Here is a 72,089-nt window from a genome sequence, read left to right on the forward strand (position 1 = left end):
CAGAAAAACAAACATTTCTATTCCTGTTTGGGGGAGGGAAATGCAAGTGTGACAACCGTGCTTTAAATTGCAGCTGTCACACTTAAAGAAAACATTAGGACAGGGTCAGAAATGAGCCTGTCATGATTTGTGCCGCCCCTTGCTCCAGTTGTCAACTGGCGCAGCGGCATGAATTACATTTTCGAACATTTAAAAGTGCATCATACTTGTGAATTTAGGATGCACTTTTAAATGTGCACTAATGATGATAATGTGTTATTTATATAGCGCCTTAATCCAAAGCGAGTAATGCAGCCGGATGTGCACAAATGCAAAAAGCAGTGAAGAAAGGCCACCGGAATCAACGTATCCAAGATGTGCCCATTCAGATGTCCTTTGAGAATTGGCCTCCTCCCTTTTTCTGGCCTTTTGTGGCAGTTTAGTGCCGTATCTCAGATATGCCTACTTTTATTTTTGAGAATCTGGCCGTTGGTTTTTTTCTGAAACACATTTCACAGTTTTCTCAAACAAGCTCATGATTTCCTCCTTCCTTTCAAAGTAGCTTAAACGCATAGAAGACGAACACGTCAGACATACATTTCTAAAGGAATGTAATCTACAAATAAAGCAACATTTCACATTATGTTCTCTTCTAAAATTGCCATTTCTTTTACATATAGCATCTAAGTCTTGCAGTTAAAATGCATTTTTAAACTTACATTTAGGAATTCATGAAGCTGAAAATAGACTTGACATTTCACTTTGCTTCCCCTTTCCACAATCCTAATGTTTCCTTGCAGCATACTTTATTTCGTGTAGCGATGCTCTTCCAGGAGGTACACTAATCATACTAAAAGTTGTGAAACAGATGTTACCTTCTGCGTGCTGACACATTGTCATATCTCTTTTGTGATATTTCCCATAAAACAGGATGCCATTTGTATGCCAGCAAAATAAATTAATAAGGAAGCAGAAGATTTGCATGTTTGTAGGTTTTTTTTTCAAAAAAGTTGCTGATGTGCCTAGCTTCTTGAGAAGACAATTAATGTCATGTTCATATTTACATTTGTGAAAGAAGAAATGTGGTAATAGGATTTTGTTATATTTCTCATGTGTTGAATATCATATTTAGTAAATAGGTATTGTTTACGACGTATACGAAAAAGGTCGTAAATGCAAAATGAACAACTAACAATATTTCATAAATCAATAAGTATTACATTAAAGTGACAACATAGCTCAGGCGAAGGGTAACAGTGCAATGTCTGATATTAAATAATCTACCTCAATTGTACATTTTAAGGATGTTAAATGTCAAAGGGGCGCTCGCTGCCATAGACAGGCCTACTGCTTTATGCAGGCACAGAAATAAGAGTTAGGTTTTAATATCCTAATAATGCATTTGATGGGTGCTTGCCTTTTATGTAAGACAAAAGTGTGCACATTGGTATAGTTTCTAAACATAGCTCCACAGGGGTGTGGACCAAATCCAAGGATTCCTACAATTGGCCAAAATACACTATAACACGAATATTTGGAACCATACAAAAATCAAGGTATTATATGTGAACACAGATGAAGCTTACAGTGAAATGTAATAGAGTTAGTAGTGATTGATAACATAGGATCCAGACAAATGCAGTATGGTCTAGATAGTAAATGATCAAATGATGTGCAAGTAATGGCAAGTAAGCTTATACTTTCAGACACCAGACCACAAGTAGTGTGTGAGTGCCTTCTGGAAAGCTGCAAATGGAATAGGTGTCTGAAATTAGTAGACATGTGAACCAAGATACATATTGTCTCCCAATTAAGCAAGCAATCTTATTTGAAAGTATTTTTTTATATTCACAGGTGGTGATTTTCTTTGAAATAACTCCTTAAATTCATCTACATCACATGTAGTTACCGAAATTGCCAACTTCATAACCTGTTATGTAGTTTCAGAGGAGATATATAAGATAGATATCACTTCTGACATGAAACCCTCGAACTGCAAGGGGGACAGTTGCCCCGCACAGATTATCAAGGATGCTGCCAGGGATCTCTCCCCCTTCATCACCAAATTAGTAAACTTGTCTTTTTCTAACAACATGGTCCCAAGTAATCTGAAACAATCCTGGGTCCTACCCTTGCTAAAAAAACAGTCCCTCGACCCAGACATACCCACAAATTATAGACCCATTACCACTGTCCCATTTTTACTAAAGATTCTTGACAGAGTGGCCTATTTACAAATTCAGGATTACCTTGAAACTAACCTATTACTAGGTACTTGCCAATCTGGCTTTCGTCCCCAACATGGGACGGAAACGGCCCTTGTTGATCTCAAGAGCCAGATAGACGAAATCAAAGATAAAGGGAGGGCTGCCATCCTGCTTCTCCTCGACCTCTCCGCTGCCTTTGACCTGGTTGACCACAAAATCTTGTGCAACCATTTATCATCGGCAGCACACTTCTCCCACTCGGCGGTCACATGGATCCAATCCTTCCTGGACAACAGGACCATGCGAGTCTTCTCACCCATAGCAGCAGCCGACCCTATTCCCATTACCTGCGGTGTCCCACAAGGATCTTGTGTTTCACCCACTTTGTACAATATATTCACAAAGCCCCTATTCAATAAACTGGACCATCTGGGTGTCACCTACACTAACTACGCAGATGACACCCAGATACTCCTCACTTTATCAGGCAACTACAACGCGGACGTCAACAGGATCGGTGAAGTCTTTTCCATCATTCAGGCATGAATGGCCACACATGGCCTCTGCCTGAACGATGACAAGACTGAACTGCTCCTTGTCGGCTCACCCAACACTATCCGGAATCTCAGCCCTAGCTACTCCTGCTTCATCATTGACGGCAACACCATTCCCACTGCCAAAAGTGTAAAAACTCTGGGTTTCTATCTCGACACTAACACCAACTTCGCCAAACAAATTAATATGACTGCCTCAGCCACTGCTTACACTGGGAAACTAATCAGAGCCTGCAGACCTCTGATATCACCCAACAATTGCCTTACTCTAGCCAGAGCACTTATACAATCCAAACTGGATTATTGCAACAGCCTGTATGTAGGTGCCAATAAAACGGTTGTCAATAAATTGCAAGTTCTACAAAACAATGCACTCCGTGCCGCCCTTAATATTCCCAGAAGAGAACATATCTCAGCCACAAGAATCTCATGCAAATGGCTCTCCATCCAACAAAAAATAGACCTAAAAACTATCTGCCTCACCTACAAAGCTCTTAACCACCTGGCCCCATCTTATTTAACCGATAAATTCACCTTAAGACAGAATATTAGAGCCACCAGATCCTCTAATACACTACAACTGACAGTGCCCAAATACTCCCTAAAAAGAGCCGGTGGTTCCAGCTTCCCAGTTCTAGCCTCACAATTATGGAACACTATTCCTCTGGACATCAAATCTACCCCTACATTTCAACCTTTCAGAACTAAGATCATCACCTGGTTACTCAACAAATAACTAACACTGCATGTATGTATGCATCCGCTACGATGTTACTAATTCCTCTATAACTGCTTTCATAACTGCTTTTGTAACTATACTTATACTGCACAAATGTACAGATGTTCTTACCTTTGCCTGTAACCTGATGCTTAAGCGCCCATATACCTCTGGGTCAGGAGCGCTATACAAATAAATAAACAAACAAACAAACAAACAAACAAACATAGGGCCTCATCACGAGTTGGACTTCATGCAGTGCTATTCCTGCCGAGCAGAAATAGCGTTACTGTTGGGAGCCGTGGCGCATGTAGCGCAACATCACAAGTATGCAGGAATGCAGACACGGCCCAGGCGGTAAGACTAATTGTGTCCAATGGATACAGCACCAGAAAGGGGGCTACCGCCCGAAAACCCATCTCTAATAGCGCTACTGCCGAGCGCCGGCACATTTAGCACACGCTATAAGAGCCGGCGGGAAATGCATCACCACCGGAACGGGAAACACTGCAGCTTCCATTTTGGATTTCACAATCCATCCAAAATCAAAGTGCCTGGCAGCCATCTACACTTCCAGACCATCCAACATGTCTCAGTAGAGGGCAAGGGACAAGGCAAGAGAACACCTAGGTTCACACAATCAGAAATAATTGTCCTGGTGGAAGAGGTTGTAGCCCACCATGCCGAGCTATATGGAGCCAGGCAGAAGAAGACATCCTCCCAACACCGCACCCAGACCTGGCAGGCAGTAAGCCAGAGGTTGTCAGCAGTCATCTGCGTCCCCCGGGACACCATGTGTGTGCCTAGGTGTGCCAAACATATGCACGCACTCTTAAATGCCCCCCCATCGATGGTGCAGAGGGGCATGGGATAGCCACCTCTTGACATGCAATGCTTCCTGTGGCTATCCCCACAACTTTTTATTCTTGTGCTTCAACGTGCATCTGTGGCAGGGTTTGTATTCACCCATCATCGATGTCCGTTGTCCTCTGTGCCTATCCCAGCAGTGTGCTGCTGCGTAGGACCATGGAGTCATGGGTGGATCCTGGGAAGCGGGCACAGCAGTGTGTTATGATGAGGTCGGGCCATATGTCATCTGCACGTTCATGGAGTGGTAGTGCTTGTGGTTCCTGTATACTACCCCATGGGCCTGGGGCACCATCAATGCAACATGGGTGTAACCGATGGCTACTATCACATTGAGCAGTTGTGCAGTGGCATAAAAGCTTGCCTTCATGTCATTCAACTGGGCCTGTGGTGGTGGGCTCTGTGATGTGTTGGTTTACATGGCACAGAAGGGCATCCAGCACCTGGCCCAGGACTGTGCTGAATATTGACTGTGCCATGCATCATGACAACGAGTGCTGGAAAGTGCCGTCCCAAGGAACTGCAGGACTGCCACCAGCTTCACCAGTGGGGGCACGGCTGTACGGATGTTAATCTGGCTCCGAAATTCTTCATGTATTGTGGCCAGCAGCTCAGTGATGGTCTGCCTGTCCAGGCAGCACTCATTTACCTGCTGAGTGTCAATGAGCGCCCAGGGTAATGGCCTGACCCTGGAGATGGGTGCTTGCCTTGCTGGGGCTCCTCCTCCTCCTCCTCTTCCTCATCCTCCTCGTCCTCCTTGTCCTCCTCGTCCTCCTCGTTCTCCTTATTCTCCTCCTCCTAATTCTCCTCCTACTCATTCTCCTCCTCCTCCTGCTCTTCCTCCTCATTCACCTTCTCCTCCTCCTCCTCCACCTTCTCACCCCGCCCCCCCCTGTACTCCCTGTACCCTGGCCTGGTTGTCCTGCATCTGAAGGTCCAGGCGTAGCCTGAGCAGCTGCCTGGCCCAGCTAGCAGCAAATAATGGTGGCACGGTGTTGGAAACAGTAATTGGGGCCTGGTTGGATCTTATATAGCCCTCTGGTCTGCATTGTGTTCACCTGTGGCTTGATTCCTGGCACCTGGGTTCGTTTACCTCCAGTTGGAGGCTGGGGGTAATTCTCAGCTGTATTAGCGCTGGTTTTCGGTGCTAATACCGCTGTGCATGCGCCTGTGCTATGGCTGTATTTGCGCTTTGTGCTGTCGGCGCTATTATCACCGGCTGTAATAGGACTGGCTGTAATAGCGCCAGATGTAATTGTGCTGGTACATTCTGATTCCAGCGGTATTTGCAGTGGCTCGTGATCCGGCTTAGTGGTATTGGCGGCGCTAATACCGTTACTGCCGGATTTAAGGTCTTCTGCTAACTCATGATGAGGCCCATAGTCCTATTGTCCTACATACGGCACTGTTGTCATGTAAATACCTAAAATATTGAGCCTTCTAACATGGGAAAAAACAATCTTACTAATGTTGTAAAACAATCAAGATGTGGTTAACTCTTAACAGGTAAACATATTGTGACATTCTGTTTGCAATTTTAGATGGCTTTGTGAGCTTGGATTTGAGCAGGTGTGTGTATTTCCTTGTTGCTGCATCATACAGTTGATAGGTAGGTCAATTTGATCGAAATGTCTTTTTGTTCCTACAACATAAAATAACTCCTCACTCCTGATTTTATGAGAGAGCTCAGATGGGCCCCTCTCTCACCACATTATTGGGGTCTGCTCATTGTACTTACAAGTAGATTGACTGCAAAGTTGTACTTCCACTGTGCACTGGAACATGGAGAGTGTCTGAAGCTTGCTTTCTGAGTACAGTGCTTGCACTCGACGTTTGCACCCACGAATGGGGCAAAACCTGCATCCTCTTCTTCTGTCTCAAATTCTCCCTCACTTTCTGTGGTATAGTGAAGTAAAGGTGCCTGGGTATCAAAATTGAAGCAGTCGATTGAGAATAATCTTTGTTATGGAGTTTATTGTCATCTGTTACCAAGAAAATCAGAGGTGGGGGATTTACAGGAATCACCCTTTCCTCCACATTCATGGATTCATTTTGTGTTGCTGATGTGAAGTCATATATTCTCCATCTTACGCTTATCATCGAATGATTGAACGTCCTAATCTTCATCCTTCTGAACTCCATTACCTGGTACCCAATGCATTTCCAAAACTGCTATATGCACAATTATATTTCTTCTGAATGAATCTGATTCTTTTGAGACAGATACCAGTGTTCTTTGCAGAGAAAGAGTTATGTGGCTACTGATTGAACAGAGCAGAGACCCACATACTATCTGAGTTTCCTCAACACCAACAACTGCTGCTGTCACAGTTGATAATACTTTCCTCCCTGACCCTTAACTTCTCCCCCACTACAGTTGGTTTCTGCAGTAGACTCAGACTTTTTAATATCATTCACACTCTCCTTCAATGAAGGGACATGGGTTTCTCCGTGCTTTGGCCTCCTCTCCCACCTACTAAATGAACATGTGGGTTTCAGTGATGTGGCCTTCTATGCCTATTAAATACATATACACATTTAAGTGTTGTAAGGGTGCAAAATGAGGAGAATGACACACAGGTGCCATGGTTGTAGACAAACTTTTATTAGTAATGAAAATAAAGAGAAAACCTAACTTCCCTAACTCTTCGAGGGGTTTCCCTGCCTCAGCTAAAATACTAAGGGTTCAGTGAAGATGTCAGTGTAAATCAATATTCCACTGTCCTCTGTCAAAAAACCTACTTATGTCCCTCACAATTATAACTCAACTAACGAGGTAGTGTATCTTCTTAGTCCAGAAGAATGGTTCCCTTCTTTTGGACAGTGGATTACAGTTCCAATTGTTAGGTTGGATCTTTACCTGTAGGAATGACTCCTTTTCCCATGTTGCAATCCCTTTTCAAGGCACAAAACAAAGTTCTAGGTTTCAATGACAAAAGGTAGTAAAGTTCTCAATTCAAACTCAAAAGGTAAAATTCCATTTCAAAGCATCAACATTCCTTATTGCTCATAGTTGCTTGTTCACTATTGGGAACCTGGAGAATGCTTCCCTTCGGCAGGTATCCTGTCACAAAGCCAGGAGGAATGCCTCCTTTCCCCTGGACTTTGTTTTCACTTGGTTCCATGATGTCACAATGCCAAGGGAACAAATCACTTCCCCTGGCCATCCTTGGCTTTGTTCTCACACTCTCTTTTCTTTTATTTTCACAGTTCACAACACCAGGGGGAATTTCTCCCTTACCCTGGACTTTCTCATTCTCAGTTTCATAGTTCACAACAACAGGAGTAATGACTCCCTGCCCCATGCATTTCTTTTTCTCAGTTTCGCAGATCACAACACCAGAGGGAACAACTGCCTTCCACTGGCCTTTGTAATTCTAAATTTCACAGTCCACAGCACCAGGGGAAATTACTTTCTTCCCCTGGCCTTACATCTCTTTCCTGCTCTTGCAGGCCTGGTTCACTACACTGCCAGGTACTGCCACAAAGAAGATGGTTTAAGGCTTTCTTTGTTCTTGTGTGTGGGTCCCAAACTTGGCTGTCCTCTTCTCCTCACTTTGGCAGACCTGGTTCACTACCCTGCCAGGTAATGCCATGAAGAAGATGGTCCAGGAGTCTATTTGTTATTGGGTGCGGGTCACATACCCATCTTTCATCACTCTTCAACCCTTCTGATGTCCCACCAACTGTCTTGACAACCCAGATACCTACAGGACACATGCCAGTGCTTTCCAGTTGGTTGTGGGATTCCCTATGTTCACTCTCCAGCATCAGACAGCTTCTCCAGCGGCTGTGGCGACTCCGCAACTTCTTCTCCTTCTCAAGCTGTGCGTCTCCAGCTGACTGTGCGTTCCAGCTCCCTGGGTCAGCTGGATGCCTGTTCTTCTTCCCGTTTCATTGGAATGTACGTGGCAGGCCTGCCAGGACCACCTCTGCGGGCAGACAAGTGTCTTGGGTCGTGTTCTCCCTGCTTGTGCTTGCTCGCTGGCTTTGAGTCTCGTGGCTCATCCACGGAGGTCTTCTCTCTCTGTTCTGTAGTCTTTCCTCTATTTCTGTATGGGCTTCCCCAATGGGAGTTGAAGAACTGCTAGAAGGCTTGCAAAAGGTTCTAGGAATGGTTGGTAGGGTCTCCACACATCCTTCTTGTCGCAGTAGATTGCATTCATGATGGGTAATCATTGCTCTTCCTTGTCCCATTATGACCGAAGGATGTTTCTCTTGGATAGATACTCTTCCTCCTCCTGGTGAAAATTAAGTACTGGGTTTTGCAGAGACACATGGATGTCTGTGGTATGAAAGTGAGGGATGAGAAGGTGGGCTACATGGATTGAGGATAGGTAAGGGAAGTGGGTGGAGGATGAGGGATGTTGTGCTGCATTCTTCCTAGATGATAGATCTTGTCCCTAGAGGGGGGACTCTCCCCCCATGTGATCATCCCGCTGAGTACCACACCACCCACAGGGGGACTGTCAGGTATTGGTCTCGCCTCCCTGGCCTCAAGGGAAGGGGCTCCCTTTCGGGAGAAGTGACAACATCTCGAGATTCATCACAGTCCTTTGGCCTTCTCCTTTGTCTAGCAAATGCACAGGGAGGTCTCAGTATTTTGGCCTTCGCCTACACCTAGTAACCACAAATGGAATTCAGAGTTCTTTGGTCTTCAGCTATGCCCGATACATGCACATGGGGTTACCAGAGCTTTGACCTTCTACTATATGCAGTACATGCATATGAGTTATCAATGCTCTGGCCATCGCCTATGCCTAGTAAATGTATGTAGGGTTATCAGATTTGGGTTTCTCGTACAACTATTAAATGCACATGGGTTCTCAGGGCTTTGGCCTTCTTCTTCAAATACAAAATAGATATGAGCTTCTACGTGCTTTGGCCTTCCACTACACCTTCAAAATGCACATGGAGCTATCATTATGCTGTCCTTCTCCTTCATCTAGCAGATACAGGTGGGGTTCTAAGTGATTTGGTTTTTTCCTCTGTTGCAAAATGCACATGGGTATCTCAGTTTTTGGCCTTTCCCTAATCCGATTAAATAAACATGGGGTTTCAATTGCTTTGGCCTTGTTGTTTTAAGTTGTGTTATTTTATTTGGCATTTATATAGTGTTCTATATATCATTGGTATGACCTCAAAGCGCTGTTGGTTGAACGCCCTCGGGGACCGTAGTCTAGGTCAGTTGAGAGAGTAGGGTGTTGTAGAGTGCTTGGGTGCATCAGTTATGTGTGCAGATGATGTAATTGCCTGATGGTAGCTGCATCCACACTCCCTCTCGCTCCCTTCGCTCCGCTGATCTCTTCTTACTTTCTGTTCCCCCTCCCCCTTGTGCCTCTTCTCTTTTCTGCTCCTTTCAGCTCCTTGCCCCTTTACACTGAAACTCCCTGCCTCTTTCCATCCGCTCCATTCCCACCTATTCTTCATTCCGTTCCTCCTTGAAATCACTCCTGCTTCATTCCCCCAACACCCTATTCTCTTTCTCCCTTTCTTTCTTTCTATCTATCTCTCTCTACCTCTATTACCCCCATCTCAGCTCTATCCACTCTCCCCCTTCCTCCCTATGATCTCTCTTCCTACTATGTAATTTACTCCCTAATCTCTCTCCCTCGCCCTTCCTTCCCCATCCCTCTCCCCTTCTCCTCCGTCTCACATGCAAATTGTTCTACATACTGTTTTTTGGTCTAATTCATGTATATTGTTTGCTTCTACTGTTCTATGTTTTGTGTATTCTTGTTGTTAAACTGTAAAGCGCCTTGGAGTAAGGCGCTATATAAATAAAAATAAATACAAATAAAAAAAGGTGTAGTGGTATCGATGTTGGTTGGATGTGTACAGTCTGGCGGGTGGACACCAAGACTGGGTTCTGGCTGCTTTAGGCCTGTAGGACACATGTGTGCAGCTAGGCGGGTTTGTCGTGGGATATAGCTGCATTTTACTAGAGTGATGAGGTGTTCAAGGGGTAATGTTCATATGTGAGCAGTTAAGCCGATATTGATCGAGGGGTGTAGCTGCACTCTAGTTGTGTGATGGTGTAGAGTAGAGAGTAAGCATAGTTATATGGGATAGTGTTTGCGTGGAGTTATGCTATAATTAGATCGATATTCTGCATTTTAGGCATGCGGTTGCTTAATAGCGAATGAATACACGTATTCGGTGATGAGATTGTTGGGATCTCATTGGGCATTAGTTATCAGGTTGCTGGGGTTCAATCGCTTCAGATGGTCATGGTTGGTATTACGGAAAGAGACACATTTTTAGAGCTTTGCGGAATGTCATATAGACTTGGGTGTGTCGAATATGAGGGGGAAGCGAGTTCCACAGAGTTGGGGCCAAGATTGAGAAGGCGGATCCTCGTATCCGTACGGAATTAGAGTTTGGAATCACTAGCAGTAGGGCAGTGCTTGATCATAGTGTGCAGGATAGGAGGAATGGTTTACCTTTTCTTGTTTGTATATTGGGCCGATCTTGTGCACTGCTCGGTGAGTGATGTATAGGGTCTTGAAGGTGGTCCTTCGTCCGACTGGGAGCCAGTGGAGGGTTCGGAGAGCTGGTGAGATGTGGTCTCTTTGACCCAGGGAAAGGAGCAATTTTTCAGCCACGTTCTGGGCTCTTTGGATTTTGTTGAGTTAGTATGCCGGGGCTCCTAGGTATAGGGAGTTGGCATAGCCCAGTCTCGATATCACAGTAGACATAACTGCGGCAAGTCTGTTTGGGTAGGAGAGGTAGGGAAAAATGTATCTGAGGAGTTTGAGGTGGTAGTAACAGCACCACGCTGTGATCTGACAGGAGAGAGTCAGGCCTGAGTCCAGTGCAGCCTAGGTTTTTCACTGTACTGGCAGGGGAGGTGGGCCGAGGGATGGTGGCCATGGGAGTGGATGTGGAAGAAGGGCAGTATTGCTGCACACCATGATTTCAGTTTTAGCAGGGTTCAGAAGGAGGTGGTTTATTGTCCTCAATCAATCAATATCGTGCAGACAGGCTTCAAGGTCGGGAAGGGGGTTGGTACCTGAATTGGGAATTCTTAGGATGATTTGGGTATCGTCAGCGTAGTTGTAATAGGAGATGTTGTGCATGCGGATGATTCCTGGTAGAGTGATCATATAGAGGTTGAACAGGAGAGCAGACAGGCATTGCGCCTTGGGGATACCTCAGTGTTCACTGAGCGAGCAGTTGAGACATAAGGGGAAAGGAGGGTTATTTGTTTCCTGTCGCTGAGGAAGGAGGTGATACATTTGAGAACAGTGCCCCGGATTCATAGGGAATGAAGGCGGTCAAGGAGGATTGAGTGGTTAACCGTGTCAAAGGCTGTGGAGTGATCAAGGAGAATCAATGCTGCACAGCCTTCAGCGTTTGCAGTGACCTTGAGATCATCCCAGACCAATATCACAGTGGTTTCAGTCCCATGTTGCGCTCTGAAGCTCGAATGTGCGGGGTCGAGGAGGCAGTTGGATTCTATAAAGGAGTTGCACTGGGAGTATGCAGTCCGGTCAATGAGTTTCGCAAGAAATCTGGTGTTGGAGATCGGTCTGTAATTCTTGGGGTCAAGCGGGTAAAGGGATGCCTTTTTTAGAAGTGGCTTGACATGCACTATTTTGACGGTATCAGGGAAGATGCCAGAAGTGAGGGATTCATTTAGAATAGCTCTAGCATGTTCTCCTGCACAGGTAGACGAGAATATTTCTTTCAGGACAGAGACAGGGCAGAGGTCGAGGAGCGATCCAGAAGATTTGCTGGCTGATAGTTGGTCAAGTAACTCATCTATGGAGATGGGTTTGAAGGAGTCGAAGGTAGGGAAATCGGGCGTCGGGCAGATGGATCAGGAGGGGTCAGTGATGGGGGGGAGCAGTTTGGTGTTAAGGGATGCCGTCCTGTAGAGAGCAGTGTTGTAGAAGTGTAGGGAGAGGGAGACGCAGAGTAATTGTGTGGGGATGGATTGCATAGAGGAGCAAGTGGGGTTGACAAATTCTGATATGATCATGTGGAGTTCTTTGCTGCGGTTGCTACAGTTGAGAATTTCAGATTTGTAGTTGCGGTGGTGCAGGGCGAACATGGATCTGCTGAGATCGGTTTTAGATGTTCACCATTTGAGAGTTGTTTTGTTTTTTGGCATGCCTCAGGCAGGGCGTGAACCATTTGGGGGATGGTCCATTGCAAGTGGAAGCGGGACACGAGTGGGTGAGAGGAACTAGTGAGTCATTAAGCCAGGAGTCGATGGTTAAGGCGATGGGAGAATTGCAGGGGGGCAAAGAAGCAGGGCTTTGGCTAGGTCAGGAAGGATGTTGACTTTGTTCCAGCATTAAGGGGCGCTGTCGGTGGGTGTGGATAGAGAAAGGGATGGCATAGCGGTCGGTCCAGATGAGTTGTTTGGGACGGGATAAGTAAACCAGTTCATGGGAGATGAAAATTGCATCAAGGGTGTGCCCACCTGAGTGGGTTGGACCAGTCATATGATGAGAGAGGTTGATTGCATCAACACTGTCAACCAGCGGATGAGTCATGGGGTTAGTGGGGTTATCGACCTAGATATTAAACTTATTTACTTGAATGGCAGCTATTGAATCACAGAGGATAGGATATTGGCGAAATGTCTGTCATATCCAGGGGGTCTGTGGTCGGTAGATTAGGAGGAAGCTGTGGGTGAAGGTTGATGGTAGAGATAGTTTTACTAGCAGGGATTCACAGGAGGCAGTGCATGTCTGGGATTCGACGAATGAGACGGAGAAATGACAAGTGAAGAGAACTGCCACTCCGCTGCCTCTGGAGGGTCTATTATGGGCAATGAGAGAGTAGCCAGGAGGGCAAGGCTTTGTGTGCTACAGTGGTAAAGTTGTCGGAGAACCAGGTTTCGGTGATAAAAATGAGGTCCGGCTTATCAGAAGATAGGGGGTTGAAGATGCTGTGTCTGTTTTTTGCTATTGAGCGGGCGTTAAAGAGGATGCAAGTGACTTTGTGAGGGGATGTGGGTTTAGTGGTTCTCTTCGGAGTGGGAGTTTGAGGGACATGGCTGCCCAGTGGGGTGGTGGGTGTGGTGGGAACATTCAGGGGTGATGAGACAGGTTGAGCTGCGGTTTGGGAGGGGTTGGGTGCATGTGGTGCCTGAGTGTCTGTCTGCTGAGAGGGGTATGTCGATGGGGGGTGGGAAGCGTTGGCGGGCGGAGGTAGTTGTGTGAGAGACGAGCTGTGGGTCAAGGGGGATGGGAGGGTGGTGAATGGGTCAGAAGGGGTGAGGGGGTTTAGGTGGGCAGATTTTGGAATTAGTCTGGTGGCCGAAATGGGTTTAGGTGTACAGGGAGAGAAGACAAGAGAAAGGGGGTGGAAACTGGGGGATGGGAGAGGGCAGTGCAGCGGGGTAGGGGAGAGAGAGGCTGAGTGGGTGGGCTGAGGCAGAAGTGGTGAAGAGTAGAGGGTCGAGGAAGAGGACCAGTCATGTTTTCTGCATTTTGTGGGATTTGGAATCATAGGGGTGTGAGAGAGGGTAAGGGGGGTCAGAGGGGGAGGGAGATGAGGCTACCATTCTAGCAGGCATGAGACGTGCTACATTCAGAGAGGGGAAGGGATATGAAGGGGGTGGATTGTTGGCAGGGGTCGAGTAGGACTAAGAGGGAGGGAGTGGGCGGTATGGGCGGATGGTAGAGAGGGAGAGGAGGCATGGGTTGGTCGGGGGGTGTTGTGTTCCCCAGTGGGCTAAGGGGGAGGGAGTGGGCAGCATAGGAGGTTGGTAGAGAGGGAGGAGAGTTCTTCTGAGGGCACAAGGATGGAGTGGAGGCAGGGGTGGGTTTGCGCTGTTTGGAGCACCAGAGGGCTCCAAACAGCCAGGGGGCTCCCCTGGCTTGTGCCTATTAAATGTATGTGGAACTCTCAGTGTATTCATATTCTCTTCTTCCAGGTAAATGTACATGGGTGTTCAGTGCTTTGTCCATCTCCCATGTCCTGTGCCTAGTAAATGTAGTAAATGCATGTATGCTCCTCAGTGCTTTAGTAGTCTTCTACGACTAGTAAATACATGCAGATTCTTAGTGTTTGCCCTTCTCCTCCATCTACCTACAAAATGCACCTTGATTTATCAGTTCTTTGGCCTTGCCCTATTACTAATAAATGCACATAGGTTTCTCAGTGCATTGACCTTCTCTTACTCTTGCTTTGGCCAATTACAATGCCTAGTAAAAACATGTGGGGGTCTCAGTGATTTGGCCTTCAACTACACCTAACAAATGCACATGGGGATCCCAGGAATTCGACCTTCTCTTCTGCCTAGTACATGCACATGGCATTCTAAATGCTTCTGGTTCTTTGTGTTGTTGCTACTCCTCTGCCTACAAAATACATGCGTCTTTCTCAGTGACTTGACTTTCCACTACCCCTATTATGTATTTATTTATTTTATTTGAATGTTATTGTTTGCTTGTTAGGTGCTTATACAATAACAAAATACTGTTTCAATGCGCTCAAATGAATGCAGTGTTTTCAGTTTTTAGCCCTTCTCCTTCACCTTCAGAATGCATGTAGGCTTGCCAGTGCTTTGCCCTTCTCCTATGCATAGTTAATGTGCATGTGGTTTGGCTTTCTCTTACATCTAGTAAATGCATGTTTGATTGTCATTGTCCTAAGTCTAGTAAATGCATTAAGAGTTCTCAGTTTTTGGCCTTCTCCTCTGCCTATAAAATGCACACAACGTTCTCTGTGCTTTGACCTTCTCCTACACCTGGTAAATGCACATGGGGTTCTCAGAGCTTTTTCTTTCTCCCCTGCCTAGAAAAAGTACATGTGTTTATCTGTGTGTGGACCATCTCCTGTTCCTAGTAAATGCACATGGTGTTTTGGAGTCTAATGCCTTCTCCTAAGCTGACAATATGCATGTGGGTGGTACTGCCTACATGACAATTCCCCTCATACACCCCCCACAAATCATGTGCCCGTATTCCTCACCAAAGATTTAACCCTAACTCTTCCAATGCCCTACTATTTGTTAATTCTCCTCTAAAGGAACTATCCTGCAAATCCCTTCCCTAACAAGCCTAAGACAATCCTGCTCTTCATATGGCAGACACCAACTTTATATAGATTTGAAATAGAACCCAATTAAACCTTATATTTCAAACCCAGTCAATACTCACATTTCAAATCTATGGAAAAAAAAACAATGTTCCACCTGGGTGATCCCGTGGACATTCTGTGGGTTTGAGTATTTCCCGAAATGTCCTGCTCAGACAGAGGTCATAGGTTGAAACATGTTTAGTGGTTACTCCTCCTTTCATCCTTCTCAGGTAGACTGTAGGTGTCAACTGTGAGATTTCACGACAGACTTGCATTTCTGTAAATTTTTGGCAGAATCAATCACATATCAGGAATCATTGGTTATCCATTTAATCTTTTGGAACTCACTAAATGCGAATCATCAATGTGAATAGTGTTAACATTTTGAGAGTTAATGATATGATATGACATGATATGGCATTTATAACGTGCTTATACACAGGTGTTTCAAGGCGTGACGAGGCAAGGGAGGGGAACAAAGGGAAGACAGAAAACGATCCTACTAGGCCAGGTATCATTCAGATCGCGCAATGGTGCAAGAATACCACTGAACTATCTTTAGGGATGAATCAAAGTTAATACTGTATTATTTGTCTATGATGCAGTTTGTGAAATTACTCATCTAAGACATATCGAACAATAGGTGGCACATCTGGTTTCTGTTATGTTATAACTATTTGTAAAGCGCAAAAGTGGCCCGAGGGAATCCTGGTGCTAAGCAGGGACCACTAGAAAGAAGAAAGGGCCCAACAACCGGTGGAAAAAGAGAGGAGAACCCATCAACAGAATCACTGGTTAAACAGGAAAGATTTCACTGCTTACGGATTTACAGGAGTTCCACAATATTACGAAGAGACAGGGGGAGAGAATTACACAGCGTAGGAACAGCCACCGAAAACGCTCTGCCCCCGACAGAAAATGTATGAAAACAAGGCACCTTGAGCAGAAATTGATTGGCAGACAGAAGGTTCTAAGACGGGCAGTATCACTTGATTTTCTGACAAAGAAAATCGGCTGCAAAACCATTGAAGGACCGGTGGACCAGGTAAAGGATTTTAAATTTAATTTGACTAGCAATGGGGAGCCAGTGCAGCTTCTGAAGCACCAAAGAGGTCTGAGCACATTTAGGCAGTCCAATAGCCACATGTTGCACAACCTGCAAATAAATGATAGAGGGGAGTTTTAGGTTGGGTAAAAAGGGTGGTGTTACAACAGTCCAGTTTCCCTACAACAGGAGCAGAGACCACCAAGCCACGTAGTGCAGAGGACAAAAAGGGAATAACCCTCCTGAGATGCTTAGGTTTAAAATAAGCAGCGCTACTTCGCGCTTTGATCTGAGATGCAAAGAGAAGGAGCGGTTTTTAAGGCCAGGTATGTTACAATAGTCACTGGTGTGGGAAGCGGGCGCAGAACAGGAGGCCAAAAGGCTGTTGACCAAGATGAAACCACCAAAGAGTCTGCACCCAACACCATTACTTCATTGCATTGATCTCTCTGCATGCAAATTTCAATGTCAGATGGGCGGTTATTCAGTTGGACAGCTGCTGACACCTGATCCTGATCAACAAGCAAGAAGATTTGCGTGTCATTGGCATAGGTGAGAAACCTGCAACCATGGGAATTAATACGTTTAGCCAGAGGGAGCAGATAGATGTTGAACAACAATAGTGAAATCGCTGAACCACAGTTAAGAGGGACAGGAGCAGAGGAAAAAGGAGGCAACGACAGGGACTGGGTTCTATCAGACAAAAAATAACAGAACCATTCCAGGACAGAGCCGCAAATTCCAATCTCCCCGAGGCATTGTAATGAGATGGCATGGTCAATAGTGTCAAACGCTGCAGAGAGATTTAATAATATAAGCATGCTAAGTCCTCCTTGATTAAGGTTAAGGGAGAGGTCACCGATGACAGGTACCAACACAGCTTCAGAACCCATAATGGGGCGAAAACCTGATTGGAACGGGTCCAAAATGAGCTAGGACTCAAGATAGTCCCTCAAATGAGGCGTTACAATAGACGAAAAGACCTTCATCAAAAAATGCAACAATGAAACTGGATACAAATTTGCTGTGATGGCTTGGTCCAAGGAGGGCTTTTTTGAGAAAAGGGGTAACCAACACATGCTTCAGAATTGCAGGAATAGTGCCAGTCTGAAGCATATGGTTAACTGCATTGATTCTAATCCCAGTCAGCTCAGAACCAATGGATGTCAGAACCCGGACGGGTCCAGGGTTATGAGGAGAAGCAGATTTGCGTAAGCTAACAGCCTGGAGGACTTGTTACTCCTCGACAAGGGAGAAAGAAACAAAAGAATAATCAGTGAGAGAAGGACGGGGCAGCACAACAGAAAGAGATGCCAACTGAACAGCATTAGAGGCCAGCATACCCAAATGAATCCTAACAAACTCTTGGACAAAGAAGTCAGAGAAAATCACAATAGACCTGTGATCCCAACACCTGGGGCTGAGACAGCTAATGCACCACAGAAAAAAGCTCTTTAGAATGATTTTGCGATTCACAAATAGGGTTGGAAAAGTAAGCTATTTTTGCTGCATTGATAGCTTGATGATATGCAGGCCGTTGATCTTTCAAGAATGATTTGTCAGATTCAGAATAGCCCTGGCACCACTTGTGCTCTGCACGTTCATAAAGACGTTTGATGAAGCGCATATGTTCAGTAAACCAGGGGGCCAACACCTTCTGAGGCTTCTTAAACTGCCATACTAAGGCAAGTTAATTGGCTGCTGAAGTAAGATCTTAGTAAAGTGTCGATAGAGGGTCCATAAAAGACTTAGGGCCTCATTACACGGAAGGCGGTGATCCAGGGTGCTATTAGCACCCTGGACCATGCCGGTAAATTACCGGCACCGCCTTGGCGGAAAGGGGATTTACCGCCCCATTCCAAGGTTGGTGGGGCAGTAAATCCCCCTTCCGCCATTGCCCTTCCCCATTCCCATTTCTGCCCCATAGGGCTCTATGGGAATGGGGAAGGCGCTAATTACGGCACTGCAATCTTGCGGTGCCGTAATTAGCTCCGAGGTCCCTTAGCGGGTTGGTTTTTAACGCCTGCAAAAAGCAGGTGTTAAAGCACCAACCCGCTAAGGGACCTCGTAGTAAGGCGGTAATGGTTAACGGTCACCGTTACCATTAACGGTGGCCGTTAACCATTACCGCCTTCCGTGTAATGAGGCCCCTAGTGTGTGCTACGACAAAATGGGCCGTGATGGGACTAGCCAAAGAAACCAAATTCGCCTGACTCCATGACCAAAAAGAAGAGTGCACGGGCCTAGAGGCCATCATGGAGCCAGAAGTCAAAACAGTAAAGGGAATAATAAAAGGATCTGACCAAACAACAGGAAGGGCAGCATGAATGACAACACTATTGGCAACACTATTGACCTCTGCAAAAATGTGATCAAGGGTATTATTATGCAGATGGTTTGGGCATAATACCAATTGAAACAGCTGAACATTAGACAGAAGGGTAAGTAAATTGGCAGTGTAACAGTACAAGGGGTTGTAAATAAAAATTCCCAAGAATAGTCAAATGGGAATATTTCTACTGCAAAGCTGAAACTAAATTGGCACAACACTGGAAAAGGAAGAATCAAAACTCAGAGGACGGTAAATAATGAGGAAATAATACATAGCATTAGGGGAGAAAGACACATGAACAATGAGACGTCCCATTTTCACCTCATCCTGAAGCATAGGCACATAGCCCTGAAGCTTGTTCTTAAAGATTAGGGCCACCCCACCTCCGCGATGTGAGCTGCATGCACAACGGTGTAAGAGTCAGGAAGAATATGGTAAAGGTCTGGGGCTGAAACATCTAACAGCTACCTTTCCCTTACACAGTTTATGGCAGACTTAGGAGCAGGCGTTACAGAGTAAGCTGTACAACATGGAACATTCATACACCGAGACCGACGTGTTAGGTTCCACAGAAAAAAAACAGTTTGAAGGCCTGCAAGTCAAGGGGGCGTGATAAATTTACAAAAAGTCTCCTGAGAGTAACTTTGCACGGCCGTCCAAACTGTGCAAGGGGGAGCAGAGGCCAGACGGAGTCCAGATGGGCACAGACAGGCTTGTCTTAAGCGTGCCTTTGGTGCGCTGCAGGCGTGCCCACTCCTCACCTCTGCACATAAGGGCTGTGGGTCAGTGCGACATCACAGAGAAGAAAGTAGAAACTGAAGAAATAATTCTGAAAAAGTAAAAACACAATGTATAATCCTAAAATCAAAGGAACGACAATTGAATAAAATCCTCAGACACGAGTCAACAAAAATCATTCTAATAGCTGTCAGTAACTAGCTATAAGACTTCATATACAACACAGTAATTTCTTTGTTCACAGTGTGTTTCCTTTTTGATAACAATTGATGATTCTACACCAAAATACTTCAGTATCCAGTCATTTTACCGAAAATAAAACAGAGTGGTAAATTTCACTGAAGTACATAATACTGAAAAACACTGAAAATATTAATTAAATATATATGGGGTAGTGGGGTAAGGTGTTAAAATGAGCCAGGATGTGGTGGGGGTGGCGTTATAATGGTAGGAAAACAGGTGGTTTGAGGGACCCCCTGATACTGGAAGGAAATCAGTGTTTTTTGGTATTCTGGTCGCGATGAAATTCACTCTGAAATTTGGGTCGTAAAATCACATATAACCAAATCCTTCATTAACATGACTTTGGAACTATGGAAGAACTTTTCACATCAGGGGTGTTGCTAGGTATGGAAAAGATCTGGGGTTATGCTAATGTCGGGACTGTCTGGACTTGGGGCTAGCTAGTCTTTTGGTTGTAGCCCCTGAGCTTTTATACGGGGCTACAACCAAAAGACCCGGGGCTATAGCCCTCTCAGCACAACCCCTAGCCACACCTCTGCTTCACATTGTCTTTACAAGAAAACAATACCCTGAATACAAACATGTATACAATCCCCTCTCCTGTATCTATGAACTTATTTAACAACAGCCATCTTGTATATTGGATTCCATGTGATTAATGGTTATCTTTCGACACAGGAATATCTTGATTTTTTTTTAAATTTCCTTGGCCACCCTCTGTCATCCCGGCCCAGGATCCTGCTCACCCTACCACCCTTGCGCACTGCCTCCAGGCCACCCCTTGCACTGGGGTCTGTATTTGTACCCATACAGTCCCCCCTTTTTTTCTTCCTGCACCTATCTGACCTACCCTGTCTGCTGCCTTAAAATGAACACTTGCCACTTGCTGGCTGCACTACCACTTGTGTTGCTTTTATTATGTATTTATTATTATTTATTCTGTTAACTTTTGTTGCTTTTATTATTTATGTATTAATATTTATTTTCTTCTCATTTTGCTCTGCACTTTCCACTTCTCACCCCTTCCTTGCCCTTTTACCCTGCCCCTCCCCCATGCACTTGCACATTCTCAATGTCACAGGGCGTAGTAAGATTGTTGTTTTGTTCACCCCCTCCCTTGCCTTGTCGCGCTCTGAAGCACTTGTGCATAAGCGCAATAGAAATAAAATATCAATTCAATTAATTTCAATTCTGGGTGCTGTGAGGTGTCCGAAATGCGAGACAGACAAGTTGATTTGATAGAGTTTTATCACAAGTAGTCATTTTATTAAATAATAGCAGTGAAACAAATGCCTATCTTTCCCTAGCCTAACAAGGATTTCCCTTCCTGTCAAACTAAGGCTAAAAGAAAATGACCTAATGTTCTCAAATATCTGTCCCTATTATTTGGCTGTTTAAACTTCATAAAATACCTGTGTCTAAATCTTGAAGGCTTCGATTTAGCTGTGCTGAAGCATGCAAAGTCACTGCATTCTTGCTGTGATTTAGCTGTGCAGCCATTTCATTTTCGATTTGGTGGTGCAGCTGTAGCAAAGCTGTGCAGAAGCTGTAGTCGGGCTGTCAAACACATGAAAAATGTAAATTTGAAGCATATATTACAGCTGAAGGATTGCGTTTCACATCCTAATCACATCCTTCATATGCAAAGGAGTCGCATCTTGCTGACAGCTCTGCATGCACCCTTTACCACAGCTACCAGCTTTAATGACAGCCTCTACCACAACTTAGTGGCAGCCGCCCACACATCCTAGATCACAACTACCCTAAGGCTTTGGCACAGATGTATTGACAGTTTCTACCACAGCTTAGTGACAACCCATTCTGAAGCCCCGGTCATTAGACATACAACATGTTTCCCTAATTACAGCAGTATGAACCAATGGCTCACATTGCTGCATTAGAATGCTGCAGATCTGCAGTGTTTTAGAAAATGTTTAACATACAGTGTGCCCTTCACTAGGTATCCACCTCTTAAAGTATATCTCAGGCAGCCCTACAATGTGTTGTAGCTCCCTGCATTGAAATGTATGTGGCACACTGTATAAACCAATGTTTCCTTGAAAAATGGGCATTTCAAAAGCGTCACATTATTTTAAATGTGTTTACAGTTGCAAAGTACCCCGTTTACAGGGAGGAAAATTGTTATGTAGAATGTTGTGTGCGATTCAATGAAGGGAAATACTTTGGTGACTCAGCACAGCACAGTTATCTGGGAAATGTTGCTTTAGGATACCTACCCTCAGTGAAGCGGACATCTTTTGTTTGAACACACCCTTTTGCAGGATATTTGCAGTGTTATATGGCTGCCTTGTGAGCAGCAATCACATTTTCTTCTACCTCCAAATGCTTTCAAATGTCCCTGATGTTGCGTCCTTATAAGAAGCTCCTCCTCTTTATTTGATGCAACCAAGGCTAAAATAAGATCAAATTGGGAAAACATCAACTGGAACAAGCGAAGAAAATAATCTTATACCTCGCAACAATTCCATAAAGGTTACAGCACAAAGCAGCTACAAGTGTTCGGTAATGGCCATAGTTTTTCAAGAGGTCTTCGAGTCAGGAGCTGTAAACAAAAAAATTGTAAACCGGCTGTGAAGAGCATGTACTACAGAAACTACAGATACATATAGAAAAAACATCAACCTACATTTTCTAGAAGCTAGCTAGTAGGGTGGGATAAAACACACCACTGTTTATTTAAAAGAATCAGAAATCCCTCATACTATTCTGTATGGTGAAACTGCATACTGTGGCAAGACAAAGAGGTGAGTAGTGCGCTTGTTTAAAGCTTATTCACCACCACCTCTGAAGCAACTCCACCTCATGACTTAACATAGGTCTTAAAAGCAGAATTCCCCAACCAGCGCCCAAAACAGGTGTCGTCAATCTCTACCTGGCCCATGGTGTCGCTCTCCCATTGAGCTATATAGTTAGGGCTGGTTCAGCCTGAAAAGGCCTTTAAAGCGCTAAGGTGCAGAGCCTTCCCTGACCTTGATGGCACTGTAATTTGCTCAGCTCCACAGTCAATATAACCCACACAAAAGGGAGAGAGAGCCAGAAAAGCTAAGTAAGACAGCATCCTAGTGTCAGCTGTATGACACCTGAAAAATCAAGGAGCAACACCTTCTGGGGAAAGAGTTCTGTGAGAAATGTCAAAGGACCTTAACATCGATCCCTTTTACAGGAAACTAGACACAAAAGGATAGCCAGTTTACTCAATAACTCTTTCAACAAAAGGTGTCTATGGTCTAGCCAATGTATGACACATTAAAGTATAGCAATCATGTCAGTTTGAGAGGAATAGGGAGAAGAAGGAAAATTAAGAACATGTGCAAAACTCCCAATGGATGTATATCTAAGGTCTTGTTATCTACTAGATTCTGACCAGTGGATCTTGCCAAACGATAAATCCGGATAGGTCTTCTCTTTACATGCAAAAGAGACCAGGGACTTCAGTGTTAATTACAATGGGGCCAAAATGGGATTGGAAAATTTACTCATATTCCACCGAGTCCACAGAGCTCAAACTTATAGCTTCTTGCAGACAGCTGGGCTCGTAAGGTCTAGGAAAAATGCACCCTGCCTGAAATCATTTAGGCTAATGGTGGGGATGGATAATCCATAGCAGACTTCAAAAGTACATCTAGGAACATGGGACGCCAAACCGGGATATCAGCAAAAGGTTTCAGAAGATCTGTAAAATTCGGATTGCAAATTCCAAAATGGAGTCAGACGGACACTAAATGTGGAGGACAGCATGTGTACCCTGTTCATTTGGATCTGGCCTCCAACTGTAAAACATCAACTGTGAACGGAGGATATCACAGGGGCAACGTGCTGGTCTTAGAAGCAAGACCATGCAGAGCATCAGAGTTTTGAATGCCGGATCCACGCTTAGAAACCAAAATCAGGTATGGTATTGGGCGTGTTATAAAAAAATAAAAAAAATAAAAAAATCTTCACTTGCAATTCAGGTGGGACATGAAAAGAATAGTCTCTCAAAAGTGGCTACACTATTCTGAAAGTGCTTCGACAACAGTTGTCTTCTGACACCGTCACTGAGATCCCTGATGCTTGGAGTACCATTCTGCCACCATGTTGTTTTGACAGAAAGACATTTCACCTAGACAGAACACCTGATGGCTAATCAATACTGCCAGAGGTCCTTGGCTAATTCCACCATCAGCTGGGACCTGGTGCTGATTAAGTGACTGACATATCAGACTACTGGAACATTGTCCATCCAAAGGAGCATGCAGCAGGGAACGCAGTCTCTCAAAGGAGATCTGATGCCGAAAGAACTGACCAAGAGCTCTGAGCAATTTATATGTAATTCAGTTTGTCCAAAGAATTGTTCCCTCCAAAGGAGGAAACCCCACATATGGTGCCCCAGCCAGTCCTGCTGGCATCGTATTCTATCATGAGCACCCAGCACAGAGCTAAAGATTTCCCAGCCTTTCCAATTCTTTGTGTGGCCTAACCCTCAATGGAGCTCCATTTGGGCCACCAGACACAGGTGCATTATCGTAGCATAGGGAAGTCTGCCCCTTAGATACTGGATTTCAAGTTGCTTTGGAACCCTGTAGTGAAGAGTGCTGGGATAGATGTAATTGTTTTAATGTATTGAACATTTGAATGGCGATTATACAGCAGCAAGTGTTTCCAGGCTCCACAAGACTAAGGGGATGGGAGAAGCAGAGGAGGGTAACAGTATAAACAACAATAAACGGTCCTACTAGGCCTTGTGACATTGGTATCGGGCAAGTGCAGCAAACAGGAAGTGCAACGGGGATGGAGGGGCCCCAGGGGCTGGGTAAGTGCTAAGTGGAGCCCAGAGGGCAAGTGCTCTGGTGCGGTGGGATAAGGATAAACAAGTGCAGGGAGGAGCAGGGTGAGCCAGAATCAGTAGACTATTCAGGGAAGGGTTACCAAGGGCAAATACTGGTAAGGGAGTGCTGAGGCAGACTAGTCGAGGAGGAGGAGGGTCTGGCCCCTGTTTGACTGAGAAGGGACCAGGCAGCCAGTCACAGAAGAAGGAATCCTTAGCAAGGGAGTGGGAGAGGGAAGGAAAAGGAGAAAAGAAAGGTCTTGAGAAGCTTCCGGAACTTAAGGTGATCCAGCTCAATTATGAGAGGGACAGGGAGGCCTTTCCAGAAGGAGGCTCCTGCCGAAGAAAGAAATCTACCCCACACTCTCTGCTTGGAGAACGGTCTGACCTGCAAAGTTAGAGCTAGAGGACCAAAGGACTCTGGCAGGGAGGTATTTAAGAAGCGGAAGTTGGTTGTAGAGCAGTCCCAGTCCCCAGAAAGCATTGTGGATGATGCATGAGGTCTTGAATTTATTTGATCCTTGCACCTACCGGTAGTCAGTGGAGACATGTTGGGGCTAGAAAGATGCAGTCCCTGGGATTGAGGCCAAGAATACGTCTTGCAGTTCTATCCTGGATCAGTTGAAGAGGGGGCGGAGTGAGGAAAGGCAGATTAAGGAAGGGGCTGTAACAGTACTCCAGCCAGGAGAGAACCAGAGCTCTAGAGACATTGAGTTTCTGGGGGAAGGTGAGGAAGGGGAGAATGCCTCTGAGGTGAAGCTGAATGTGAGCCTTCTTGGCAAGGTCAGCGATGTGAGGCGAGAAGGAGAGAGAGGAGTCGAAGATGACACCCAGATTTTTAGCCTCACAAGAGGGTTAGGGGAGGCTGCCCAAGGAGGTCAGCCAGAGAGTAGTGGCGGGGAAGAGGGGGTTCCAATGAGAAGGATTTTGGTCTTACTGGCATTAAGACAGAGATCATTAGCAGTGCACCATGCCTGAATAGCAGTCAGACAATTGGGAATGAGAGGGGAAGTAGAGGAGGATGAGGAGGGGAGCTTTAAGGAGAGCTGAGTGAGAGAAGGTGGAGATCAGGTGGGCAGGAGGGGCAAGATCAATTTTAAAATGCCATGGCAATAGGATAGAGCCCTGAGGGACGCGGGAAGTAGAGAGTGAGGTAGAGTCAAGAAAAGGGCCCATTTGCATCTGGAAGGGCCGATTAGAAAAGAAAGAAGTCAGACAAATAAGTGTCCAGTCTGTGATATCCAGAGTTTCTCTGTGTCGATTTAAGAGGGTGGCATGATTAATAGTATTGAAGGCAGAGGACAGATCAAGGAGGATGAGAACAGAAGGAGTTGGAGTCGAGGTTTGAGAGCAAGTCTTCAAGGGTGTTCAGGAGAGCTGTTTCCGTGCCTCAGGCTGCTCTAAAGTGAGAGTGGTGGTCGTGGAGACAGCTAACAGATTCAGCGTGGTGGATGTGTTGGGAGATGACCAACTTCTACAAATGTTTTCCCAAGAAGGGAGTAGTGGAGATAGGGCGGTAGTGAGCTGGGCAGGAAGGGTCCGCAGACGTCTTTTTTAGGAGGGATCCACAAGGGATTACTTGAGAGGTAATGGGAAGGAGCCAGTGACAAAAGAGTGATTGCAGAACTAAGCCAAAGAGGGAGCGAGGGCAGCAATATTGTCCTTGTATCAAAGAGGACAAGAAATGTACTATCCTCAGAAGTTGCCTTATGTAGGGGTCTGCAACCGTTGGCTCTCCAGATATTATGGAGTTTAACATCCATCCTCACTAGCATAATCAATGTTGAGGGATAATGGGAGTCGTAGTCCAAACTATGTGGTGAGTCACAGATCTCAGACCCATGCCTTAGGGAAACCCCATTCCTACAAAGACCAACAGAAATCTCTAACAAACTGAATTTGTTCCTAAGGTGATACCAAAAAAGTTGATGAGGCACAAGAATGGACACTTCCACTTCTAGATGTCACAGATGGCCGCAAGAACACACTCACAATGATGGTTGGTTCAATGGTTTTATTAAGAATTTTGAGATCAAACAAAGGGCCGTCCCTCTCCCTCTCTCACATCCAGGTGGTCTCCCTCCACCCTAGACCAAACTTAACTAATCCCCAGGATGGTCACGAGAGATCAATAGGCCCTACTATTTAAAATCTTTCTGCCTATATGTGAGGGCCTGAAGGCGTCAGACTGAGCTATCTTACTCCCTGTTTTTCTAGGTAGAACCTAGTCTGGCGTCCCATAAGAAATATGACAATTTCCGACACAGGAAATGTTGCCTTCGAACTGCTCAAGTCTCACGTGTACTTGCGCCTCTCACGCTCTCATACTCCTCATTCAAAATGACTACCAGGCCTCGACAAATCACACTTGCATTGCAGAGTAATTTGTATAAAGGACAAGCTCTTATTCCTTACTACTCGACCTTACTGGTGTGAAAGCTATAAGATTAATTAATTTAAATTTAAAACTCCTGTGCCACCTGGTAATCATGCTCCGGCAGCGCACTAACACCGACAGCTGGGTGGGGTTGTGTGTGTGTGTGTATGTGTGTGTGTGTGTGCCACTCACACAGACATAATGACTCTTTGCTACGTGCCAGTCACAGCCACGGTGCAACCTGACCCAGGTGCCTGGTCTGCAGTGCCTGCCGACGTACAGCAGTCTGCAGGACTCCACTCTGAGACTTGTGAAGTGACTGATTGACAGCCCGTGCCTGCCAGCCAGGCAGGGTGCGCAGACTCAGTGATTCTGAGACCACACCCTGGTGCTGGCTGGTGTGCACAGACAGGCAGTGTTGGCGACGCAGTCACCAGTCCAGCACACAGCAAGTTTGGACGGTTGGCAAACTCTGCAAGTCTTTTTTTACGGCAGCAGTCCTCCTGTCCATCTCCCAGCATGCTTGGGATGTAGCCTGTAGGCTCACAAGGTGAGCTGAGAGTGAGGATTTTCATTTGTCAAGTGTTTCTGCCTGGAGAGATTAAACTGTAATTGTAATTTGTAATGCCTGGTGCTTTAGCCTTTTCACAGCCATTTCGGGGTCCCGGCGTATCAATCAGCCTGTGCACCATCTGCAGGTCCAAGCAGTCACAGCATAGTGTTCGTTTGTGAGGGATTGAAAGTTTCCTCTCCACACACACCGTGCCCCTGAACACCCCCCCCCCCACACACACACACACTGCAGTCTGGGGGGGGATATACGCGGCGTTGCTAATAGAAGGGAAATGTAAGGCGTAAGCCTTACAGAGCGTGGGCATTATCCTAGGCCCGGGCGGGCACCACTGAGAGGGGCTTGTTGCAGGCGCATACAGGGACTGTTGTGGCACTAACTGGAGGGGGTAAGCATGGGCGTAATTTTAGAGAGGGGCAGGGGTGTTTGTCCCCCCCCAACTTTCATGGCACACCATTTTGTCCCCATTCATTTGGCTGGGGCACCTATTCTTCTCCCCCAACAACTCAAACAGCAAAGTTACTCCACTGGGGGTAAGGGTTAGAGGCTCAGGCAATAATGGAACAAGCGCTGCATGTGCTGTGACTAGTGCAGCACATTTTCAAAACATAGCATGTAATAGTATTAATGATAATTATAAATGATTTCATTAGTACGCCTTTCATTTAAAAGCAATCACTCAAACTAGGACAAACCGACTGATTGATCCTGCCAGTCTTGGAATTGAGCCCTGCAGTCTACACAGGAGGAGAATCCACTGAACTAGCTCCCTGTAGTTCAAACCCATGGCTGTCATGTTGCAGCAAGTACAAACACCACCCTAATGAGGCACCTTAAAAGCATTCTGCATAGTGCCAATGGAGGCCAATATAACATGTTAGCTTCTGATTGTAGCACTAGCTTCCTCTCATGTACCCCCCATCCCCCCACGTAAAGCCCCTTTCTTACAAGATTAGGAGGGGATGCCTTCTGCATGCTGCCAGATTTCTGTTTTTAAGACAAGCTGTGTAAAAGCCTCTTCGGGGCACAACAGCCCTTTTCCTGCAAATAACAAGTAAATGTGCAAATTCCCTGGTCAGCACTTGGGTAAAATGCAGAGCTGCCTGGAGGGACCAATCCCCTGCATAATTTATTTTCCTGTAGTGAAGAGATGCCCTCCTTCCGCATCCCTTCGTTACATGGAAAAACAATGCAAAATGCCTGGCTGGGTAGCAGCCACTACACCTTCTGATCAAGTTGTGTTGACTGCGTGCAGTGGTCCAGGAACTGCCCGCAATCGCAGACTAGTGGTGCACATATGACATCACATATCCCAATCAGGGAAGCAGTATTTTTAAATGCTGTTCATTCTTACTACTGCCGAGTGCCGACCTTGACTGTACATTATTGGGCAATTAGATCTTCATCATGAAAAAGGGCAGCTTCTTGTACAGAACTTGACCTGGAGAGGCAAACGCGATGAAACGCGATCACTGATAACTAGTTCAGGAGTCACCGGACATGTCTGAAGGTTACACATGCACCATTTCTAATTACTCTCTCACCATCCTATTATTTTAATGAATTCCAGCAGTGCCAATATAATAGCTAGCAGAAAGATGTAGTAACGTGGGAACCCACAATCCCCCCAGCGCCCCAGAACGTGGTAGTTTGTGATGGAGCAGGGACGTTTTGAGGAAAGGCAGTGCTCTGTCCTCTACGTGCTTCAATCAGCCGTTCACGGTCTATTATACATTCATACTTGCGTGAACATGTCTTACCGTAATCCCACGAAAGAAGTTACTTTTATTATATCTTCTGTCTCTACTTCCGGTAGACAGCAATGAATGAATGAGGAAAAAGTTTCAGCACTGTAGAACTGCATTGATACCTTAGAGGACCGAGCGACCAGATTTGTGCTGCAGTGTCCTTTGGCATGATGCACGACTTCTTGGCTGGGTCACTCTGGGAGGGGTGTCTGCAGCAAAACCACAGCATTATACTTCCTCAACCCATGTGTGCTCCTTCCTCATCCATTCCCATAACCAGAATGTGAAGATTTCATTCTGTTTTCAAACCGCATTCGGTTTGAAATGGGTCTTCTGACTAGATTCCATTCATGTTCCTTTGGTTTAGAAGCTGTGGACGGCTGCATCAGCAAAATAATGGCAGATGTCACACTGTGGTTTGGAAGACTCACAGACAAAAAACAAGCAAATGATGGAGGTGACAGTAGTCAAGCAGTTAGAAAAAAGAAGCAATTGGATGAAATCCATCAAAAGCAAAAAGAAAACGACAAAACCAAGAGGCAGAAGCTTGTGCAATACAAATGGCCCGAAAAGATTAAGTGGGCTGTTTTTGAGGCAGAGGAAACTGGGCATGATCCGGAGACAGGTTGAAAAAAATATTGTAGTTCTGCATTGTGGCTTTTGTAAAGTATCCTAATTTAGCAGAAACAAAATCTTCCTTGTGTGTTGGGATTACTGAAAAATTTAAGAGAGAGAGACTTTGGTATTTATGGCAAAACAAAAGCAAATCTCATGAAAAATGCATATTACATGCTGCTGCACTACAAAAGCCCAAACTGGCCTGGGTAGTCAAATCTGTTAAGACAATGCATGTAACAAAAATACTGAGCATTTGACTATCCTTTTCAATATGGCTTACTATGTTCCCAAGGAAGGAGAGGCTTTAGCTGAATTCCCCAAACTCTGCAAACTCCAAAAGAAGAAGAATCCAGATTGAATCATGGGAAACTACATTAATGATCATGCAAGTCGTTACTTTCTGATGGCAATCTCCGATTGCATGAACATAAAAATGCAATCAGACATTGCACAATGCTAGGTTCCTCAGTGTTCTGTCAGATGGATCAACTGATAAAGGAATGTTAGAACAAGAACTCACCTATGTGTAATATGTTTCTAAAGGAATCCGTGTTACACAGCTGTGTGACATTGTGGACATGAAAAGGTCCAGTGCATCCAGAGTGACGGATGCAGTATTGAGTGGTCTACAAAGTGCGGGCGTATCATTGGGTTGTCTTGGGAAGAAATGCATTGCCATTAATAGAGATGGTGCCGCTGTGAATTTAGGAAGTCAATCTGGAGCTGTGAAGCAGTTACTTGATGAGATGTCTGCAAACCAGGGACGGGACAATAGTGATCATATTGCAGTTGTGTACTGTGTAGCTCACAACTCAGCGCTTTGGCGTAAGGCGCTTAATAAATCAATAAATACAATACAAATACAATACAACTTGCAGTCTGTGATGCTAAGAAGGGCAGCTCATATTTAATCAGGTTTGTAGAGGTGCTCAAGGGATGTTTAAACTGTATCATTATTCACCAAAGCGTAAAAGGGAACTTAAAGAGATTGCAGACAACCTTGACGAGCAACTGAAATATTTTGGTAGATTACAACAGATTAGATGGGTGGCAAATCAGCACAGAGCGCTAACTGCTATCAAGAGCACTTGGCAACAGGCAAAGACGAATATTTTAACATGGCCAAGGGATTGCTCCACGATTTGAAATCTGAGTCACTTATTTATTTCTTACATTTTATGGTAGACTTTACTATGCTACTTCATCTAGTATCAAAGGTGCTCCAGCAGGAAGACAGCCTTCTGAGGTAGCAAGGAGAATTGAGGTCCTTCTGCAGAAACTTCAACACATGAAGGCAAAGCCTGGAAAGGTCCTTAAAGAGTTTAATACAAGCCTTGCTAGATAATCATAGTTCTTTTATACAAAACTGGTTTCTCAAGCATATTGGTGGCAAACCCCATTCTTTGTTCACCATTTTTGATTTCACTTTGTGGCAAGACTATGTTGATCAGATACAAGTTTTGGGGAAGAAGAGTTTGGAAAACATATTGAGTACTACTCAAAAACCTTGTCAACTGAGGAAATTCAGTCTGCTCTGCGAGAGTGTCTGGATTTCAAACTTCATGTGTTTCATTGTATTTCTATTTACTCAACTGTTGAAGGACTGCCCAGAGGAAATGAAACATGTTCTTCCAATTTTGGAAATAATGCTCTGTATCAGCCAAAAAACAGCAATCTGTGAGTGTGGATTTAGCAGCATGAACAGGTTAAAAAAACAAGCTGCGTACCTGCCTATAGGCAGATACGCCATCTGCACTGATGATGATTCAAGTGGATGGCTCAGACGTTGATGGATTTGAGCCGAACCAAGCAGTACAACATTGGCTCACCTCAAACCCAGGAGAAATTCACATTATGGACCATAAGCTACCTGGGCCAAAAAGCAGTTGAAGTAGTTTCATCAGAAGACAGCAACTAGTTGTTTGAAATGTTACGTGATGTTCATAACTATTTAAGACGGACACTTTTTCCCATCGATAAGAAAAAATTGAAAGGCACATATTATAGTCAGACAGGGCTGGCCAATGTTGAATTGTGTCACCATTTCTTTACAAGAAAAAGTGTATGGAAGGAAGGGTCTTCAAGGCCCCCTCCTTTTCATTCTCACCAACATGCAGACTATGGGGGTCATTACAAGGTTGGAGGTAGCCATGACGCTATTTGCGGCATGGCTACCCCCATACCGCATACCGGATGCGGGTTCCCTGAATGGGGAAATACCGGGCCATTCCAACCTTGGAGGACCTGGTATTTCCCCATTCAGGGAACACATCCCCATTCCCATTCGAGCCCCCATAGGGCTCAGTGGGAATGGGGACCATGCTAACAATGGGCCGTTAATAACGGACCCGTTGTTAGCATGCTGGTCCTTTAGCGGGTCCCGCTAAAGGGCCTCGTAATGCGGCGGTAAGGGGTTGACAGCTCCAGCACCTTTACTGGCACCGTTAACCCCTTACCGCCAACCTTGTAATGACCCCCTATGACTCGTCCAGCAGCCACACATGCGCCTGAAGCCAGGGATGCGGGATGGCTGTGGGTAGACACATATGACTGCAACACTCAGCCAGCAGCAGGGTACCAGACTCCATTTTGTGCCACGCTCAAATTCCATTTTGAACACAATAACTTAGGCCTCACAAACAGAGGCGGTCTGCAAGACTGCAGCTCTCCCCTCCTGATCGCGCACAGCGAGCCAGGCACTTCCCTCTCCCTCCTCCCCTCATTGTCCCTGCTGCAGGCCTGTTCTCACAGGAGACTAGGCGCGAACAAGTTACATGACAAACACTGTATGTTTCATCTTCCGCTGTCCATCATTGACCCGTAGATGACCGGGCCGAAGCTGGGCTTTGAGAAAAACAAGCAATCTCCTTAAAACATGTCCTGTACCCTCGCAGACCCCACCTTTATGGCATATGCTGTGGATAACCCCCCAACCCTGTTCCCCGTTTAAAGTGCCAGATACGCATACATAGCCCGTGTGCCACCCTGTTTCATCCTTACAGCTAATCCCTCTGAAAGGACTATAAATTCACTTCTGTTGTTGTATGCCACAAGATTGATTGTATAAATTGAAACAAGGTGACCCTCACCCATCCCGGATTGCACACAGAACCATGAATTGTATGTTTAAGCCTTTTTATCACCAAACAAGGATTATTGGTTGTTACAGAATACACGAAGCAATGTATACTCAATGATTTTCTAAAAATGTATGATTTAGAATATATTCAATTAGTATCACAATATGTATGGTTTATTATGATGTGTGTCAGCTGTATAATTGAGTGTCCTTTGTAGCATATGTATAACCCCTGAGCATTGAATAATGCACCCCATATTGTAAGCCCATATGTACCAATACACACACTAACCTAGTTCTACCTCGTCTTTATGCTCCATGTGTGCTCTCCGCAACATAAACAATATACGGGCCAACAGGCTACAGAGCCTTTTCTCCCCATTCATGTAACACTGCATGCTCAGCCCCCACCTTCTCTCCTCCTCTGGCCAGGCTGAGATGTAAAGCCCTGGCCCTAGGGATAATGTGATGCTATAATTGTAACCCTTCGTCCTTCCCTTGTGCTTGCACCTAGCGAGCACCCTCCTAACGTCCCAGACTCGGATTGAAAGAAATATGGGTGACAAGACTCTCATCCCACCACCCCTTGATGTACCGGCTAAGTGCCCTCTGACCCGATAGTATCCCAGTTCACCCTGACCCCGACTGACCATAGAAGCCATATATTTTTTCTTGTACTAACATACTACAAAGGTGTCCCCCACTAGATCTAACGAAGAAGAATGATAATGTATCCCTTCCTGTGCCCCCTGATAAGCCATCTAAACCCATGAAAGCTGCCCACCTATAGCTCACCCCGTGCATAGTGTTTTCTTTAGAATGATGAAATACTCACACCTAGAGTTATGTGTTATATATCTTGTGATGTTAGAATAACGAGTTGTAGGATTTACAGGGCATCATGAATTACAATTAACACTGAATGAGTATGTGTGGCCACAAGGGCAAATGTTAGTGTAGTCAAGATGTATCAATCAACCATCGTCTGACCAGAGCTCCACCCCAATACGTCCAGCTGACCTGCAAGCATCACCATGACACCTCAAGGAGCCTCGCCAATCCTGAAGCTTCGCCCCTATACATCCATATGTGCCCTTCCCACTGCCCAATCTCATTGATTCATGTATCAAATCAATAAGTCATAGGTGACTTGGTTTTGTAACAAAATATGAATGTTTGTTGATGTTTGGCAGTGCTCTCAGAGTTTGCAGAGTTCTCTGCTTGACCTATATTGGTTTGGATAAACTTACTTTTTGACTTCACCCGCACTTGGTCTTGGTCTCATTCCCATCTGGGGTGTGTCCATCATTGACTCTCATTGGGGAGTTATAAATGCCTTTTTAGGGGATGCTCACTTTCAAGTGGTGACCCCTGGGACGTGATTTGTCCCTTAGTTCCTTTTGGCACGAGACGTCCCCGGCCACAGCGGAGAACCACGGAATGCCCCCTCAAGTACACCACGTAGTAGGGCGAGAGGGTACGGGTCCCCCTTTGCAAAGCCCACCATACCGTTTGACGGAGCCAGGAGCAGCCAAGGAGTGTGGGGCAGCGCCTGGACGGACCGGGTCTGGAGGGTCTCAGATCAAGGTAGACACCTGAGTACCAAGTGCGAGCGACATTAAAAGGAGGTGGATATAGAATATAGCATAATGGGATCAGATCGAGTTGAGGGGAAAACAGAAAGGGGGCTCTTGTGGGTATAATAGATATTATCTTATTATTTTCTTTCTCTGCATATGGCCGTTAGGATGAGTTAAGGAGATTACAAGGTGAAAAGGGAGTACAGGAACCTAGCTCAGCGAGGGGGTAGAAGGCAGCGCTGCATAGTGCTATCTTGACTAGTACTGAGAATAAGTGGAAAATAAAAGGAATGAGTGGGAGTCTCACAGAAGGGGAAGACTCAGAATATAACTTAGAAACGCTTTACTCTTTTTTATTTTCTGATCAACGGGAAAATATCCAGGCAACTAGGGGTTAAAGGGTGTAAAAAATTGGGACAAGGGAGATCTTTGGTAGTAGAACACTGAGAAGTGGTAGGGAAGGTGTCTGTTAGATGTTCTATGCGAACTGTCTATTGGTCAATGTTATGTATTAGGCTCGTTATGTCTGTTTGTGATCACTGTATTCTGGTAATGACTAAAATTGTTGCATTTTTGTCCCATGAATAGTGGTCATTGTAAGTGTGACCCTGTGAAGAGTAAGCATATAGTCTCATGCAAAAGTGGTATACAACCGACAAATAACACTGGTATAGCTAGAATTGTGACAGTATAATACATACCAGCAAAGGGAACACAAGGGGGGAGCTGTTAGAATGGACGCGGAAAAACCATTGGCCCTGTCAGAGTCTACCAGGTTACGCAGAGAGAATTATAAAGTAGTATGATCAATGGATCATGGAATTAAAAGGGGTAGGGCTACCACAGGTGTTGCCCCGGGAAGGATCATTTGACAAAAATGTATTGGATATGGTAGCCACATGCCTATTTGTAAAATATAAAGGAAAACAATTGCAGAATAGAATGGAAATATTAGATCTACGGCGGTTATTTGAAGAGGTGCTGCCAATAAAAAGAAAAGAGCAAATAAAGGACAGGTTCCATCTCCCCTCGCAATAGAGAACAATGGGAAGGAGGACAGAGAAAAGGAGGGGCCAGTAGAGGTTATACGAATATACCCCTCTTACAAAAACCAGTACCAGCTGTGGGATACAGTGACCCGGTGTATGTGTCAAAACCCACCTCCCCAACCACACCACAACCCACAGCAGTCCCACCATATGAGTGCCCAAGAGCGGGTGGACAGGTGAGTAAACCGGCAATAGATATTGAAAAGTTTACAGAAGATTTAGACTGAAGGTTATCAATGGCCCGAAGTGAACTGTCCAGACCAAGAGATATGTGCAAACAAAGTGGTTCAGGTACTTCCCGGATCGATCAGACACAGAGGTCAAAGACACCCGACAGGTCAATAGAGGAAGGGTGGAAGAAGGGGGAAATACTATTTCGAATAAACGATGAGCCAACAAGAATAATAGAGTTATAGCAACATACTCCTGGTGGTGAAACAATGAGAGAGGGCATGGCAATGGGAGGAGCAGAAGAACTCTGGTGCGACTTAGAGGAAGAGGAGTTAGAAGGAAGGAGAATAGGGATTGCAGCAGGAGGAGCACCAGTGAGGATAGACGAAACACCTCTGGGGCGGGCAATGGAAGAAGAATGGAATGGGAGGTTAAGAAACAGAATGGGGAGGATGGCAGTACTAGGAAAAAGAGGGACGAAGGTGAGTACGGGGAAAGGGACCAAAGGCAAGTTGCACAGGGGAGGTCAAATTATATACCCTGGGCACAGATGGATAAAGAACATGTATTAAAGTTATTACCCCCACTGTCAGGAGGTGCAAGTAAATGGATATATGCATTCGAAAAGAACACTGCAGGGGTCCCTTTGGCAGTAGGTGATGTTAAAAGCTTGCTGGTGTCTGCGATAGGTGATCAAGCTGACCGGGTTTGGGCGAAAGCAGGCTTCCCGGGGATAACATTGGATTGTGACCGCCATGACGGTGCTTCCTTTAACACAGTACGAGCAAGAATATGGGACGCATTAAGAGACACATTCCCAGACACGCCTGATTTCAGTCAGTAATGCAATGCACAATGGGTGATGAGGAAGGCCTTCATTTTACGAGTGCAGGAGATGTGGAGAGCAGAAACGGACACGGCCTGGGATCAATCAACCTCTCTGTTCACTTTATAATAAAGAGAGGGCTCCCGAAGGAAGTTCAGAAAGCGCTCGATAAAATAGCTGGGATTGAAGCCAAAGGCCTGCCCGAAATACAGAGCATTATAGTACACCATTGCAAAAGGATCCAAGAAAGGGAGAAAGAGATAACACAGAGAAGGCTGGCAGATGAGGCAAAATTAATTCAGACAAAACTAGTGAAGGTCACAGCAGCTGGAGCCGCACTTCCCACAGAAAGAAAATGAGAGGAGGATGAAGGGTCAACAGTAATACAAGCTAGAATGGCAGCTAATTGCAAACTTGCCCATTTCACAGGTGAAGGGCTTACTACCTAGACATGTACAGAAGATTAGCAGGGCCCATGCGGTTCTAGAGCCGACAGCATTCTGCCCCGTACTAGCTGCACATGCATAAGGGGACCATGCGGGACCATGGTGGAGGACACTATAAGATTTGCTGCAAGAACATAAAATTCCACTGCAAGCAGGAAACAGGAGATTTGCAGACTAGCAATGAAGGAGGAATAAGGGGCAATCCATCAAAATGAAGTCCACAAGCAAGCTATGTGTATTACCCCTTTGTTTAGACAATTTTCCCAAGTTTGTCCCCCATATAGTCAATTTTCCCCCATTGCCTCTATAACACTACCTAACCATTACTCTCCACTTCTCACATTTGTAACGAGCGGGTAGAATGACAATGCAGTATTTGCCAACTTAATACATTCAATTAAATTGGACTAGCTGCATATTTTTGGCCTCACCAAGACATGCATTATTTTTTACTTACAAATGATGGCTCAATCCCTCCAACACTGGTCAACTTGAGAGCTATATCTTACCCCTTCACTCCCCATATCCAATATTGTAAGATCTCTCTAAATGCATGCTCTTCTCTTAAAGTTCATATTCCATCCCTGCCTCTTTTATTCTCTCTTCCTTACCATTGATTTCAAACATTCAAATGTGTGATGCTGGTTCTTCGACAAGGAGGTTAATGCCAACCTGAATGTCAATTTAAATACATTTTACTACATAGATATTTTGACATATCGGTATGAGACTTTTTTTAAGATTGTACACCGTTTTCTCATTGGCTATGCAAGCTGTGATTCTCAAGTTCTGAAGTAATCTGTAATGTGCAGGTTACATACAGCTCTGGAGCAATTGCAATGAACTTTGCACTGTCTCAATGGGATTTCCACCTGCATGGTATGCTACACAGATACAGCAGGCACATATACTCCAGTGGCTATGTTACTGGCTTTGGAACTTTCAAACCCCTGGTATAAGTGTGTCTGAAGTATGTTAACTAACCCTAAGCTGGACTTTATGGAACCTGTGATTTGGAGGATGCACAAAGATCTCTAAAGCATGTGAGTTAATCAACAGAGCGGTGTTATTGTAATTATTTCAAAGTAATGCAGTCAACAAACGGGTCTCTGCAGCATGTGCTCAACTAACACAGGATTCTTATCCAAAACGTATAATAGGCCCATCCCATGGGCCAATGGGGGGCACCAACGTCTTTGAGTGGCAATACTGGCACATATTTGTGCACAGCCAGTATTATCACGTTTTCAGGACCATGTTGGTATATATTTGGGCACAGGCATCATGAATATGTGCTTTATTCTGGCAGTGACCTTCTATATTGTTAGCAGCAGTGTCAAAGCTGACATATCATTTGGACACAGGCATTATGCAAATGTTGGGCCATTCCCCTGTGTACATTTTGGCTACAGGCCATTCATCTTCTGATTTTATTTTCATATGTTACCCTGTAGAGCCAACTGTATTGATGTTTACCTGTTTTAAGAAATGCTGCGTAAAATGCACAATTTCTGCCTATTGTACACCCCCAACCCCTTGAATCAGCCTATGTTGCTTCAGCTCTGCCTCACTAATTGGAGGGAAACATTAACACACCTGTAATTATACAAAATTACCATGAATGATTTATAATGGAGGTACCCTCTTTAGTTCTGTTCCCTTACCCCATGGCAACAAAAGAGGTCTTCGCCACTGGCCGCATGTGATGTCTACAGCAGTTTCTATACATCTGATGACCATGCAAGAGATTTATTTATTTTTATTTTTGTGAATTTGTAAGGTGCTTATACAGCAAGTAAATTGTTTTTGAAAGAGCCCACAGGTCAGCAGGGAGGGAACATGGGAATGAAAATCAATAAAACAATGAAGGATAGAAGCAGACCTACTAGGCCTTGTGAGCATTTAGAACGTGAAAGTGCAGAGAGAGGAGAGCGGAAGAGGGAGTTGGATGGAGAAGTGCTAGTTGTGTCCAGAGGGAAGTGCTCGGGAATGAGCAGCTGTAAGTGCCACGTGGGGGAAGTGCTAGGGAGTGGTCAGCTGCCAATAAATAAGTAATTGCAGACTCGCAGTGGCAAAGGCCAGTGGGTACCGAGGCAAGTGCTGTGGGAGTACAGAGGCTGAAGTCGATTGGGTGTGGGAGGCCAGGACCCAGAGGGACACATAAGGGCCCTTGATACCAATCTCAACAAGTGTGGTATTAGCAGATGAGGGAGGAAGGGAAGGAGGAAGTGAAAAGGAAAGACTTGAGGAGCTTCTGGAATTTGAGGAGATCTGGCTCAAGACGAAGAGCAAGAGGGAGTCTGCTCCAGAGGAGGAAGCCTGCTGAGGAAAGAAATCGGCCATCACATCTCTGTTTAGCGAAACGCTTGACACACACAGAGTTGGTGCCGAAGGAACGTAGAGATCTTTAGAGAGAGTATTTAGTAAGAGCAAGTTGCAGATAGCATGGACCCCAGCCCCAGACAGCCTTATGGATGATGCAGAGGGATTTGAATTTGATCCTTGCAGCAACTGGGAGCCAGTGGACAGTTTTTAGGGCTTCAGCGATGTGGTCGCTGGGCTTGAAGCCAAGGATAAGTCTTGCTGCCCTATTCTGAATAAGCTGGAGGGGTCGCAGAGAAGAAGAGGGTAGATTAAGGAAAAGGCTATTGCAGTAGTCTAGACTGGAGAGAATCAGAACTATAGAGTAATTGAGCTTCCGGGGGAAAGTGAGGAACAGGAGAATTCTTCTTAGAAGTTGAAAGTGGGCCTTCTTGGCAAGGTCCTGAATGTGAGGAAGGAAGTAAAGAGAGGTGTCGAAGATGACTCCAAGGTTTCTAGTTTTGGATGAAGGAGAGGGGGGAGAGCCCATAGAGGATGGCCAGAGTGAGGGAAAGAAAGAGGTCTACATAGGTGCAAAAGAAAGGATAGATCCTGCTCGGCTTCTAAGTAATTACTCCAAACATGAAATCCACAAGATTTCCCCCTGAGGGGCTGCTCCAAAACAATTGTGATTATATGGTAATGTTTAGAAACACCCAAGAGTGAGATTTTGCGACTGACTTGCACTAATTAACGATGGAGCGGTTGACTGGGAGAGAGAAAGTATTGCAAGCTGAGAAAGGTCAACGTTTTTGGCTCAGGGTGAAATGTCAATCATCTGTGTTATGTACTGTGAGAAGCCAGGAACAAGACACAGACACATAGAAGACATGTGTGTGGTTACAAACCTTTCTTAACAAAAAGGAGTTGCCCTACCGCAACCAAAACTAATGAAGCTGTCCAGTGTTAAGATGTCCACGTAAAAGGTCTGTACTGTGTCCGTAATCCTATTTGCCCTTCACACTATAAGGAATCTCCCAGGTGTAAGGGTATTGACTCATGAGTTTTCCAAGTGTTCAAATGTTCAAGTTCAACACAAAAGTTCCAATCCAACAAAAAGGTTTCCAATGAACAATGTTCACAGTTCCAGTGATCAGCTTCCTTCCCCAGATTCCTTGTATCAAGTTTCACCAACTCAAAAGTATATTCAGGTTCCAGGAGGAATAATCTTTCCCCCCTAATTGTATTTACTTCTCTTGGGGTATCAGCTCTCTTACCCAAGCTTTCTCTCCCCTTTTTACATATTGCAAATTCCAAGAGTATTTCTCTTCCTAAGGACTCTCTTTCTCTCTTTGCAATTTCACAATAGTTCATTAACTCAAGGGTATTGCCTTCCTTCAAGTTCTTTGCAATAGGTATTTGGTCTTCACCTGGAATACTCTCCCCTCAGGGCTTGTCACGCAAATGCCTAACTTCCTCTTCACCTGGTGCACCGTCCTACCAAGACTTTATTATCTGAACGTCAATCTTCACCTGGTATCCTTTCCTGTCAGGACTTTGTTACACAAACACTCTTCTTTCTGCTTGGGGTTTAATAACCCATGCATAACTTGCTTTGCTAGTATTCTCACTTCTTTAATAATCGTGCTACTTCCATTATCAAGAAGTGATTTACATTATTAGGCTACCCGGTAACCCACTTGTTCCTTTTAGGTTCACTGATTGTTTCTATTACTTCTATACAGCGAAATATACTCACTGGCAACCCGGTATCCCCTTTTCCTTCCGGGGTCTTACCAGCTGTCTCCAGCGTGTGTCTGCTCGCCCCTGTTTTGGTGTACTGGCTTTGAGTAACCACTGTCACGCGTTGCACTCTCATGTCGGCTTTCGTGGTGCGCGGTCCCCGCTGCGTCCTCTCTTTCAGCAGCGAACTGTGAGTGGTCAGAAATGAGAGGTGGGCACAAAGTGGTAATATTCTCGACATCAGCCATTTTTATTAACAGAAAGAGGTTTGGATAGAAGGCCTGACTTTCCCTACACTAAATCAAGTGTCCCTTCCTATGAAACTAACACTAAAGCAGACTGATCTTGTGCCCAAACTAAATCTGACCCACACACTAGTATACCCAAACAAAAGGTGCAAGGTAAAGGTTTCCAACTTCAATTCAATAAAAATGTGCAAAAACATAAACATGTAACTTTAACCAAACAATTCCTGTGTCCAGGGGTTGGTTCCCTTCCCCTGGAGTTTTCAGGAAAATTGTTCACAATGTTCTGTTCCACAACCCTGGCTGGAATATAACAAAGAGGACGTTTCTCCTAGTCTTTCAGGATGGCAACACAGATTTTCCACAAAACGGATTGAAATATGGCAAAGGAAAGTCCTTCCTATTTTTCAGCATGGTTAAACAAATGTCTTTTCCACAATATGGGTTAAAGTATGGCAAAAGGCAAGTCTTTTCAAATTCTCTGGTCAACAAAATGTTCAATTGAAACAACAATTTAACATGACAAAATTTCTCTTCAACACACCAGTTAATTTATTACTACGTGTACCTCATATATCTCATAGTAGAAGTGCACCATATTTGCCCTTTTCATCTCTTTCAGTATTATCTTTTGGCTTAGGCAATCTTGGTTCCAGGTTTCCCCCAACTGACATCTCATATCAGGATAATTGCATCATATTTGCCTTTTCTTTTTAATTCTATTTGGTCGATATTCACAATTGATTCCCAAATATTCTTTAACGTGTCGGCAAATCCCAAGGCCCCCTACTCGTCTTGGCTGACTCACCGGATCACACTGCAGCTGCTGCAAGGAGATTTTACGGGGCCAACTTCCCCTTTTTAGCAGAGTCTCATTCTGTTCCCTCGTTTGCTTCAGAGTCCTTTGTCGAAAGAACCAGTGCATCTCTGCAGGAGCACATCTCCTTTTGACCCGCTGCGCAGTGTTCACCTTAACTTCACTGGCGTTTCTCTTCTCTGGTACCAAACAACGCCAGACTGCTACCGGCAGACATTCCGAGTTCTCCCCATGGCTCTTCTCCATGAGATTACCTCTGCATCCAGGCTCGCTTCCCACTTCGCGCACTCTGCAGCCTTTCTCCTCTCTCCTTCTCCGATCTGTCAGCTGCAGGTGATCTGCATATTTAAATGTCCCACAAAGCTGACTTGGATCCTGACAACTAGACTGCTCATTACACTTGGTGTCACGTTCCCTCCACATCGACTCCTTGCTCCTTGCTCCTTGTCCTCGTCTCAGCACTTGAGGCTTTCTGGGACTTGGAGTCCAAGGAAGCTCTAAATGATTTGAAGTTACATTGTTGGACAGTTGGATTCAGACAATAATCACCATAAACATTCAATGTTAGATATGTTGTAGGCTTATCATGCAGACATGACGACTGAATAGGGTTTTGTTTGACCAAAGTAATTTTCAGAGTTTTATGATTAAATGGTTCTGAATAATGACAACATGCCATCAAAACCTCTGGAATTAAAGGATTTTCCTTGCAAGAAAGAGAAGAATACCAATTCGCTCCTGCTGTAGTCACCACTCAGGATCAGGTCGAGGCTGCCTTCCTCTGGCCACATGGCAGGAGACTTTAGGCTGGGGATCAGTGATGACTCTGCAGGATTCATCACAGGACCGCCCAAACCCTGGTTTCTCAGTTCCCTCAGATTCACCTCTGGTTCACCTGCCACAGCATGCTTGCCTTCAGCGTAGTGTTCAACGGTCTCACGATTTGAGCGTACATTCGGCATCTGCATCTCTGCTCTCTCCCTCTCATAATCCGCTGCAGCCAGGCTGCATTTAAACTTCCCAGCATGCTACTCATTTGCCAACAACTAGACCGCTGCGTTGGTTGTCTGGTCTTCATGATCCTCATTACTTTGTTGTTCTTCATCGTTTCAATCATTATGGAGTTGCTTTCTGAATGACCTAAAGGATGTCGACATTGAACCTTCTGGAAAGTGATCCTCACTACTCCCTGTCTCTTCCTCATCCTAGCTGTTAACATATTCTCCCTAATAGTAGTTTGGGTATTAATAAAAATAGATCTATTAGCAGTGGGGATGAGTGTAACAATATGCCATTAAGGCATGTCAGACTGAGCAAACATCCCTGAAGGGAATGGGCAGCATGTGAGTTTCTACAATGGTATCATTTGGTCTCCCCAAGAGTCACCTCCCTCCAGGTGGTCCGCCCTCATATTGCCGACCCAAGGGTCAGGATCAGGTAGCAGCTGCCATCCCATGGCCACATAGGGGAACGTCCTCTCAGGCAAAGGAGTCATGATATCGTCAGATTCATCACGTTACATTCCGGTGTATACTTATTAATACTATCATTAATACATGGAGAATGAATGCAGCTTCTTTACTTATTTCTTCATACTTTTCACATAGGTCACCACCACCAACCCTTTTAGCTCACTCTCACTTTCAATGCCTATCGTTCCTCTATACCCATCACTCCTCCTTTTCCTTTTACGGTTACGGTCTGTCCTCAAATTTCCCTTTCATGGTCTTTACTGCTCCTTCGCCCTGAGAGTGCATTTCTCCTTCACTCCCCTTCTATGACCCTCTTTCTATCTCTTGCTGTCAATATCCTTCCTGCTCTCTCTTTCTGTGTCCTCCTTTTCTCTACCTGTCCCTCATTCATTACTTTGGTGTCCCCCTTCCTTCGCTCTCCTTGTCTGGCTCTATCCTACCTCTCTCTGTCAGTTTGCCTCCTTCTACCTGTTCATTGCTCTCCTCCCTATCAGTTCCCCCCGCCCTTGTATCTTTCTTAATGCCTGTCATTTTCAAATATGGGGTTAACTTAAGAATGATTCTCATTGTGTGCGGATTAAATGCAGTTCAATTCCGCAGGTCACGAAGAATATAAATCATTAAATAGCTTGAGGCACTTTCAATTTCTGCAGAAGCCCAATAAGTAAGGAATTCGGCTGCATCTCTGCACAATTTGCCTGTTAAGCAGATGCCTGCATTCCTGCCTTCCCGTCACAGTACCCTTGTTGTTAATGCACAATGTGTCTGCATCAGTGGTTACCACAAGAGTATTTGATGATGTCTGTGAAATGAAGTAAACAGTTGAAAATTATCTGAGTACACAAGTCATTGGTGCCAATATCTGGAATATGGCGAAAGTACATAGCAAAGGATGTGATTATGTACCATTTGTATTAATATCCTGGAATTCAATACCTGGCACGTTATGTTAATATGCTTTAATACTGATGTGAGCATTTGGTAATTTGAAGGATATAAATCATCTCTAAGCATCCTTCACTGTCCTGCCCTCTCACACTGTCTCACACTGTCTAACACATTCAAACTTCCTTGACACTTCCTCGACTTTCTGATACATGTTCATTAGTATGTGATGTGGATTTACTGTGGTGTGGCCCTCACACTGTTGTTCCCACTCACTCATTCATCCATCCTCATACCCTCACATTCTCACTTATTCTCCCATCCCCACACTCATTTATCCATGCCTACATATTTATTAATAATCAATGTGTACATTTCACACATATGCATTAATCCATTCATACATCCTCACACTATCATCAATCTGTCATGTACTCATACATCTTTAACAACTGTTATTCGTACCTTCAACACCCTATCCTAATCCATGTATCTATCCCGATAAGCAATACAGGCATGGATAACCTCTCACCTGCTGGTTCTGAACGAAGACAAGACAAAGATACTTCTTGTTGGCTCCCAAACTGTCCTCAACAAACTGGACAAAGCCCACAGCTAATTCACCGTCAAGGGTATCCATATCCCAGGGTTGAGAGACTTAAAGACCTAACCTATATCACAAAACTAATCAAAGCCAGCAGATCATTTCTTTCCTCTGACAGTTATCTCCATATCACCCGGGCTCAAGTCTTGAATACTGTAACTCCCTTTTTCAGGAACCACCACCCACAACATTAACACGTTACAAGTCCTACAGAACAATGCCCCCAGAGCTGCGCTAAACATCCCAAAGCGGGAGCATATATCCACTGCCAGAAAACAAGCTCACTGGCTCCCTGTTTGAGAGCGCATCATCTTTAAGTCATTAGCCTTCACACATAAAGTCTTCACCAACAATGTCCCTGCCTAGCTGCCACACACATTTAACAAAATGCAGTCTTCTAGACCCACCCGCTCCATGAATAGAATACCTACAGGCTGACCACCCTAAGACACAAACTAAAGGGAGCTGGAGAATCAAGTTTCCAAGTCATTGCCTGCAAATACTGGACTACCCTGCCCCCTATGTTAAGAGCAGAAAAATCCCACTGGACATTTTGGAAACACCTCAAGACTTTGCTCTTTGCGCATGGTCCTCTAGAACTTTAAAAGGCTGGCCGATGCCAACCAACTGCAGACACTGTATCCCCATAACCTATTTATGTAACTTTTTAACCAGCACCTTGATGCCTGTGGGTTAAGTGTGCTTTATAAATATAAAAATAAATAATCATTCATTGACACATCCAGCCTTGGTCTTAATTATCATTCAATCCTCCCATTCATATTCATATATCTGGCATGGACCATCCCTCCACTCTGTCCACTTTCCCATCAACCTATGTATGTATGTATGCATGCATGTGTGCAAGTGAATTGTACAGCGAAAACCTAGTAAGAAAACAACAGAGTACTGTACAATAAAGGGAATACATTTGACAGTGAAGTGTTCCTTAAAGACAAGGTTCTTCAGATCATTCCTGAGTCACTGGAGGGAGCGAGTTAGCCTGATGTTGATGTTAGCAGGCAGGCTGGTCCAGAGTATGGGGTTATACCTGGAGAATGTTTGCTTTCTTGTCTTCTGGCACTTCTTGGATACCAGTCTGGAAATATCTTGGCTCCTGGTGTTGCATTGACCTCCTGAGATGATGATCTTGCGAGCTAAGCATGATGATATTCTGAACATTAGAGCTTTGTAGGTGGTACAGGCTGTATTGAAGGTGTGTAACCAGTGCAGGTTCTTGGAATGGGGAAATGTTGGTGAATTTCTTCAGTCCTGCAGTGAGGCATGCTGCACAGATTGCAGTGGGCCCAGAGTAGTGGTTGGCAGGATGGTGTTGCCACCATCCATGTGGGAGCGCACCATGGCCTGGATGAACAATCTGAAGTCTGAGGCGGGGACGACGGTTTGATTTGGCACAAAAGTGGGAGCTGGTATTAAGCTGCTTGTGTCTTTTTGGTCAGTTGTATTTTTGAGGAGAGGTCACAATTGATGGTGAAGCTGTTTAACATTGCACTATAGGCAAGTCGGATCTATGTTGTTTCCCCAAAGGCCTGTTTGATCGAATCCTGGTTCACTGGGACCGATCACAGTGCTGCGGGGAAAGAACATTTCCCATTGCGCATCCCCTACTCCCACTACTACTTACTATTTATGTTGCAATGTGTTAGGGAGAATTCTCATAAATGGCTGATTTCCCTTACCTAATGAGTCCCTCAGAAGGTTTGCTGGATTTCTAGGATTTCTTTTTCTCACCTGGTAAGAGTGTGAGCCCTTTTTTCCACTCTTACATGTGTTTTGCTGTGTGTGCTTTCACTTTTTGTGTGATCTTGAGCACTGGAGCCTCACCTACTCCATGGCCTCATAGTTTCATGTGTGTTACACAGCACCTTCAGTGCAATGACACAGGGTTGTCTTTGAGACTTCCCACCAACTCCATTTTCTGGGGCTGACTACTGTCCCCCAGAAAAGGGTAAAGTTGCCATTAACTTTACTTTAGTCACTTTAAACCACAGACCCAGTACACCCCATCTTACATGAAGTATTGGAAAGGGTTAACTCTTATCCCTTTTTGTCTGTGTCTCTTGGAGCATTGTTTCGCTCCCTTTATTCAAGACTTAGCTGGTGGCAGTGGTATCTACCCTAACTTTCCTACCGTGATTATCGTATATAAACGTGTTATTGTTTTAGGCTATTATATTAGCCTCGAACATAAACCTGCTTGACCAAATACATTTTATTTTGGCTCCGGCTGGGTTTATTCACCATTTCTTTTTGTTAAAGTCTTTCTCGTATTTTTCTCTGTGCGCCAAACCGGGGATGACTCCTTTGTTCACTGTCTTTTCACCGGCTTCTGCACAGAAGCCCTCCTTAAGGCGCCTGAAAGTCTAGGCAGGCAGGATGTGAGGGAGGGATCTTCGGACCCCTGCCATGGGTTCCTTTGGTAACCCAAGTCGTCTCCTGTTTGATTTGCTGAGGGGACTGTCCTTGCCAGGACAGCCACCCTGCTGTGTGATTGACAGCAAGGCTGTATGAATGGGGGAAAATTGCATAAAAAGCAGGTCTCTGGGACTGGAAAGGCAGAGTCGCCACTGGAACGAAAGAACCAATGAAGAACTGGCAGAAGAGGACCCCTACAATGACTGAACCGCCCGGTGAAGCCCTGCTGCAGGTCTGAATCTTCAGAATCCGACGACAGAGAAGATCCTCCAGGAAACGTCTTCCCTTGAGCTGGTGGGACCAACCAGTTCGCCCAAACTGCAAGCCAGGATCCCTCCTCTGGTCGAATTCACTGTTCAGAGCTACAGTGGGTCGGATAGCCAGGAAGGTCTGACCCTGCTTGGGTTTTAAGGAGCGCACCTTTTATTTCTTGCTTTGCTCTGCTGCTGGTTTCTTCCCTGGGTAGTGCAGGACCCTCCAGTCTTCCTACTTCTTGTCAGTCCGACAGTCGCTTCAGGAACCATGAGCCTGCAGGAACTACAGGGAACGTCTGCCTCAGCTACAGCTCCCTCTCCGTTTTAAGGTACTCTGCAAATCTGGTTGTCCGTTCCGTTCAACCGCAGTGAAAGTGTTTGAAATATTTCTCCAATCCGAGGTCTTGTCCTTCTCTTCTCTTTGAACTAACTTTTGTATCAACCAACCTCGTCTGGAAACCATACCAAAAACTTTACTGCTAATTAACCTGAACTATGTAATCTTGAGCAAAAGACTTTTGACTCATTGACTTTGGCCCTAAGCCTTTTCAACCTGATTCCATCTCTGTAATTCCTCTTGTTCAATTGCCCTGAGTACTTACCTGTTGGTGTGATTTAATTTCTATTAACTTTGTCTTTCCCGCCCTTTTAAATTACCGGAGTGCCATTTTGCTCCCACTTCATTTTGTGAGCTTGTCTGGAATTTAAGGGAAGTGGTGTGGTGTATTAAGAGTGTAATTTTTAGACTGCTTATAATAGTGTACTGTTATACAACTGAAGAGTGAAATAAATGTATATCCTTTTACTTGAAAACCTTGAATGAGTGTTTGCCTGAATCATAGTAATTGCTGTCCTTTGTGTAACTATCTGATACTGCTCACTTACTCTTGAGATAAGTCTGGCTGCTCCGCTACTGCTACCACTTTAACTGTGTAGTACAGGCTTGTACCAAAGGTGAAATTGTACTGTCACTTGTAGTCTTAATTGTGTGTGGTGTTCCCAAAGGGTACTGCATATAATTCTGCCTAACACAATGTGGGCCGGGATATGGAAACGGACACAGGGTTTCTGTTGTTCGTTCCTCAGATTTCACATGAAAAATAACCCACAGGTCTGGATTTATCAGCCTAGTCGCACCAGTGCAACCCTGCATGCTTTTCAACATCCTGCAACGAAATACAAACACACTGTAGGCTGCAACGAAATATAAATCTCTCTTGCAGAACATGCAGTAATGGCAGATGCTGTACGATGCATGCAATGCAATGGCCTATTTGGGCAAGTTGGGAGTTGAAGCCATTAAGATCCATCTGTGTCAGTCAGTTGTGAACATGGATGTATTTGGTGGTGCCCCCATGCCCTCAGGAGGATGAACTGTACCTTGGTACATTTTAATTTCAGATAGGCACTTGCAATCCAGGCTTAAATGGGGGAGAAGCAGAGTTTCAATTTGTGAGTGTCATTGAGGCAGTTGATCTTCAGCTATAGCAGTGTGCCATCACTGGTAGATTTTGATGTTAAATTTTGCCGAGTGCCCCATCTGGCTCCATGTAGAAGTTGCAGATGACGGGTGAGGATGGAGTCTTGTGGGACTTGCAGGTCACTGGGTGTTGTCTGGATTTGCAGGTGCCGATCCGGATAAGTGGTTTTCCATTGGTGCGGTTGGAGCCAAACCATTGAAGGACTGTGACATCGAATCCCATGTGGGAGGATAGGGTGTGGAGTAGCGATTTGTGGTTGACCGTGTCAAATGCAGCAGAAAGGTGGGGAAGGACGCGAGGCATGTGCCACTTTTGTCAATGATTAGGAGCGGCTGCCTTAGTGCTGGATCATGGGTTGAAGTCGAACTAATATTCTTGAAGTGGGTTGTGTTGGTCAATCTTTTCATGTAGTTGGAACGTGATGGTTTTCTATGTGATTTTGCTAATGAGGGGTAAATGGGTGATAGGGCAGTACTTTGCTGGGTCATCCAGGTTGAGTGTTGGTTTTTCTTTTGTAAGGGGTAGGATTTTGCAGTTTTTCAATGCATTGTGAAAGATGCCTTGTATGAGTGAGGTTTTGATAGTGTGGAGGAGACAAGTGAGAGATTTTCCTATGATGTTCATCAGGATTGAGGCTGGGGTGTCATCATCCTCGTAAGAGGTGGCCTTGAAAAATGGCAGGATATTTGTGATTTCTTCCAGTGTTATGGTCTTGAACTCTGACCATCCTGGGACATGTCCTGATAGTATGGCAGGGGTGTCTATGGTGGGTGGTGTGATGAGGCCTTGTCAAAGGGGAGGGGCACCCACACCCCAGCACCCTCTCCAAGTGCCTGAGTGAGGGTTCGTCCCCCTTGCCCCCATCCCCTTCATACCTTGAAAGCTGGGGGTGGGGCCATGGCAGAACCCGCCACAGTCAAGGAGGCAGGAAGTGGGACTGGCGCTGCAGCAATGCACTGCGGTGTGAAGTGGGGCTAATTGGAGAACCAGGGGCACCTCAGGGTGGCCACCAGTAAGAGAGGCCAACATGGAAGAAGACACTGGCACCCTGGAGCAAGGTGTAGTGAGCGCAGCAACACTGGCTGCAGCAGGACACGGCTTGGAGAGCCAAAACCAGGGGATACGGGATCCGGGACATCGCCGGTCGCCACAGAATGGGGAAAGCTACTAACCCAGACAAAGTCCTCTAGAAAGGCTCCAATAATCCGCCACTAAACCACCAGAGGATTAGATTATTAATTGAAGACCTCACAGGGGGCAATAATAAAATCCCAGTAGCACACATGCATTATTTGGGGCAGGATTTAACCAGCAAAAGGTCTTGGACCTCATCAAGTTCCATATTAAAAATGCATCAAGGTGCAGGGTTTACAAGCCCTTTTAAGCCCTTCCTCATCCCTTCCCTAGACACACACCCTGATATAGGTAAATTATTGGCTAGGGTAAGTATTGAATCCTGCGAGGAGGGTTAGGGTATATAAATACGTGGGTGTAAGTGGTTTAGTGTGGGTTAGTTGGGTGAGGACAGGAGGTGTACGCCCGAGAGACCAGAGGAGGCGAGAGAAGGATGAGCGCAGAGGCTGTTAGAGCAAGGGGGTCTGTGGAGTGTCAATGTGTGGATTAGCGATAGATTAGAAGGTAGTGGTAGGTGGGTGTAGAGACAGTGGTAGGTGTGTGAAGAGTAGAGTGGTAGTAGCAGTGGACTTGGGGTAGTATTATTAGAGAGGTGGTAAGAGTTGGAGGGAGTAGGGGAATATGAGTGGTACTAAGAACAGATAATTGATAGTAGCAGCAGAGGAGTAATAGAAGTAAGGAGGTAGCATAGGAAGAAGGAGAGAAGGGAAGGAGAGAAGAGAAGGTACCATCGAAGGTAGTATGCGGGAGATACACTAGAGAGTGCAGGAACTGAGAAGTAGGAAGGGAAGTAAGATCAAAGGGTGGAGGTAGGAAGGGGGAGTTTGAGACCTGAAGGATGGTAGCACAGCAAGAGAAGACCCAGGGCAGGAGAGGGTCAGGTGAGCCTGTGCATGCAATTAGAGAGATGGAGTGGTACTGTGTGGAAGGAGGCACCATTCCACGCTCCCCTAGAACACTAACGAGCGCTAGCAGAGGGAGTGTGAGAAGACCCCTACGGAGTTCAATAAACACCCTTGGACTTGCATCCAGAGTCAGTGTAGTCATTTGTGAGGGACCTCCCCATCACAGTAGAGTGTTGTCAATGTGAAGACAGATCTTTGTGATTTTGTCTGTGAAGAACATAATTGCATTTCATCTCTCCATGGATTTGGGGATTGCTAGGGGTCTAATGCATTGTTTGATGGGCTTGAAGAGGGCTCTGCTCTTGTAGTTACCTTTTATCTCAAGATCTTTTCGGCTTTGTGGGTGGCATGTTTACTATTCAGTGAATTCTTGCATATACCAGCGTGCAGATGGGTTTATTTTATTGGTTTGAAATTTCAATGGTACATGGATGTTGGCAGGGTCAGTTAGTGCACTTGTGCTGGTTGCGAAGGGTGATGACATCAGATGAAGGAATAAGTGGGGAAGTCAATGTTTCTCCTAAGGCATCCAAGTATATGGTTTTGAATGCGTGGTAATGTGTCTTTATTAATTAGAATTACCACACAAGTTTGATGATCACCACTCACTGGCTCTCCCTAACTACATACAATTAAGTTGTATCTCCCAGCTACCTTCAATTTCGAATGATGGAATGGATTCCATAAGAGGAAGCTGGAAGAGCAAGGAAACAGAATTGACTTGCTGTATAGCACCTAACAAATGCACAATAAATAAATAAACATAAGACGTTTGTGGAACCAGTTATTCTGGTACTCTGCGAGCCACATGGTAACCAGAATGAGTCTTATCTGCCAGAGAGACAAGCTTGCTTCCACTGCTCCTGGATTCTGTGACGAGTCCTGCTTACCTTCGACTTCAGGAGGTTTGTAGTTGCTTTGAAGAGAGTAGATTCTATATCATAGAAATAATTCAATCAGAAAACCCTGAGGTCGATTAGTTCTAAGATGTCAGATCACAACTTTCCAATCTTGGTGTGCAAAGCTGCAAGAGTTCCAAAGTGTTAATCCGACCATCTAGGGAAATCACAGTTCACCAGGGCTTTGCCCAATCACTAAGTGCACTTTAGGCTTCCGCAGAAGAACTAATGTAGGCTCATTCTCACAAGGCCCAGCATCAATGGAGTAAAAAAAAATGGAGGGAAATAGCTGGGAGCAGTGGGAAGTTGTTGCCAGAGAGGGGAACTGCCGGGCAGACTGAGAGTGCCGAGTAGGGTATGGCAGGGTAGGGATGAGCTGGAAAAGAAAAGAGAGAGTTTGGAGGAGAAGAGAAGTAAATGAGAGAAAGAGATCAGTGGAGAGGAGCAGGAGGAGAGACGCAGCAAAGAACGAGGAGAGGTAGTGAGAAACAGAGAGAAGAGTGTGGAGAGACATCTGGAGGGATGGGCAGGGAAAGAGATGTTAAGCTAGCATCAGAAGGGAAAGAAAAGTGAGGGTGATAAACAAGCAGGGAGAGGGAAAGTCAGAGAGAAGGAGCCAGAACAAAAAGGGGAGGGAAGTAGTGGAGGTGACAAAAGGGCACCAGATTGAAGGAACCGAGTTGAAAGAGGAATACCCAAAGGGAAAGAAAGGATTGGAGGCAAAATGATCAGAGCGAGTGGAAGGGAAGGGAAGTATGGATAGGAAGAGTGAAAAGGGAGGTGGTGGAGAAACTACTGGAGAAGGTAAGGTAAGATAAAGCTCTAGAGAGAAATGAGAAGGAGTGAGTCTGGGACAACTAGGGGCTACCAGCATAGTCCTAAACTCGTGGAAAGGGGCCATTGCCGAGCCCAAAAACAACCACAACACACAAACATAAGGCTAGCAACACCAAGGTAAGCCTTCGTTCAGGAAGGATGTGTGAGACCAACTCTGAGGGAAGGATTTGAGGTACCACACAGTCCACCTGTGCATGCTATGTCCGATGCCTGACCCTGTTGAATGATCCAAGGATGGGCGGTGGTGTCACCTGGAAGGCAGAATCGTGAGGGCTAATGAAAAAAAACCTGAGCACCCACGCCAGCCAAGTAGGACACTGCCAAGAAGAAATTGCTTAGGAACATTTTAAATATCCCAAAAACTGAGACCTACTTCTTGAACCACTCAGAGTTCGTCTTAAGCCAAATGGAAAAGAGAGAAGGACAAATGACCACAGTCCTTTAGAGGGGTAGGAGCCTGCTGAGGTACTAGACTGTTTCTACACTGTTCTTAACTCCACTACTGTAGACCAGGACAGGTATTTCACAGGCATTTTCATCCGCATCAACTCCAGAGCAATGATCGGAAATCGGACAAGCACTCCTACATCAAATCCACATACAATGGACTGACAAGCACATGGGGAGGACCTATTAGCATCTGAGACTGTGCTATGACTGCGCACATGACCTACCCCACAGCATTTCTCCCACAGGTCAGTGCATCTACAATAACTATTAATAAAATATATCAGATGGCACAATGAATCTGATGAAATACTTCAACAACACAGACTGTTGGAAAAAGATGGGAAAGGCGTATGCACACATGACCTTCCATTCCAATTTCCACCAGGCCCAGTCACTTCAGCACATCAGAGATCCCCCACCATCATCAACTAAACTGAAAATTACTAAAAAGAGTGATCAACATTACTTGATCATCTAAACTAGGAAGAGACTAAGATGGCTGTTGGCAGTGGCTTTCGCGAGGTGGAATTCTAAAATGAAGTGGGCTATAGGCCTATGCCATATGCTGGGCTAAACCTCTGCTACACAATTTGTGCCCAGGTTTTAAATGTTTTTTTCCAGTATGGAAACTGACACTGATACTACTGGACAGTACATCATTTTAGAACGGGTTGACAGGAAAGAGAAACATGCTTTGCCAATTTGTGTTCTGTAGTGAGATGGAGAGGGAAGCAACCTAGCCAAGGAATCAATCAGAAATCACTTGTCACCTGGGAATGGCAGAACATGTGATAGTGCTGGACAGAAGGCTGTACTTATATGGAAGCTTCCTAATCTGATTTGCAGATTATAGGAAGGATGTACTACAATCTACACTGCCACTGTGGTCTAAATATCACATTAATTACATTCATTCCTTCAACCTCAGAAGGTGAAAAGGCTGAGTGGGCACTAACACGGTGCAACCAATGACCAACATTTTACAACAATCAAATCACTGACGAGTGAGTGCTAAACCTACTAAGATGCACTTTTAACTAGCCGCAGCCATCTCCTTACGACCTGCAAAGCAGGCCCCAACCCTTTAATGGGCTAATACAATAGCCCATGGAATTTCTTGCCCTAACACTACCCCATCAGATGAGTGCAGAAGAATGTGAGGCTTACACATAAGATCATATGGCATATGCCAGTCAAAAGAGGCCAATGCCACAGCTCGGTGTACCTTTCATAACATTTATTCTGTTTTAAGTGATAAAATTCCCTTCTTGACCAGTGTGTTGGGGCAGGCCTGCTAACAAAGTGATTGGGAAAATAACTGGAGAATGCTGTAGAAAGGCATATTTGGGTGTTGTTTACTTCTGTTTGTGCCCTCGGTGGCAGGAGGTTCACCATTACGTTCATCAACACACAGGCAGGTCTGCCCACGTCTTAAGTGAAGGGAATTCAGCCAGTAACTGCTAAAACATGAAAATATAATGCAGTCTTTTAAGCACAGCAATAATAATAATAATAATAATGAGCGATTGCTTGGCATACTTCGCAGAACACTCTGGGTAACTAACAGGAATCATTATTTCCCTAGACAGTACTCATTTTAAGCAATGGCAAAAGACAGACTTAATATGCTGTGATTTCTATTTGCAATATTCAGGTTGCAAACAAATCTCGACAGCAAGCGCGCTCCACATTGAGCCATCACCCCACTACAAATTGCCAATGCTTCCATCATGTTGGTCAGATTAAAGGAATGGTTCGCCCAAACATTTTTATTGCAAAAAAAGATGGACAATAATAAAAAAAAATCGATTGGCACTTTTTTTTTAAGTCCCTATGCAAAATTTGGAGAAAATGAAGCTCAAAGGGAAGCACATGGGGGCATACATTTTGTGAAATTGATGCCTGCCGCTGTGCTTGCTCTGGCTTTTGCGGCACTAATGAAGGAAAAGCCAGCCAGCTGAAGTAAACAAAAGCTACCATTGGGTGGCTTTTCCTTCATTGGTGCCGGGACTTGGAGGACAGAGATATACCACTAACAGTGGAATATGACCACTGGCAAATAATTGGGGGGTGACATTCGCCAAACCAACCCAGTCAAGCACGTACATCCGAAACCCAGAAAACAAGCCTTCACATAATTTAACAATGTCCCAGCGAGACACTTTAAAAAGGCCTTGCTAACTTCAAGCTTGCATGAGCCAATCTACCTCAGACGAACCAGGACTGTGACTCACTTCAACAAGAACTGAACACCACCCTCACAAACAAGATCAACCGCCGTACCCCAATAAAACAAAGCACTGCCAAGCGTAACTCTTCTGCACCCTGAAAAGAAAAGAATTGGCGACAATCCTGCAGCGCATCTGACCTCACGCCACTTAAGGAACTATGTGCTACACGCAGACCACTGGTCATCACCGCCAATACCAACTACTACCAAAAAGTATAGCCAAGGCCAATAATGAAAGCAGAGCCCTCGTCAAAGCCATTAAGCATTGCATAAACCCTCTGCACCACTCATTGGTAACACACCCCATTGAATAATCCAATGCCAACAGCTCTTACCTCATCAACAAGATCTGCATGATCTGTCAGCAGATAGACCACGATCAAGGCCACAACCGACAGCATGCTACACATCCCATCTCGCTAAACCACCACTCCTTGGACAACTTTCAAGGTACTTACTATGGAAGACCTCGCTGCCACCCTTGCATTCCTCAAGACCAAATCGAACACTAACATCCCTCCTGCCTCCCTACTCAAGACCCTTCCAACTGAATCACTACTTCCTTACCTGACAATCATCAGCAGCTCCCTGGCTCAAGGCACCTTCCCCTCAACCCTCATGTCCGGAAGAATCCCCCCACTTCTCAAGAAACCAACACTGGACCGACCACCTCAGCAATTGCTGCCTCATTGCCCATTTCCCTTCCTAGGTAAGATCCTTGAGAAAGCAGTAGCCACGCAATTCCTCCAAAACATCAAAGCCAAAAACCTCCTTCAGACCTACTACTCTGACTTCAGACCCAGATGATGCATGGAAAAGGCAACCATCAAGGTGATCATTCTTGCCCTTAACATCGTTTATGATTCCCAACTTTGCCTCATGGTTCTCCTTGTCCTCTCAGCAGCATTTAACACTGTAGAGCACCAGACACTCACCGACATTCTACATCACCACATGAGAATCAGCAAGATCGTCCACAGCCGGCTCAAATCTAATCGCCACCAATTTGTCCAAATGTATTCCTCCAGATCACCAACTCTATACATCACCTGTCAAGTTTTGATAGGATCAATTCTCTACCCCATGTACTTCAACCTATACATGGAACTGATTGGAACCCTCCTGACTCCACATAGCATCCTCATCCACTAGTATGCTGGTGTCACTCAGCTCTACCTCAAGATAACCTCCATCAAACACATTCACAGGCTCAAGGTCTGCCTGACATTGATTGACTCATGGATGTCCAGAGCTAACCTAAATCTCAACCACTCCAAGACAGAAATCCCTTTGCTGACCAACAGTAACCAACACCCTGTCATCCAGACCTGGCTCTCTGCTATGAACCTGGAGGGCTTCACACCACAACCTACCATCTGTGCCAGGTCCCTTGGGATCGACATTGACAGACTCCTTTCCTTCAAGCAGGTAATAGCAAGTAAGACACAAACGGTTTGGCACCAACTTTCTATCATGCGAAGAATGAAGCCCTGCTTCCCAGAAAACAATGCCAGATCTGCTGCTAAGCCTTGGTACTCTTCCAACTAGATGGTGACAATCACTGTTGCCTCCCTCTGGAACAGCTTCCCTGCCTCTCTCCATCTCGAGCCGGAGCACCTTAAGTTCCGGAAACTCCTCAAGACCTTCCTCTTCTCTTCCTCCTTCTCTTTCGCTCAACCCTGCTCACCTCAGTTCTATTTTCCCCACCCTCCTTCCTCCTTCTCCTCCTTAACTCTGCTCAGCTTTTGCTGACTGGTTGCTTGGTTCACCTCCAGCACCTTACAAGTCCCAGATCCCCCCACCAGTCTTTAAACTTGCCTCAGGGCCATTACACTTTCTGCCAATGCTCTGTGAGCAAGGCAACCTCTCTGCACTTAATCCAGGGCCCTGTTGGACAGGACACATTTGTTCCGTCCTTCAGTCCCCACGCCCCTCCTCTCCTCTCCTTGATACATGCAAATTGTTCTACATACCGATTTTATGACTTGATTCATGTTTATTGTTACTGCTTCTACTTTTCGATGTTTGATGTGTTCTTGTTGTTAACTGTAAAGCGCCTTGTATATATAAAACAATAAAACTATAAATACAAATACAAAATATGTCGGACAGCACAATTTTGGAATCCTTGAAGTTGATTGATCTGGTATGTCGGGTTACCTAAGTAAAGTGAATTGCAATAGTCAATTGTTGATATTATTAAAGAACCCGCTATACTTGACATGAACTCAGAATTAATACATGATGATGCTCTTCTTAGTCATCGTAAGCTTTTACAACGTGAATTATTTGAGTATCTATACTTAGGTCTCATTGCCAATATATACCAAGATGATTTACTTTCATTGAGTAATTCATGAGAATGTCAAAGAGGGTGGGAGCTTCTGAAAGAATGTTTGGCCTCCTCAGAAATGTGTTCTTAGAGCCCAGATGGATGACTTCTGTTTTATTTCAAATAAGATGAAAGGCATTCCTGGAGCATCCAGGATTCCACATGATCCAAGAATTCCAGCAACTTTCCATACCCCTTTTGCTCTCTGACAATCTCAGGTAGATCTGAGTATCAATAGAGGAGGCAGAAAAGCCTAGATTAAACCTCTCAAGGATGTCTTATATCGATCTTACATAATAGAGGAGACAAGGGAGATTCCTGAGGCACTTCACATTGTAAAAGCTATGTAATACATACAAAGTACCTAGTTTCTATATATTAGCAAAGAGCAGAACCATACTAAAGAAGACTAAGAAATCTTTACATAATGCTCAAGCCTGTGATGGAGGATATGATGATCTACCATGTCAAACGCGAAAGACAAACCCAGCATAACATTCACTGAGAACCTACCGGACCAGGGTTGAGTCCTGGAGTGGCGATGAAAGGCCCCAGTGAATGATGTTTCAGCCGCACCATCGGATTACATGTGGAAGATGCTTTGAATGGCAGGAGTTTTAGGATTAGCTGCACTAGAAGATTTGTTTACCTCAGGGATGCCTCTACAATGCAACGGAACCCTGAAATGGCTCAAAGAAGCTACTGACCAGGCAGTGGTGTCTCGTTGGGAATGCTAAAAGATTCGGCAGCTCTCAGATATGGAGCTGGCCGAGCTACGATGTCAGTGTTGAGTGAAATGCAGAGGTGGTTGAATGTCAGTGTGAAGAATGACTCTGGTGGTTCACATTCAGAGGCTGGACAGCATTCAAAGTGCCCAGGAGTTTCAGAGATGCAGCAGGAAGAGCCAGGGGCTACTTCTTTGGTTCTGCAGTTGCTTGGCATTTTTAAATCCAGTGGTTGTCTTTCTGCTCCAGGGAGATTGCCTGAACTCTAAAGTGGCTCCTTCATCTCTAATGCCAGGATGTGGTTCAAATACTACCACAATGAGAAATTGGTTCGACAGATGTCATCTCACTGCTTCCTGGAGCTGGTTAAGGGACAGAGCTACAATACAACAGGTCAATAATTGTTATGTTGTCCCCACACACAAAGTGGGGTTCCTCCACCCAGGGGGTGTCTATTTCTGTCACAAAAAAGGTTGGAGGATCCCAAAACTTTATAAAAAGCCCTAATGCTAAACTGTATTAGTCCCTCAGGAAGAACGCTCCTGTCCCTTGGCCCAGGTCCACCTAGATGTCACTGGTGGGCCACCTATCTAATAGGGATGGAAAGGAGAGACTTCCCTATTCCGAAGCCACACTAAACACTAAACACCATCTGAGTTAATACAACTTATTCCGACACCCAGGTCGTCCTTTAATTGTCTGGCTCCTACCCTACAGACCCCAAGGCTATCTCTGCCATCTACTCTGTCATCCATTCATGGATGAGTAAGAACTTCATGGCTCTGAACGCAGATAAAACAGAGCTCCTCATTGCAGGTTCAAGCCACATGTTAAAAAATCTTCCAAAGGAATATGACTCATTTACTATTGCTAATGTATCTATTCCAGTGGCACGAAGTGTTAAGACTCTCGGCGTCACCATTGATGCAGAGCTCTCAGTGCGCCAATATGTCGCTAAAACCAGGGCATCTTGTAGCTGGATTAACAAGCAACTTTGTGCAATGCGTCCTTTTCTCTCTGTCAGCAATATGTCCCTTCTTGCATCTTCCCTTGTTAATTCCCGGTTAGACTACTGCAATAGTCTCCTAGCATGTACGTCTACTGCTAATATCACTGCTCTCCAGACAACCCGAAACGGCGCTGTTCGAGCAGTGCTTGGTTTAGCAAGGCACTCTTCTATCACTGAAGCCACCTTCAAATGTTTGACTGGTTCCGCACCCATCTATCTGACCCAGTGTATTCATCGCTATGTCCCTGGCCGTTCACTGAGGTCCACTGAGCAAGCCATGCTTACTCAGCCACGGTTCCGCTCAGTCAAGTTTCACAAAACCATCTTCAGTGTCACAGCCCCTGATCTTTGGACCACTCTTCCTCTTCACCTCAAGATCTCCTCCGTACTGATCCAGTTCAAGAAAAACCTCAAGACCCATCTTTTTAATGCTCCTTAGCTCTTGCCATATAGTCTCTCCTGAGATTTCTGCCTCTCAATTTTCTTGTTCAGTTTTGACTTGTTTGTTCTAAGTACGCCGTGAGGCCCTCGGGCGATTTGGTGCGTTATCAAGAATTTAAATAAATAAATAAATATCATGCTGCAAGGGGTCTACCTGATATTCCTTTGTGTCACTAAAAAGACAGAGAACTGGTCTCCTCTCATAAAACAAGGATACCTCGAGAAAGCTGCTTTGTATAGCTTTACTCTGCCACATTTCTCTGGTGCATATCCCACAATCCACTATAAAACGACCACCCAGGTATGCAGGAGAACTATTCCTATTTATTCAAAAGGATATCACTTGTCATGGTCGTTCAACCGGTTCTGGTGTGCCACCTTGCTTACGCCACCTTCTTCAGGACCTAGAAAAAGGAGATCGACTGTCCGTCATCTCCATGTTCTTTTGGAGTGCCGCAAATGTATGTCTCACTGCCACTCAATATTGAAACGTGGACCTTTCTCATTTATTCAAGATGCATCATGCATCTTTCCTTTCATGATGACCCATTCCATTTCATGTAAAAATGTTATGAGGTGTTCACAGTTCCCTTTATGGTGGTATCAGCCTTCTATCAACTCACCTTGTTACTGCCTTAATACCTGGAGTGCTGCTTTTTATATGTTCTTTGTTGGCTTCCAAACACACAACTTCAATTGTTTGTGTGTATGGAAGCCGACCTAGGCAAATGTGGGGACTATAATTTTGGCATGGATTATTTTCAAAGGGGGCATCTGATTTGTAGACATCCCTTTCATAAACAGAATTACTTGCATCATTGAATGTGAACAAAATCAAACAAGCTAAGGCTTTCACACTCTTCCAGATGGCAATCCATCACAAAGCCCTTAGGCTTAAGGTTGATGCGGCTAAGAAAGTTGCCATCGCTCATTATGCAGCAGCAGCTTGGTCTATTTGATTTTTTACCAAATCAATACAATGGAACAAAAGGGTGCTTAAACTTCCCAAAATGTGAACCTCTGGAAAGTCAAGTCCCTATCCAACAATATGTTGAACTTGGCCTTGGCCCGCTAGGTGAGTTTTGAGTTCTTCTCTCCATTCTGGAGTCCTGAGCCTTCAATAATGACATTTAATCAGCCAGTCTGAGCCTTCCAGAAAAGATGTGTGGGCCTACAAAAGGACAAGTACATTTCCTGCTTAGCTTGTGGGTTTTGTTTGACTGTGGAGAGGAGAGTACAGGTCCTTTCCACAATTTGGTGCCATGCTGAAGCAGTTTTGCAGTGCTTTTGAGAGGTTGGGAGAGTTTGGGAGTAATTTGGAACAAATGTGCAAGTTGTGTGTTGAATGTATTGGTTCTTGATCACTTTTTTTTATCTATTGTCTGTGTGTGTGTGTGTGTGTGTGTGTGTGTGTGTTTGTTAGGTCCCTGCTATTCCATTTTTTACCCTTACTCCTTCATGACAAAAATAAGAAAGCCTAAAAAGTTCCTGGTGTACTTTTTCTTAGTTTTCGTTACATTCGTTCCATAACTTTATTTCGGCACAGAGCCATACAACTTTACAGAGAAGACATCAAATATAAGTAAACATCACAGGTAGATTTCCCAGATATTCAATCAGATCATAAAGCAGCTTTAAATTGTGAATGGCCTAAACATAACTCATTACTAGCTAATAAATGACAGTGCTCATCTCAAAACAACTTGAAATAGGACACAATAATAACTAAATGATTTTAGTGAATAAACCTTGAAGTTCTAGTACTGGAAGCCTTACTCGAAGGCTTATTCCCCAGTGGGACATTTGCTCCTGAGAGTACAGTCCATTGATGCATATTTTCACAGGCCTGGTGGCTGAGTTCTATTAGAGAGTTTAACTGGGGTTGACATCTCTTATTAAAGTTCAATAGGCCCTCAGCCAGTCCGTAATCGCTAAAGTCAATTCTAATAGAGTAATATACTTTAGTTCCTTGTTCATAGATCCTTGTGCATCTTATGGTTTGTTCCCTTGTGATAAATTGACAGCCCTTTGATACCCAAATCTAGTGGATGCACTTATTTAGAAAAAGCGTTGCTGGGTTTATAAAGGTTTGCAGCCAATTTAGGAACGTTTTGAAGATAGTGACCCCCCTGCAGATAAATCGACAGGTATTCATACTGTGTTCATCGTTATTTAATTTATCGGTAAAAGTTCCTCGTTACCTGTTGAGATGACTATGGGGAGGGTGCTTGATTCAAGATCATTAATCAGACCATTACCACCCTGCTTGACCCTAATGATGTTTGGAACTATTTCAGGTACAGATGAACCAGATTCCTCTATTTTGTCTGAATCCCTTCCCTCATGCCCTTGGCCAATCACTTGCCCCTCCTTATACATGCCCCTACCCCTGCCAACCAATTCTATCAGATGGATAACTCATTTTTGTAGAGTCAAAATTTCGACCAGCACAAAACTACATTGGTAAGCAATTTGCACTGGCCCTCTCAACCCACTCCATATACAGTCTTCAGTCGCATCCCTGCAATTCGCCCTTAAAATTGTACTGAAAATGTCTGGACGAATAATGGACAATACCAATGCCCTAAACTTAGATATGGTCAAAAGGGAGAAAGTCGACAGAATTGCTGATGTTGATTGTTCAGCAGATTCCAACCTCTCGGAAGCTATACAACTGGTCGAAGAAATTGAAGATCAGCAATCTTAGGAACAACAAATACCGGGGCCAGAGGCTGATAATGAAACTATTGAACCTTTCTTCTCGCGTAAGCAACGAAGAATGGCTAGGAGGGCAGCTGAGAATAAAAGAGCCAAAGTAATGGCTCCTTCCAGGCCCGGTAAGGAATCTACTGGGCTTCCCTCAAAGAAATCCAAAAAAAGAGCGGCCAGAGCAAAGAAAAGGAGGAACTGTGGAGAGGGTAGCCTGACCAGCTGGTTAATTCCTGAACGGGAAAAAATGAATGAGTTGGATGAGGAGGATGGTAAACTGGAGGGAAACAACGTGAGCGACGATGAAGAGACTTCGGAGGTGGAGTGCTTGGATAGAATATCTGAGCCATTGGCTCCAACAACTAACATAATCCAACCAATTGAGCCTAAAGCTCCCACGGAAGGAAACCGAACTTGTCTGATAAAGAACTTATACTTAAGTAAAGAGCCAAAATGGCTCTCTCGCTCAGAATTGTTATCTAGACTGAGCTATGTACCGCAACTGAGGGTCCTCAAGTCAGACGACTTCCAATTCGTGGAACCACTAAAAGGGCCAAACCTCCAGGTTACAGCGCTCCATTGTAAATTTCTTTCAACCGCACAATTGCTAAGGAACTATAAGATTGAATTGAAAGCAGTTGATGTGGAGGTGGATGCTGACTTGAATGAGGTCGATACAAGCTATCTGCCTAAAAAGGACAATTTACCAGATGAGACCAGTGTTTGTCCTAACCTCCCTCAAGGGAAGAACGTGGAAGTTTCGGACATCCAACAAGTATTAAAATGGCTGGCTGACTCATTACCTGGAGGGCTGCTAAAACAATGAGATATCTCAATTTTGTCATGGAATTGTAGGGGCTTCGCTCACTTGCTGTCATCAGAGGGCTCTACCAAAATCTTGGATAAACATAGTTGCTTTTGTTTGCAGGAAACCTGGGCAATGGATCCATTGATTTTGGATGGTTTTGTTACTTACCAAATGGCAGCAAAAAAAGGTGCTAAGGGCAGACCTTATGGCGGACTTATCACGGGGATAGCCAACACCTTTGGTTCAAAACTAGTAGAAACCCAATGTTCTAGTAACATGATGGCGGTTGAAGTCTGCTATGATAATGAGGCAGGAAAGGATCACTTCCTATTAGTTAGCCTTTATAACCCCCCTGGGGCAGTACTTAGAGAACAATTGCAGGAGACTCTACATGACTTATTGGCTACCTGGTTGTTAAAACTCGAAATACTGGGGTAATAGTGGTTGGCGATTTTAACTGCCACATGACTGGGGTGAGAGGGAAGGCCCATAATCCTAAATTAAAATCTAATAGTTGCATGCAACATACCAAATATAGTGATGTTGAAGGCCGAGGGTGGGAATATCTATTTCATCTATGGGACTTTGAAATGGTCAATGGTAAAACCATTAGTGATTATACAGGGCGCCACACTTGGTCTAATGGAACCTCCTGCAGTACCTTAGATTCCATCTTTGTTTGCCCTAGAATACATCAGATGGTGGATGACATGCAAATAATCGCTTACGAATGGAGTGACCATGCCACACTTACATGCAAACTGAAAATCAGGGTAATAGACCCCCCTACCATCAATATGGGTAACATTAAATCAAACAAAATTGGTTCACGGATTAGCGGGTCCTGTCAGGACCACAGGCATGCAGAAACATGGACAGGCTGGGCACAGGAGAGTTGTGGGCGCTGTTGTGGAGAAACCAGCTTTTCATGAAAGGTTGCAACCATACAGAAGGCTGCTTTGCCCCATGTGCAGGAAACAGAAGCTAAAGACTGCATTACCCAGCAGCCGACGCTAAAGGACTACAATCCCCAGCATGCCAAGGGCCAATTCGGGCCAATCAGGGACCAGGAGGGGCGGCGGCCCCATCACGCATGCGCAGAGCCCCAAGCACGGGGCTTGCGCTTGAGACTCCATGCCGGAAGGACGTGCGGACCGGAGCTCCAGGAGAATCATACGCGAGGGGCCCAGCCCCACCCGAGCAGCAGCCCGCCCCTCGCCTACACGAGATAAGTACCTCTTCATGCTAAGCGCCCAAGGGGATCGAGGGGGAAGTGCAGGGGGCGACCACTTGCCCATCCAGAGCCCCTGCACTGATGCGAAAAGCTAAGTGGGCAGAACTTTGGCGCCCTACGCGCCGGCGGCACATTCTTTAGGGAATATTAACCCGTACGGGGGTGCATTGTCATTGGGGTGTTTCCGCCTCCTGGAGACTACTGGAGGCCCGCGAGGCAAAAACACTGCACCAAAGAAATCTCGCTAAGTTTAAAAGCACGATCAATCACGAGGGTCTGCAGGAAGACCGCTCGTGCATAGTTGGCTATGGCAAAAACCACATTTGAAGGGGTCTGCAGGAAGACTGCTTGTGTAGCATCTTGCATAGAACAATCCAGGCCCTAAGGGGGGCACTTTAACGTGTGTGTGTGAGTGCGGATGTCGCATGAGGTGAATGCTGACAAATTCAGAGGGCACGTTTTAATGCTTGTCATTTTCTTTTAGCTTGAATCTTGAAGACAACACTTCAGACGTGCTCAAGGACGCGACCGCCCTTCACGGACAGGACTCAGAAGACCAGAGCTAAGTTTGCATGCTAATTCTTTGTACTGGTCTGTTGACTTAGGGTTAGTAAGGGCATTCTTATGTGCAAATTGGTGCTTATGTAAGACTAGCTAGTAAGGGCTGAGGACACCTGAACAAAAGTGCGCAGCAATCAATCTACCCTAAGTATTCCCCCATTCCTACCCATAACCTCTACCTTACCCTCAATCCGGTTTACCTAACTTCCCCCCACCTATACAACCATCGAGACCCTAACCCTCCTTCCCTGCTCTGGTCCAGAAAACCCGTGTAAGCTCTGACTTGCGGGCTCCGCGACCAAAGTGGGGGTGGTTGGTACTGCGTCGCTCCTGCGCCTTGGAGTTTGGCCTTCGTGACAGGTCCGATAAAAATGTAGCCCATGCCATGGCAGCTCTGACTAATGATATTTTACTACTTTTACCGAATTTTGGGGAGATGTCGATCAACTCCATCGAAAATTGGATTTACTCTTTTGTTGAGACTCATGCAGTTTGTCGAATAGGAGCTATGACTAGTGGGGGGGCAAAAAAGCCTCCTTTTGACAGAATGATTAGAGATGCTAAAAGAGAGTGTAGAACTGAACTTCGGCTTGCCAAGAGACAAATACGTGATTTCGACCAGTATTATATTAAGGTAAGGAATGTTAAAAACAAATACAGAGCCAGTATTAAGGCCAAAAGGAAAGCTGACAAAATCCTGTCTTGGCAAAGGCTAGTAAATACGATCTGCTCTGGTAATACCCATAATATATGGTCTTTACTGGGTGAAGCGCGGAGCACTGTACAAGGCCCATTAGTTAACCCTATTAAGGCTGAAACATGGATAGCATTCCTGGAAAATCGTAATTGCAAGGAAGCTACGGAGGAATCGTGTCCAGTGACCAATATGCCATTAATTCCGCCTATTAACCCTCCCAAAGAAAAGGTGATAAATATGATCACGGAATTAAAATCCTCACGTGCCCCAGGCCCTAATGGACTCGCAAATATTGTGATGAAGTCTCAACCTGAATTCTGGGCGACATTACTAGTCATTATGTTTAAAAAGATCTTAAATGAGGGGAAAATACCTAGGTCCTGGCAAACGGCGGTTCTTATACCAGTCTTTAAAAAGGGCAATCGAGCGGATCCCAACAATTATAGACTCCTGTCCATGTTAGATGTCACAGGGAAGATATTTGCCTCACTCTTATTAAAGGAGCTACAGCTCTGGGTAGAGCAAGCCGATATACTTTGCAAATTTCAGAGTGGTTTTAGACAGGGTTATTCTACGGCATATAACATCATGGTTATGGACCTCCTATGGAAACGAGCTAGGTCAGGGGGTCAGGCCCCATTATATGCCCTCTATATAGACTTCTATGCGGCATTCAATTCCATTCCCAGAGACTGTCTGTGGCAGAAGTTAAAATCAATGGGATGCCCGGAGGGCCTGATCTATTATCTCAGACTACTCCATCAGAACACCTCTGTAAAATTAAAACTGGACCAGAAAGGTCATACCACCAGAAGCGTGCTCCAAAAAAGAGGGGTCAAACAAGGTTGTGTCATGGCTCCCTTAATATATAATCTATACGTACACGACATCCCCGTGGCTATCAGGGCTGCGACCAACTGCCCACCTAAAATAGAAGATTCCATCTGTCCTGTTCTTGCCTATGCAGACAACCTAGTTATACTTGATCACACCATAAGTGGACTACGTAGATCGGCCCTTGCCCTGTGGGAATATGCCGAGAGAAATGTCCTTCAAATTAACTTGGAAAAAACTAAGGCCATGAGATTCACCAAAAAGAATACCTCTCGTGTCCAGCTGAGAGTGGGCCTTGATATTATCGCCTGTATTCCTTATTATCGTTATTTAGGGGTTGAATTTGAGAACATCGGGGGCTACGGAACCTGTAAACAGTCGCGTATTTTAAGAGCGCCACAATTGACCGCCTTGTTCCACAGATTCACAGTAAATCAGGGGGGTTTTACTATCTGGGGTACACGTCAACTTTATGTTCAAGTACTGTCCCGTATGATCAATTATGGTCTAGAAGCTCTCCTTAATACTGACTTGAAATAGCTACAGGTGATAGAAGGAACATTTTGGCGTTCTATCTTGTCCAGTATAGACTTTACAATATAAAAAAACTCAGATCTTCCTCAATTTGTGCCCTGATGTGAGACTTAGACGATTCATCTTACTTCTAAGGCTCGAACAACTACCCACATTAATGATCCCCGGGAGAAGAGATAGGATTGTTCCTGAACTACGACTTTGCCGTTTATGCAAGGAGATGAATTAGTCTGAGACGGCCAGAAATTTGTTGACTGAATGCCGCCAGATGCTAAGTGCAATAAACCTCGGCTTGGGCAATTTTGTACATAATCATGGATACATCAAAGAGGAATTATTCTGGCATCATTGCATTAATTCTAACAGCATGAGCCTTCTGATGGCATTATATAATATTTGGCTAAAGGTGGAAACAAGTCTTAATATAACCATATAGGAGGACATAAAGATAATCTACTGAACATTTACTGTTTAAACCTATTTTGGCTTTGACATTTATCACGGGCGTGCAACTAAGCAAAAACTATTATAACGGAAAACTACTATTGCCATGTTAATTATATGCTGGAAGCTCGCCCTGAAGATTAGCTGCTACTATGAGGCATTATATGCTTTTTTTTTTGCTTAAACTGTAACTATTGTTCTTCTAAAGCTATGAGATGAAGAGATGATGGCTTAATTGTTTAGGGAATTTGATGATAAAGTGGTATGTATTCTTTTTTTTAACGATCATTTTTACTCTATATATGTTCTTCTTTTTGCTCTTTTTATGTAAAAGTTGTATTAATGTGTAAAGTTTCAACGTAAACTATATCACAATAAATATTATTATTATTATAGATGATTTGGTGTAAAAATAACTCCTTGGTCACAAGAGAGGGAAAAGCCTAGTAGAGCTTTGTTTGGCATGTGGTCACTAGATGCCCCTACTAGTGCAGCATGTGCCCCCATTTCTGCCACCCCAGTCCTCAGTTGCAGGTGAGCTCCTCAGGGGCAGGCTTCTTGGACTAGGATATACTCCCCCCCTCTGGGGTTTATTAAATTACAGGAGGGGGGCAGATTACAGTTACTCTCCCACCAGGAGTAGTTGGGGGCCCAAACCGCTGGGACTGCAGGGAGCATAAACATAGTACAGCTGGAGGGAGTGGATGCTCCGGGATCAGAATCAGTGACTCTGCCTGTGGACATCCTTGGGCTAGCAACCCTGGTGGTTGGCAACAGCACAGTTCCCACAGTTCCGAAGGCTTCATTGAGTAAACATGAACCTCTGGCCTTTTCGAGTGAATTGGAAGCAGCAATGTCTTGAGCAGTATTCCCCGCCCCCCACGGGTTAAGACTGAGGGGAGCAGAAAATGAGCCCACAAATCTCACTGATAAGTGAGTGGGCATTTTTTATTCGAGGGTCTTGCAGAATTGACTGAATTGGGCTCAATAGGGCATGTGGTTATCAAACAATCTGTCACTGCAATTGTCACTGGGATTGTCACTGGAATGTTCCTCCTTACAGTAAGGACTTTCCTTTGTAATGTAGGTGCCAAGTTCACTGGCATGTCAACAGTCTCATAAGCCTCAAGGGTTTACAGTACCGCTGCACTCACTAAGTATTCTGTTTGAGCTCTATTTGAAAAAAATACAGAATGGGAGGTCGTCCCCAATGATGTCTGCCAGGTCAGGAAACACAGCATAACAGAGTGGCAAGAGTTTGCGTTACATCATTCTCACCTGTTTTTCTATCCTTACTCTGGTCCCCCAGCTTTATACCGGGATGTCCATCAGGCATTAGGGAAGCAAATGCAGGGTTCATGGATCCTCCGGGTGTAGTGATCAAATAGCGAACAACAGATTTTATGGAGAGAGCTGCTCCTGACAGAAGACAAGTCATCACGGGAGACTGTCAATGCTTCTGGTGTCCTTTGCAGAATACGACCACCCAAGCAGGTGCAAACACATGTGCCCCGTCCCTCAGTGGGCTTCACCCTCGCGGGGGGGTGGCTCCTGCAGTTCTTATCCTCGGGGCGGGGGCAGGCCCACACAGTGGCAGCAGCAAAGGACAGCAAAGGCAGACTGGTGAGTCACTCAAGTAGGCGCAAACATCCGCACCCTTTCCCCCCTGAGCCCCTGAAGGCTTCACCTTTGTTTGTGCAATGTATCCCATTAAAAGAGTTCCTATTGTACTTTTTTGCATTCCTTTTTCATTTTTCGTCATTTGAAAAAGCAAACAAAAAGTTTCCTGACAACTTTGCTTTTCGGTGTTTATTTTGTGTGTGCTTGAAAAGACTTACTGTGCTCAGATACCTTCTCATACTTACATTTTGTGTTTTGTGATAACCCTTTCTCTTCATGTGAGTCTTGCAGGAATGCATCACTTTGTCTTTGTCACTGGGCCTCATTACGACCCAGGCGGTAAGGGGTTTACGGCGCCGTAAACAGCGCCGACCCTTACCGCCTGAGTACGAGGTCCCTTAGCGCCATGGCGGATTTAACACCTGCTTTTAGCAGGTGTTAAAATCCATGGCGCTAAGGGACCATGGAGTTAATTACGCCACCGTAATTTACGGTGGCGTAATTAATGCCTTCCCCACTCCCATTATGCCCTATGGGGCAAAAATGGGAATGGGGAAGGGTAAATGGGGATTGGGGACTTACCGCCCCGCCAACCTCGGAATGGGGCGGTAAGTCCGCCAACCACCATGGCGTAAACGTAGTTTACGCCATGGTGGTAAAGTCACGGCCCAGGCGGTAACTTACCGCCTGGGTCGTAATGAGGCCCACTGTGTTTTAATGTATATGGACACCTTAAAACACATAGAGAAACTTGCTGTTTCTTGAGAAGGGAGTGTCTCGAGGAGTGCCGGGTGGAGAAAAGGAGAAGCATAACTATTCTTCAACATCCTGTGGGGTACATTTACCCACCCACTATCACCTTGCCTTAAAAACTGCATTTGTACTCTCCAAAATAATGGCTGTGCTGTCTTTGCCAAGCACCTACGGGGTAAGATGAAACAGGGAACACACCGAGAAAGGCTGCCAGTGTGTTTCCTTATGCGCACTAAAGAAGAGAATTGAAAAGCAGCGCTGCTTTGCTACTAGCTCAGAATTTCCCATTGAAAAAGGAAATATTTTACATTTAAAACGATGCCGCCCTGATGCTCTTTTTCATCTGTTCAACAATATACAGTTCTGATCCAGTAACACCCAGCTATGCCCAGCCATATTCAAGTTGTGCCCCAGCTAAAGATAGCATTTCTCACTGAATGACAGGCTGTGTCAGGCAAAAATCTGTGAAATCACAAACAACTTTACTCCCAGCCGTACAGAAAAATGCTTGACTTTTGCTACAAAATATCCCAGTTAAACTCTTCAAAAGATATCCTATATCTCTGTGCATATGTCAGTTTCAAGGGATTTTTATTTTGACAGATGCTTGTGCATTGGAAACCTGACTGGGGTTTTAGAAAGATCCAGCAAATAAATGTAAGAAGGCTGCATGTGAAAGTGACATCCCAGAAGAATTCACCACGTGTAAAAAGGGTTGCTATTGCAAAAAATAACAATATCTGTTTTGAAAGTGTAATGTTGAATAACGCCATGTCCTTGCCTAATAATGTAAGAAGGGGGGGATTGGTGAAAATCAAATATTATATTTTATTCCAACAGCCTTGGCTTTTGGGATCAGGAAAACTAAAAAAAAGTATGAATAAATAAATAAATGCATTTGCAGTACTGGGGAACCAGCAAAACAGGTTTTTAGGCCTTTGGCTTCAAAGGACATTTGCTTTCTGGGAACATAATTTACTGCCCCCCAAAGGGCCAGCCCCTTGGAAACTCTGAATGAACTATGGGGGAGAATATAACACGCTCGTCAAACTTTGTGTCTGGGCTTCAGGCTGTTACAATAGGGTTCCAGGACATCTACGTGTTACTTTTGGAAGTAACACATGCCCTCAACTTCAACTGGGGGGCTTCAAAGCCAGCTCCAGAACAGCCTTGTAAGCTATGCACTTATTTGGAAGACAATGCTGGCCATCTGGCCCAAAAGACTATATTAATTAATGAACTTTAAGACTGTCATTTCTGCTACTGGACAACTCAGTAATGCGAGAATTTCACAGTTTAAATGCAATTTTTGTGGCTTTAGATTAAGACGTGGAAGCCTTCACTAGCATATTGGGGATGGAAATGGCAGAACATTGAATATTCTGAGGAAAGTGTATATGGTGCCACCTTGAAATTCAATACTAACATGCCTTATGATAATATGGACACATGTTATAGAATTTTACGTAAACAATTTCTGACTGAAAATGATGAAAATTTATTAGACAAACGAAACAAAGTCCTACAAACTCGGGAGTTGGACTGCCATGCTCTGTGTGCAATTCTGATTCTGTCAATTTCCCCCGTTTGTTTACAAACGGTTTGAAATTTAAAACTGCAAAAAGAGAAAAATTCAACTTTTCAAACATGTGATTTTGGCTGCACTGTGTTCTTACTTT

Source organism: Ambystoma mexicanum, chromosome 6p (genome assembly GCF_040938575.1).
Source record: "Ambystoma mexicanum isolate Mex_15411 chromosome 6p, UKY_AmexF1_1, whole genome shotgun sequence".
NCBI lineage: Eukaryota > Metazoa > Chordata > Amphibia > Caudata > Ambystomatidae > Ambystoma > Ambystoma mexicanum.